Source organism: Heptranchias perlo, chromosome 6, assembly GCF_035084215.1.
Source record: "Heptranchias perlo isolate sHepPer1 chromosome 6, sHepPer1.hap1, whole genome shotgun sequence".
Lineage (NCBI taxonomy): Eukaryota > Metazoa > Chordata > Chondrichthyes > Hexanchiformes > Hexanchidae > Heptranchias > Heptranchias perlo.
In genome coordinates this window covers 50,575,448-50,647,536 of record NC_090330.1, presented here as the reverse complement: position 1 = coordinate 50,647,536, position 72,089 = coordinate 50,575,448, and positions in this window count along the sequence as shown.

Genomic DNA, 72,089 nt, shown 5'->3' with positions numbered 1-72,089 from the left:
TAAAATTTGAGATATTAGGGACTGGGAGCCAATGTAGGTCAGCATGTACAGGGGTGATGGGTGAGCAGAATCTGTGTGGGTTAGGATATGAGCAGCAGAGGTTTGGATGAGCTGAAGTTTATGGAGGGTGGAGGATGGGAGGCCAGGACAGGACAGCTTTGAAATAGCCTGTCCAAGGTGGAAGAGATAGTTAAGCCTGGAGCCTGCACAGCCCCAGTATGAGCATCCCTGAGAAATGGTGCTATTGGTGCCACAGACTCCTGCAAGGAGGGTCCATCTGCAATGTCTATTGATGTGACATTGGTTGACTGCAGAATATCAATGCCTTGAGCCAGAACCCCATACAAGCTGATAGCAGACTCCTTTGTCCCAATGGTCACTTGGATCATTCCCGACAAGTGGCTGTAGCTCCACAGCAGGCAGTCCAATAGATTTAGTAATTACTGGTGCACAGAAAACATTTTCCTTTTGAGGCTGGGTCCCGACAGTCTGCATCTCTGTCCTCTTCGACAAATTCAGGACTTGAGCTGTTTCCAAGCTGTCCTTTCCACCTGCACCGGCTCCTGTTCACTTGTGCTGAGTGACTCACCCTGTACAGACCCCTTTAATTCACTATCTAATTCACGATCTCTGTGCTGGTGCTTGGGAAGGTATGAGCAAGGGATGCTGCATCTTCAGGAGTGTGACCCCCTCTTGAGCTGCGCTGCTGCAGGCTCGAGTCGTCGGAGGACCTAGAAAAAGAACAGAGGGACAAGGAGTAAGAAGTAATGCCAAAGGTAGATGAATGGCTGCACAGTGCAGCCCCAGGGTACCAATTTGTGTGCATATGTGTGTGTGTGTGTGTGAGCTAGAGAGTTAAGTGGAAAGAGTAAAGGAAGGAAAAATGGCCAAACATTCTGTTGTGTGATGCCTCCAGCCTTGATATCTCCACTGCTGCGTGCCCTCCCTCTGCGAATGATGTTGATGGCAAAGTCCTTCATTGGAATGAGAGTTTGCAATGTAGCGAGACCTCCCCAGTTCTTCCAGTCTCCCGTCTGTTGCATTGTAATAACTACTTACTTGCCAGACAGTTAAGTCGTGAATCTGTTCAAGGCTGAATTTAATGTCAGTTAGTGGTTTTAATGTGTCATCTCAGATTTCATGACATTTAGAAATGTTGTCTTCTATTGGAGGAGCAGGCAGAGGAACCCAAAGAAGGGAGCAGGCAATTCAGAGGAGACAGAAAAGAGCTCAAAACTTCAATGAGTCTGACTTTCCGAGACTCCTGCATGAAATGCAGCAGGGGAGAGAGAGCGCTGGGTGCTCGTGGGAGGAAAGTCCAGAAAAGTGTGTTGAGAGCCATCTGGAGGGAGAAGACAGTGGCACTGAATGCCTCAGAACTACAGACCACTATGGGAATAAAGTTTAATGACCTGATAAGGGCAGGCAACATAACGGACAGGTCACTGTCCCTTCTCTTTCTTGGGCACCTGGGCGCCAATCCACTATTAGCCCTCTATGTCTCAGCCTTAGCTCAGTGGTAGCATTCTTATTTCTAAGCCAGCCATAGGCCATAGGTTCAAGACCCACTCCAGAGATTTGAGCACATAATCTACGCTGATACCTCATTGAGGTCCTGACTTTTGGATGAGACATTAGGCCAAGGCTCCATCCACTTTCTCAGGTGGACGTAAAAAGCCAACATTTATTCCTCAGCAACGATAACTAAAACAGGTTATCTGGTCATTTACCTCATTGCTGTTTTGAGAGACTTTGCTGTTCGCAAATTGGCTGCCACGTTTCCCGACAAAACAAAATTAGCTATACTTCAAAAGTACTTCATTGGCTGTGAAACATTTTGGGATGTCTTGATGTCATGAAAGGGGCTATATAAATGCAACTTATTTCTTTCTAATATGACACACGCTCTCTGAGATTTAAAAAAATTCATTCTGCACATATCCTCCTTTTCACTGCACTGTGGGTTCAGGGGTTCACTGACTGTATCTTGCGTTATGTGTTAGAAACTACCCTTACAGGAATTACTTGCATACAGAGACTTCAAAACTCTTCTTCCACTTTAACAGGGCGTGATCTATTACATCAGCTGTTTGTTGCCAACTGGGAGACATCCCTCAAAGGTTAGCCTTATCTTATGCACTCAATCTTGTTCAGGAGAAACTTGCGCACATTGGCCATGAAAGGCAGGGCACCAGAGGGGGCATACCTGATATTAGAGAGCAAACCCCCTACGAGGAGTGGGCCACAGAGCTGAAGGGGAGTCACTCCATACTAGCCATGAGGGATGGCAAGATTGGCAGGGCAATGCAGACTGAAGCTTAGTGGGTGCAGGTCTACACATTGACAATGGCATCCTTGTTAAGCAGCAGCCAGCCAGCAGCTTCTTCACCCGTTAGTATCTCTTTAATTTCTAGGGGCTACACTCACCCATTCTTAGGCTATAGAAACATAGAAACATAGAAAATAGGAGCAAGGGTAGGCCATTCGGCCCTTCGGGCCTGCTCCGCCGTTCAAAATGATCATGGCTGATCGTCTAACTCAGTACCCTGTTCCCATTTTCTCCCCATATCCCTTGATCCCTTTAGCATTAAGAAATATATCTATCTCCTTCTCGAATACATTGAATGACTTGGCCTCCACTGCCTTCTGTGGTAGAGAATTCCACAGGTTCACCACCCTCTGAGTGAAGAAATTTCTCCTCATCTCGGTTCTAAATGGCATACCCTGTATCTTGAGACTGTGACCCCTGGTTCTAGACTCCCCAGCCATTGGGCACATCCTCCCTGCATCTAGTCTGTCTAGTCCTGTTAGAATTTTATATGTTTCGATGAGATCACCTCTCATTCTTCTAAACTCTAGTGAATATAGGCCTAGTCGACCCGATCTCTCCTCATACGTCAGTCCTGCCATCCCATGAATCAGTCTGATAAACTTTCATTGCACTCCATCCATGGCAAGAACATCCTTCCTCAGATAAGGAGACCAAAACTGCAGACAATATTCCAGATGTGGTCTCACCAAGGCCCTGTATAACTGCAGTAAGACATCCATGTTCCTGCACTCAAATCCTCTTGCAATGAACGCCAACATACCATTTGCCTTCCTAACTGCTTGCTGCACCTGAATGCTCGCTTTCAGTGACTGGTGTACAAGGACACCCAGGTCTCATTGCACCTCCCCTTTTCCCAATCTATCACCATTCAGATAATAATCTGTCTTTCTGTTTTTACAACCAAAGTGGATAACCTCACATTTATCTACATTATACTGCATCTGCCATGTTCTTGCCCACTCACCCAACTTGTCTAAATCACATTGGAGCCTCTTTGCATCCTCCTCATAGCTCACATTCCACCCCAGCTTTGTGTCGTCTGCAAACTTGGAAATGATACATTCCGTTCCCTCATCCAAATCATTGATATATATTGTGAATAGCTGGGGCCCAAGCACTGATCCCTGTGGTACCCCACTAGTCACTGCCTGCCACCCGGAAAAAGACCCATTTATTCCTACTCTCTGTTTCCTGTCTGTCAACCAATTCTCAATCCATGCCAGTATATTCCCCCCAATCCCATGTGCTTTAATTTTGCACACTAACCTCTTGTGTGGAACCTTATCAAAAGCCTTCTGAAAATCCAAGTACACCACATCCACTGGTTCTCCCCTATCTATTCTACTAGTTACATCCTCAAAAAACTCCAGTAGATTTGTAAAGCATGATTTCCCTTCCATAAACCCATGCTGACTTTGTCCAATCCCGTTAATGCCTTCCAAGTGTTCTGTTATCACATCTTTTATAATAGACTCTAGCATTTTCCCCACTACTGATGTTAGGCTAACTGGTCTGTAATTCCCTGTTTTTTCTCTCCCTCCTTTTTTAAATAGTGGGGTTACATTTGCCACCCTCCAATCTGTAGGAACTGTTCCAGAGTCTATAGAATTTTGGAAGATGATCACCAATGCATCCGCTATTTTCAGGGCCACTTCCTTTAGTACTCTGGGATGTAGATTATCAGGCCCTGGGGATTTGTCAGCCTTTAGCCCCATTAATTTCGCTTGCACTATTTTTTTCACTAATACTGGTTTCCTTCAGTTCCTCCCTCTCACTAGACCCTTGGTTCCCTAACATTTCTGGGAGGTCATTTGTGACCTCCTTTGTGAAGACAGAACCAAAGTATGTGTTTAATTGTTTTGCCATATCTTTATTTCCTGTTATAATTTCCTCCATTTCTGACTGTAAGGGACCTACATTTGTCTTCACTAATCTTTTGCTCTTGATATATTTATAGAAGCTTTTACAGCCAGTTTTTATGTTCCCTGCTAGTTTACTGTCATACTCTATTTTCCCCCTCTTAATCAATCTCTTTGTCCTCCTTTGCTGAATTCTAAACTGCTCCCAATCCTTAGGCTTGCCGCTTTTCCTGGCAATTTTATATGTCTCCTCTTTGGATCTAATACTATCCCTAATTTCTTTTGTAAGCCACGGTTGAGCCACCTTTCCTGTTTTATTTTTGCGCCAGACAGGAATGAATAATTGTTGTAATTCCTGCACAAGTTCTTTAAATATTAGCCATTGCCTATCCACTGTCATCTCTTTTAGTAAAGTTCCCCAATCTATCATAGCCAACTCGCACCTCATACTTTCGTAATTTCCTTTATTTAGATTCAGGACCCTAGTTTCGGATTCAACTACTTCACTCTCCATCTTAATGAGGAATTCTATCATGTTATGGTCGCTCTTCCATACGTGACCCTGCACAACAAGATTGTTAATTAATCTTTTCTCATTGCACAATACCCAGTCTAGGATTGCCTGTTCTCTAGTTGGTTCTTCAACATATTGATCTAGAAAACCATCACGTACACACTCCAGGAATTCCTCCCCCACTGTATTATTGCTAATTTGGTTTGACCAATCTATATGTAGATTAAAGTCACCCATGATTATAGTTGTACCCTTCTTGCATGTGTCTCTAATTTCCTGTTTAATGCTCTCTCCTACATCTCCACTACTGCTTGGGGGCCCATAAACAACCCCCACCAATGTTTTCTGCCCCTTGGCGTTTCTTAGCTCCACCCATACAGATTCCACATCCTGATTTTCCGAGCCAATATCCTGCCTCACTATTGCATTGATTTCCTCCTTTACTAACAATGCTACCCCATCTCCTTTCCCTTTTTGCCTGTCCTTCCTAAATATGGAATACCCCTGGATGTTCAGTTCCCATCCTTGGTCACCCTGCAGCCATGTCTCCGTAATTGCAACTATATCATAACCGTTAATATCTATCTGCGCTGTTAATTCATCTAGCTTATCGTGAATGCTCTGCGCATTAAGACACAATGCTTTTAGACTTGTCTTTTTAAAATTGCTAGTCATCTTAGTTTTATTTTGCACTATGGCCCTATTTGTTTTTCGCCTTTGTTTTCTCTGCCTTCCACTATTGCTTCTTCCCTTTCTGTCTTTTGTTTCTATCCTTGTTTCCCCCTCCTCTGTCTCCCTGTTCAGGTTCCCATCACCCTGCCATTCTAGTTTAAACCTTCCCCAACAGCACTAGCAAACACCCCCGTGAGGACATCGGTCCCAGTCCTTGTTCAGGTCCCACCTTCCCCAGAACAGGTCCCAATGTCCCAGGAATCTAAATCCCTCCCTCCTGCACCATCCCTGCAGCCATGCATTCATCCGGTCTATTCTCCTGTTCCTATACTCACTAGCACGTGGCACTGGTAGTAATCCTGAGATCACTACCTTTGAGGTCCTGCTTTTTAATTTATCTCCTAACTCCTTAAATTCACCTTGCAGGACCTCATCCCTTTTTTTACCTATATCATTGGTACCAATATGGACCACGACCACTGGCTGTTCACCCTCCCCCTCCAGAATGCCCTGCAGCCGCTCCGTGATATCCTTGACCCTAGCACCAGGGAGGCATCATACCATTCTGGAGTCACGTTTGCGGCCGCAAAAACGTCTATCTGTTCCCCTTACAATTGAGTCCCCTATCACTATAGCCTGGTCACTCTTATTCCTCCCCTCCTGTACAGCAGAGCCACCCGTGGTGCCACGAACTTGGCTCTTGTTGCTTTCCCCTAATAAGCCATCTCCCCCAACAGTATCCAAAGTGGTATATCTGTTTCAGAGGGAGGTGGCCCCTGGGGACTCCTGCTCTACCTGCCTAGTCCTTTTACTCTGCCTGCGTAATCTTTACCTGCGGTGTGACCACCTCACTGAACGTGCTATCCACGATAAGCTCAGCATCGCAGATGCTCCACAGTGAATCCACTCGCAGCTTCAGCTCCGAAATGCAGTTAGCCAGTAGCTGCAGCTGGACACACTTCCTGCACACATGGTTGCCAGGGACACCTGTAGTGTCCATGACTTCCCACATAATGCAGGAGGAGCATATCACAGGTGCGAGCTCCGCTGCCATGACTTGCCTTAGATTTACACTGCGTTCACCTCTCAGACTCTCCTCCCGCTCTCGGGACTCTCCTTTTACACTGCGCTCACCTCTTAGAACTCTCCTTTTACACTGCGCTGACCTATTGGACTCTCTTCCCGCTCTCGGACTCTCCTTTCACACTGCGCTCACCTCTCGGGACTCTCCTTTCACACTGCGCTCACCTCTCGGACTCTCCATTCGCTCTCGGACTCTCCTCTCGCTCTCGGATTCTCCTCCCGCACTCGGGCTCTCCTTTTACACTGCACTCGCCTTTTGGACTCCCCTTTTACACTGCACTCACCTCTCGGACTCTCCTCCCGCTCTCGGACTCCCCTTTTACACTGCGCTCACCTCTCGGATTCTCCTCCCGCTCTCGGGCTCTCCTTTTACACTGCGCTCACCTCTCGGATTCTCCTCCCGCTCTCGGGCTCTCCTTTTACACTGCGCTCACCTTTTGGACTCCCCTTTTACACTGCACTCACCTCTCGGACTCTCCTCCCGCTCTCGTGACTCTCCTTTTACACTGCGCTCACCTCTCGGACTCTCCTCCCGCTCTCGGACTCTCCTTTTACACTGTGCTCACCTCTTGACATGCTATTTATACAGTAGCAGCTATTGTGATAACTTTAATGGATGTAGTATATTTGGATTTTCAAAAGGCATTCGATAATGCCAATGCAGTTAATGTGGTGTATATGGACTTTCAAAAGGCGTGTGATAAAGTGCCACATGGTAGGCTTGTCATCAAGATTGCGGCCCATGGCATAAAGGGGACAGTAGCAACATGGATACAGAATTGGCTAATGAGCAGGAAACAGAGAGTAGTGGTGAACGGTTGTTTTTCAGACTGGAGGGAGGTGTACAGTGGTGTTCCCCAGGGGTCAATGCTGGGCCCACTGCTTTTCTTGATATATATTAATGACTTGTACTTGGATGTACAGGGCACAATTTCAAAACTTGCAGATGACACAAAACTTGGAAGGGTAGTAAACAGTGAGGAGGATAGTGATAGACTTCAAGAGGATATAGACAGGTTGGTGGCATGGGCGGACATGTGGTAGATGAAATTTACCCAGAAAAATGTGAAGTGATACATTTCGGTAGGAAGAACGAGGAGAGACAATGTAAACTTAAGGACAGAACTCTAAAAGGGGTACAAGGACAGAGAGATCTGGGGGTTTATGTTCACAATTCATTGAAGGTGGCAGGGCAGGTTGAGAAAGCGGTTAAAAAAGCATACGGGATCCTGGGCTTTATAAATAGAGGCATAGAGTACAAAAGTATGGACGTCACGTCCTCTACCATCTAGAAGGACAAGGGCAGCAGGCACATGGGAACAACACCACCTGCACGTTCCCCTCCAAGTCACACACCATCCCAACTTGGAAATATATCGCTGTTCCTTCATCGTCGCTGGGTGAAAATCCTGGAACTCCCTTCCTACATAAGAACATAAGAACATAAGAAATAGGAGCAGGAGTAGGCCAATCGGCCCCTCGAGCCTGCTCCGCCATTCAATAAGATCATGGCTGATCTGATCCTAACCTCAAATCTAAAATCTGATCCTAACCTCAAATCCCCGTAACCCCTAATTCCCTTTACTTCTAGGAAACTGTCTATTTCTGCTTTAAATTTATTTAATGATGTAGCTTCCACAGCTTCCTGGGGCAGCAAATTCCACAGGCCTACTACCCTCTGAGTGAAGAAGTTTCTCCTCATCTCAGTTTTGAAAGAGCAGCCCCTTATTCTAAGATTATGCCCCCTAGTTCTAGTTTCACCCATCCTTGGGAACATCCTAACAGCACTGTGGGAGAATCTTCACCACACGGACTGCAGCAGTTCAAGAAGGTGGCTCACCACCACCTTCTCAAGGGCAATTAGGGATAGGCAATAAATGCTGGCCTCGCCAGCGACACCCACATCCCATGAATGAATAAAAAAAAAGTCATGTTGAACCTTTATAAAACACTGGTTCAGCCACAACTGGAGTATTGTGTCCAGTTCTGGGCACCGCACTTTAGGAAAGATGTGAAGGCCTTAGAGAGGGTGCAGAAGCGATTTACTAGAATGATTCCAGGGATGATGGACTTTAGTTACGTGGATAGACTGGAGATGCTGGGGTTGTTCTCCTTGGAACAGAGACGGTTGTGAGGAGATTTGATAGAGGTATTCAAAATCATGAAGGGTTTAGACAGAGTAGATAGAGAGTAACTGTTCCCATTGGTGGAAGGCTCAAGAACCAGAGGCTATAGATTTAAGGTGATTGGCAAAAGAACCAAAGGCGACATGAGGAAAAACTTTTTCACCAGTGAGTAGTTGGGATCTGGAATGCACTGCCCGAGGGGGTGGTGAAGGCAGATTCAATCATGGCCTTCAAAAGGGAACTGGATAAGTAGTTGAAAGGGAAAAAATTGCAGGGCTATGGTAAAAGGGCGGGGGAATGGGACCAGTTGGATTGCTCTTGCAGAGAGCTGGCACGGACTCGATGGGCCGAATGGCCTCCTTCCATGCTGTGACCTTCCTATGATTGTATGATAAGGTATCACATAAAAGGTTGTTACACAATGTAAGGGCTGATGGGGTTGGGGGTAATATATTAGCATGGATAGACGATTGGTTAAAGGACGGAAAACAGAGAGTAGGGATAAACGGGTCATTCTCAGGTTGGCAGGCTGTAACTAGTGGGGTGCCGCAAGGATCGGTGCTTGGGCCTCAGCTATTTACAATCTATATTAATGACTTAGATGAGGGGACCAAGTGTAATGTATCCAAGTTTGCTGCAATACAAAGCTAGTTGGGAAAGTAAACTGTGAGGAAGATCCAAAGAGTCTGCAAAGGGATATAGACAGATTAAGTGAGTGGGCAAGAAGGTGGCAGATGGAATATAATATGGGGAAATGTGAGGTTACTCACTTTGTTAGGAAGAATAGAAAAACAGAATATTTTTTAAATGGTGAGAAACTATTAAATGTTGGAGTTTAGAAAAACTTAGGTATCCTCGTACAAGAAACACAAAAAGTTAGTATGTAGGTACAGCAGGCAATTAGGAAAGCAAATGGCATGTTGGCCTTTATTGCAAGGGGGTTGGAGTACAAGAGTAAGGAAGTCTTACAAAAGTTGTACAGGGCTTTAATGAGACCTCACCTGGAGTACTGCGTACAGTTTTGGACTCCTTATCTAAGGAAGGATATACTTGCCTTGAATGTGGTACAACAAAAGTTCACTAGATTAATTCCTGGGATGAGAGGGTTGTCCTGTGAGATGTTGAGTAGAATGGGCCTATTCTCTTTGGAGCTTAGAAGAACGAGAGGTGATCTCATTGAAACATATAAGATTATGAGGAGGCTTGACAGGGTAGATGCTGAGAGATTGTTTCCCCTGGCTAGAGAGTCTAGAACTAGGGGACATAGTCGTAGGATAAGGGGTTGGCCATTCAAAACTGAGATGAGGAGGAATTTCTTCACGCAGAGGGTTGTGAATCTTTGGAATTTTCTACCCTAGAGGGCTGTGGATGCTGAGTCATTGAATATATTCAAGGCTGAGATGGATAGATTTTTGGACGCTAGGGGAATCAAGGGATATGGGGATCGGGTGGGAAACTAGAGTTGAGGTTGAAGATCAGCCATGATCTGATTGAATGGCGGAGCAGGCTCGAGGGGCTGTATGGCCTACTCCTGCTTGTATTTCTTATGTTCTTATGTTTAACATTGAAAATCCCATCACAGCACCACCCACAGGAGTAACTGATTCTGCAGGTACTTACAACAAGTTTTCAATGAAACACATACTCCATGCACCATATTTAATTTTTAATAGTTGGAAGAATATTATTGGAACACGTGTCACAGTAATTTCTAGGTGCATATCTCTTAATGTTGCTTAATATCAATAGTTATATACTTTAACTTAACTACAAAAGCTAAATTATGTCCTGCTATGTTAAATTATCACACTTAGGCTGTGTTGCTGTTGAGAGTTGGATTTTATTGTTATGCTTATGAAGATTTAGTTGATAATTTTATTGTCATAATACAGTGTTAAATAAAGTAACGGGTTCATAGTATTAAATGTATCATGTCAAGCCCTTGATGTAAGCAAAGATTAACTGGTAACTCTTCTTGGTGAGGCAATGTGCTTGTAAGAACTCTTTTTGGATATTTGAGATTTCTTGAGTCAAGAATTCCAATTTAACTAAAAGTAACTCACTTTAGACAGAATTTCTCAATCAAATTTTCCTACAAAGTCGTTGTATATGACATTTTGAATTACATTATTATTCATGTTATGACTAACAAATTGTGAAGTTAAAAAAGCATTGCTAAGTCATTTTACTACTATTAGTTTAGACATGTATAACCTGCAGGAATTACCAGTTGTGTGAATTCATTGTTTAGCTATAGTGCACATTCAATAAAAAAGAATTCCATTAAGGAGAATTAAACATTCCAGAAGCTGCTGTTTTAGCACAGAACATGATTTCACCTGTTGTTAGCTTTAATTCCCTATACCAGTAGGTGGTGTTCAAGCACTGTTTATGTGCTGCAGTACTTCTCATGATAATACAATGAAATTCTACAATATTGAGTCATTGTATCTGATTTAGGTTGACATGTAGACTGTCATCCAAAAGACATTAATTGTATGATAAATGTATATGGTAACATGACTACCTTGTTTAAAATGCCAGACATGCCTTGAAAATTAAAATTAAAATCATTAAATAGCTTTGTTATTCTTTAAGCCTTGATGGATTTTATTCTTTACAATTCCTACTTCATCTATCTTTTTTGCAATTGGTATTTTCAATTAAATTTAATGATATTGAAATAAAAAAATACTACAGTGGTTTCAGGCTAATACATATGAATGAGGTTGATAGTCAAATATTGACTTATATTTGGCACCCGCTACCTTGTGATAAAGGTGTTTAATTATCATATCAGCTGACTGTGCATAGTCAAACAAATTAAATTAAAGAATGATTTTGTACTTCACCTCTGATCAAATATATTGAATTGATAGCAAATTTTATGTTATCTGGGTGAATGAACTATTTTCCTCCCTGATTGAAAACAGGCACATTTCATTGTATTGAGGATTATGCTTGAGGTGCACAGGAAACATCAGAAGAACTAAGACTGAAGTAAAATTGAGTCAAAAGCACACAGGTTTCAACTTACATTCAAAGTCATGGCATGAAATATATATTACTATTTTTAAAAGAAAAATGTTCAAATTTAACCTACACAGCTAAAGTGAACAAATTAATCAAAATACCATATATTAAAAAGTACCACTTACTTTTCAGATGCAGATATTTTCTGAAATAAAAACATTATTTATGACTTCAGTGATGAAATAAGTATGCAAAAATGTATATTTTGTCCTAAATGAATTGTACAATTAAAATGACATTTACTACATAGAGTATCTCCCTATCTGTTTAAGCTAATGCTAAATATTCTCATACTGTTTTCCACCAAAGCACGTCTCATGAAGCCACCAATTTTCAGTAATGTACTTGAAAAATTCATGACAATCTTGTCAGAAATTTGTGGCTGAAAGGCACTGTCAAATTTGATGTAACCCTGAATTTTTTTTTCTTTATGGCTTAGAGCTTTTGTCGAAGTTTTAAAGGGCATAGGAAAATGGAAGATTTACTGCATTCTGTTTTAAAGTAGAAGCAATTAACTCTCCAGCAGTGCAGAAAACAGCTTTTGAGATGTATTTATTGATGTGTAGATTTTGTCGTACTGTGACATTTAAAGACAAATTGCTGTAGCACTAATTAAGGCTGCTGCAGGTGAGTTGGCAAGTATAATGCAATGATAAAAGACCCGAGTAAAGGGCAAGTGGACTAGATTGGCAAAGATGGAACAATCTATAGAGCCTCAGTATTCTGTTCCTGCACAATGATTTCTCAATCAAAATTACCTTTGGATCAGTGGTAAAGATTATTAATGTAAAGCATTTAAGATTTTCCAAGTGCAGCTCTAAATGTAAAAGGATGTCCTTTATTGCTACTTTTGATAGGAATGCGTTGGACAAGATTTGGATATTCAGTGTGGAGTTCCATCTCCATTTAGCTAAATTGGAACTCTTATTTTTCAATTTCTTTCTATATATTGTGATAAATCACAAGAAAAGGCACAATAACATTCAAAGTGATTATTAATTCACAATCTCAACCACCAGACACCTGTCGGCTTCAACTTGTACACTGGAAAAGGCACAGCAAGAGATGTTAAGGTGGTATCCAGCTAAAGGAATTGTGTATTTTTCCCTCTCTGCTAATTGTCTCCCTTCTATCTTCTTTCCTAAAGGCATTGACTCCTTGCAAGAGTACAGTTCCATGGGTGGCAGGTATCCCACAATACCTCACCTTTATTAATGTCGACAGGCTATTCGACTGCAGGGGAAATGTCCACACACAAGTGTTTGTAGGTTACTGGACTGTGATTGAAAGCCAGAACCATGGTTGAAATTCCCTAACACAAGGGCACTGAGGCCAATGGTACTGCTGTGGGGTTCAAAACCCCTTTAACAAAAGACATTCGAAGGAAAGGGTTAAATGTGCCCCTTTTAAACAAAGACATTTGAAAACCTGCAAACACAGTAATGTGGTAACATTATTCTCACAAATCCTGTTTATCCCTCAGTGATGCTAATGGCATTGGAGAAGTATGAGTTTCCGTATAGAAGAGATTGTACTGCGGATAGATATCTAGATTATTAAATAAATAAGCTAGATGGGTAATATTGAGCTTAAAGGGTTGTCAGGCTTTTAAAACACATAGGCATTTGGAACCACAAACTTTTCAACACAGCAGGGGGTAATGTAAGAAAAGGCAACAAGGGCATACATCAAAGGCTTCGGATCGGGAAAGCAATGATAGGTGTGAAAAGGCATGGGCCTCTCATTCCTTTCTGGTAATCAGTTCAAAGAACTGGGAATTGTAAAACATCAAATAGTGTTGCACCCAGCATATGGTCAAATGGTACAAGGAATGGATTTGAAGCCACTGAAGCGATCAAAATTAGAGACGTTAGGACCATTAAGAATGTCTGCATAGAAATGAAAGGGGCTATCTCTACATGAAAGGCCATAAACAGAGCCAGTAAAGGGGCCTTTTACATTCCATGGTTTGAGCACATGGTCTTTTCTACATCAAAGGGTCTTCAGTCACATGATCAAAGCCTAAACTGTCAATCATTGAGGTATGTTAATGATTGAAGCACAGCAACAGGAAGCGTTTGGACAAAAAGAATGAGACTCCCCAATCCTACGTCCTATTGGTAAAAACAACATAAAAAGAAGATTTCGAGAGAACAGTCTCTTCACCACACGGCAGTTAAAAGGAACCAACAAGCACACAGACGTTTAACATTGTGCAAGGTGAGAGTGACTGCCCTTGACATCAAGGCAGCATTTGACTGAGTGTAGCATTAAGGAGCCCTAGTAAAATTGAAGTCAATGGGAATCAGGGGGAAAACTCTCCAGTGGCTGAAGTCATACCTCGCACAAAGGAAGATGGTAGTAGTTGTTGGATGCCACTCATCTCAGCCCCAGGACATTGCTGCTGGAGTTCCTCAGGGCAGTGTCGTAGGCCCAACCATCTTCAGCTGCTCCATCAATGACCTTCCCTCCATCATGAGGTCAGAAATGTGGATGTTTTCTGATGATTGCATAGTGTTCAGTTCCATTTGCAACCCCTCAGATAATGAAGCAGTCCATGCCCGCATGCAGCAAGACCTGGACAACATCCAGGCTTGGGCTCATAAGTGGCAAGTAATATTCGCGCCAGACAAGTGCCAGGCAATGACCATCTCCAACAAGAGAGAGTCTAACCACCTCCCCTTGACATTCAACGGCATTACCATCACCAAATCCCCCACCATCAACAGCCTGGGGGTCACCATTGATCAGAAACTTAACTGGACCAGCCATATAAATACTGTGGCTACAAGAGCAGGTCAGAGGCTGGGTATTCTGCGATGAGTGACTCACCTCCTGACTCCCCAAAGCCTTTCCAACATCTACAAGGCAGAAGTCAGGAGTGTGATGGAATACTCTCCACTTGCCTGGATGAGTGCAGCTCCAACAACACTCAAGAAACTTGACACCATCCAGGACAAAGCAGCCCGCTTAGCAACCGAGTGGCACCCCATCCACCACCTTAAACATTCACTCCCTCCACCACTGGCGCACCGTGGCTGCAGTGTGTACCATCTACAAGACGCACTGCAGCAACTCGTCAAGGCTTCTTTGACAGCACCTCCCAAACCTGCGACCTCTACCACCTAGAAGGACAAGGGCAGCAGGTGCATGGGAACACCACCACCTGCACGTTCCCCTCCAAGTCACACACCATCCTGACTTGGAAATATGTCACTGTTCCTTCATCATTGCTGGGTCAAAATCCTGGAACTCCCTACCTAACAGCACTGTGGGAGAACCTTCATCAGAGAGTGCAGCGGTTCAAGTAGGTGGCTCACCACCACCTTCTCATGGACAATTAGGGATGGGCAATAAATGCTGGCCTTGCCAGTGCCGTCCACATCCCATGAACGAATAAAAAAAAAAGGACCCCATGGACTGAAGAGCTGATCACTTTCAGGCCTCATAATCCTTGGTTTAAAGGCTGTATATGTATTAATGATTAGCCTGGTGTGTGTGTGAATTGTTAAGACATTACATAATAACATTGTGAATTATTAAAAGTAAAATGGGATTTTATAGAGGAAAGTTATATGTATGGTTTGATTTTGCTTCATGAATGCTCCTATTAATTATATCATCATTAAATAATCACTTTTGATTAACGAAACTACCGTGAGTGAGGGTGACTTTTTTTGCTTGACTATTCGTCCAGTTCCAAGAATCACAGGAAATACTGAGCTCTACAGTGCTACTGAGATGGCCTACCTCAGCACAGATTGGCAATGAAACTGAGGATAGTTGCATTGGAGAGAGAGAGAGATTAGGGGCTATCTTCAGGTGTGTGACAGAATTATTAATAGTGTCTCCCTAGATATGCGAGCAGTATTCATGTCTTGTATATAGTATTCGGTCTTGAGTTTTTTGGAGAGTCAAGTGTTGTTGAGGGGAAAAGAAATGTTTGGAATGAAAGAGGAAACTGAGCTTCTTGACAACAGTCTTAGCACTGGAGGAGGTGAGGAAGTCCCATTTGAGGTCAGAGCGGTTTGTGAAGCCAAGAATGTTAATAGACGACTAAAAAGGAAGCCATCAATGGTTAGAGGTGATAGCTGGGGCTGGATTTGCAAACAACATAAAGAAACTTGTGTGTTCCCCTTGCAATAACAGCAGGACCAATGGCACGTGCAGGCCATTTGTTGCATATCACAGACCTTACAGTATCTTGTGAAGTTTGCTAATTTTAATATAATGCGTGCGCTTCCTGTGTGGATTGGACATTGCAAGATTCGCTTTGCTGCAGGGCTGATATATCTGGCACGGCAGCAGATGTAAAGAGTCGCTGCTGTGTCTCAAAGAGGAACTGAGCAGTGTATAAGTGGTCCAATAACTAACTTTCCAAACTGGGAAGAAGAGAGACAGGGCTGAAGTGCAAAACAGCCAGGGCAGAGAGAGGATTTCTCCCTTTACAGAGAAGGACCTGTAGGTGATGCTGTAGGAGGTGCAGCAAAAGAAAGTTCTCATCTTTGGATCTGAAGGGATCTCCTCAGAAGACTGCAGTAAAGCATATATGAGATGAGATCACTGAACAGGTCCCTGATGAGGAGGATGGCAACTCAGATCGAGAAGAAATGTTCCACCCTCAGGATGTTTGCCAAAGTAAATGTATCCATTATTCAACTGCTTCAAATTAAATGGCATGGCATGCCTGCAACAAATACTTTCAATTCAAACAGCTGCACCTGGACTTTGCATTCAAATATTTCTTAATTTGGTAAATCCAGCTTAACTCACACTATCACAAGACACTTCATATTGATGTATAACAAACTTTGCATTTTTCAAGGACAACTTGCAATGTTGCTGCTCATTTAGATGCCTGGATAATAGCAGTAGCATAAAAGTTCAGAGAATTGGTTACCTTCACTTCCACCAATAGGGCAGTCCTTCTGGTTGACTATGGCTGCAGCCCATCTTGCACCACGTGGCAATCTTGATGAGAGCATGCCTATTCTGAACATCATCAAACACTGATCTTCAGCAAGGTCCAGGTAGCAGTACCAATGTGGATAGACCTCTCCCTGGGTAAGTTGTTTACCACAGTACTGAGTATTACATGCCTTTGATGCTCCCTAGTAGCAGTTTCTGCCATCTGTTCAGTTGATACTACACCAATTTCTTGCTACTAGAAACATTGTGTAAAAAAATGGTAATATGGTGGTTTCACTTCCAGAGCTTCACCAGCTATTCAAAAACTACCACCAGGTCTGGCAACAAGTAAATATTTATTCTTTGGGATTTATTTTCTCATGAGGATGAAAATATATGTTTCTCTCCACCTGAATTCAACAACCATTAAGATATAATGAACAAGTCCTTAACAAGATGTCTTCTTCTCTGTATTTGTTGATTACTTTTCCACCCTTTACCCATTCAAGAAATGTTTTTAAAAGTGACAAGAATTATGTGTTTGAGGGCAAATTTACGACGACAATCAGAATTCTTCAATAGTTTTTAAATGGGAAATTACTGTGAAATTGGCACAAAATCTGATGCAGGATGTTACCTTTCATCATCTGATCAGTTCAGTGGGTAATATATTTTCTGGAGTATCCTGTAGGTTATTCATCCCTGTGATGTAAATTTTATTTGCACCATGGCTTGAATTTAACCTTTAATTTTATTTACAAAATTTTATTAAAAAAATTAATGTTTATATCTATTATGAATTCTTGTTAAAAAGAAGCTATATGGAACAGATAAACCATTGCAATCTCAGAGTCCTCGAGCAGGATTGCTTTTTCATATCAGCCAATTGAAACACTTTCATGTGCAAGTACTTAGTTAAGTCTTATCTTGATGATGAAAACCATCTGTTTCTCTACTGCATGCTATCACATAAGCCTAGAAATGACTAACTTCGAAATGTTTAATCCATTTGTGTGATATTACATTCCAATTACCCCCTTATTTATCCTTCAGTAACATTTTAAAAACTGACTAACAAGTATTTTTTTCTGTTCAGTGTCAGCCTTGGCTTTAAGTCAGAAGGTCATGGGTCCAAACCCCACTCCAGGGACTTGAGCATATAATCTAGCCTGATATTCCAGTGTAGTAATGAGGGAGTGCTTCAGTGTTGGAAATGCTGTCTTTTGGATGAGACATTAAACTGAGCCCTCATGTGTCCTCTCAGGTGGATAGAAAAGATCCCACTGTAACATTTAAAGAAGAGCAGGGGAGTTCCCAATAGTGGGAATACGCCCAGGCCATGCAAATGGCCTGAGATAGATAGCTGAGCAATTACTACTCCTTACAGGTGCAACACACCTCAAAAAATAGGGCCCACATACAGCCTTCAGGACTCTGAATTTAGTTTATTTATCTTTCAGCAAACACTAGGCAAATTGGAGAGGTGGGCAGACCACTGGTGCTCCTGGTTAGAGAAATGTATCATTTAAATGGCAGTTACAGAGGTCTTTCAGGGTTGCATGGACCAACACAGGAGAACAGTGATTCCATCTGCCCAATGGTCTCAATCAGCTGGGCTCAGCTTTTTTAGGATTTGAGCTAATCATGGCTCTTGGGAGTTCGTCGGGTGGGAGCTGTTTCACGAAACTGGGCAAAAGAACAACATTAGATTTGTTTAGTGGGGAATAATTTCTAATTTCTATGCATTGCAATATTTCAAAGTCTTGATTTTGGGGAGGATTTAAAATTAGCTCCTCACCAGTGAAGTTATTGTTAGGCTCAGAGCAATTGCTTCTCCAGCTATCCTTAATTTCAAACCTTATTCAATGGAGTTCAGATTGAGTCTGGAAGCTATTACATGCTGAGACAGCCCTCAATTGAGTATTGCCACCACACGTTTACAAGGAACTAAATTGATTTATTTTGACTTTCTGTTGAAGCTACACTGGAACAGAATTTAATACTGAACCACCTTTTTTATATATGTTTCTGGCAGGCATTGAAATTATACTATCAACCTGCTCCTTGGACACATTGAATCATACCTGTTGGATATGATTTATTTTTTCTTAGCAAACTATCTGGAAATCAAATATATAACATAGAAAGTCCCATTAAAAACACTGGAGATACTCTGTAATGATTCCCCATGACTCATTTAAACCTTGGCAACTAAAAAGAACCCTTTTGTGACAGAGACACCATAACAACAATTTTTAAAAAAACTATCAAAACTATAGACATGCACAATTAGGAAACAACACAGAGGATCAAAACAAACCCTTACAGAATATACAAAACAAGGGAAATGGGGACAAACATACCATTTCACCTAATCATACAGGCCTAGAAATTTCATGCAATTAGTTGCACTGCTTTTACACCATTGGAAAATGAGTTGTACTCGCTGAACATACTACAGCAGAATTTCCTGGGTGAGCTTATTTGCTTATCCATTGGAATATTGATTGCTGTAAAATCTGTGTAAAATGGGAATAATGTGCTAAGTGTTTGGAAATTAGAGTGCAGCCTTTAAACAGCAAGTTCTGGTTGCAGGCTGCAGCAGCAAGCTGGAGGAGCATAAGGTAATCAAGGAACAGTGCTTGACTCAGCCAGTTGACTGTCAGCTACCTTGACTGGATGTCTCATCACTGTTCTTGTGCCACTTCACAAGGATATCTAACATACGGCAATCTGGCAGAGACAGGCAAATAAGGGACAAGGCCATGACACACAGGCAGAGAATAAAATACTACAGTTTCCCAGAGCCTAACCTGCAAACCCTACTTGAGCAGAGGAGAGACAGACTGCTGGGTACCTGTGGCAGGAAACCTACAAAAAGGTCATTTGTGTCATGTGAAGGGAAGTGGCACTGGCACTCAATGCCAACTTTCTTATCCTTTCATGGCCTCGCTCCTCCCCATATCTGTAACCTCCTCCAGGTTCTACAAACCTCCTAGCAATAGTAGGTACAACACAGGATGAAACCATTCGGCCCATCATGCCTGAGCCGACTCTTTGAAAGAACTGTCCAATTAATCCCATTCCCATGCTCTTTACCCATAGCCCTGTAAATTTTCCCCTTCAAGTATTTATCCAATTCCCATTTGAAGTTACTATTGAATCTACTTTCACCACCCTTTCAGGCAGTGCATTCCAGATCATAACAAATCGCTGCATAAAAAAATGTTTCCTCATGTCGCCTCTGGCTCTTTTGCTGATCACCTTAAATCGGTGTTCTTTGGTTATCGACTCAACTGCCACTGGAAACAATTTCTCCTTATTGTCAAAACCGTTCTTGATTTTGAACACCTCTATCAAATCTCCTCTTAACCTTTTTTGTTCTAAGGAGAACAACCTCAGCTTCTCCAGTCTCTCCGCATAACTGAAGTCCCTCATCCTTGGTGTTATTCTAGAAAATCTCCTCTGTACCCTCTCTAAGGCCTTGACATCCTTCCTAATGTGTGGTGTCCAGAATTGAACACAGTACTCCAGCTGAGGCCTAAACAGTGTTTTATAAAGGTTTAGCATAATTTCCTTGCTTTTGTACTCTATGCCTCTATTAACAAATGTAAGGAATCTTACAACACCAGGTTATAGTTCAACAGTTTTATTTGAAAATCACAAGCTTTCGGAGGCTTTCTCCTTCGTCAGGTGAGTGTGGGATTCCATGGAAGGTACCGCATATATAGTCAGAGAACAATGCCTGGTGATTACAGATAATCTTTCCAACTGCCCGTTGTCAAGGCAATCAAAGGAGTCGAATAGAGTTCAGACAGAAAGACATTACATACAGGACTACTGAATATACAAACGGTCAGAACCCAAAGACAGAGAGAGAGAGAGAAACATCCGAAAGGAAGAGAAAGAGAGAGAATGACCAGTTGTATTAAAAACAGATAACTCTTTTTTCGCTGGTGGGGTTACGTGTAGCGTGACATGAACCCAAGATCCCGGTTGAGGCCGTCCTCATGGGTGCGGAACTTGGCTATCAATTTCTGCTCGACGATTTTGCGTTGTCGTGTGTCTCGAAGGCCACTTTGGAGAACGCTTACCCAAAGATCGGTGGCTGAATGTCCTTGACTGCTGAAGTGTTCCCCGACTGGGAGGGAATTGTCTGGCGATTGTTGCGCGGTATCCGTTCATCCGTTGTCGCAGTGCCTGCATGGTCTCGCCAATGTACCATGCTCCGGGGCATCCTTTCCTGCAACGTATGAGGTAGACACTGTTGGCCGAGTCACAGGAGTATGAACCATGTACCTGGTGGGTGGTGTCCTCTCGTGTGATGGTGGTATCTGTGTCGATGATCTGGCATGTCTTGCAGAGGTTGCCGTGGCAGGGTTGTGTGGTGTCGTGGACGCTGTTCTCCTGAAAGCTGGGTAATTTGCTGCGAACGATGGTCTGTTTGAGGTTGGGTGGCTGTTTGAAGGCGAGTAGTGGAGGCGTGGGGATGGCCTTAGCGAGGTGTTCATCGTCATCGATGACATGTTGAAGGCTGCGGAGAACAAAGCGTAGTTTCTCCGCTCCGGGGAAGTACTGGACGATGAAGGGTACTCTGTTGGTTGCGTCCCCTGTTTGTCTTCTGAGGAGGTCTATGCGATTTTTCGCTGTGGCCTGTCGGAACTGTCGATCGACAAGTCGAGCGTCATATCCCGTTCTTACGAGGGCGTCTTTCAGCGTCTGTAGGTGTCCATCGCGTTCCTCCTTGTCTGAGCAGATCCTGTGTATTCGCAGGGCCTGTCCATAGGGGTGGCCTCTTTGACGTGGTTAGGGTGGAAGCTGGAAAAGTGGAGCATCGTGAGGTTGTCCGTGGGCTTGCGGTAGAGTGAGGTGCTGAGGTGCCCGTCTTTGAAGGAAATTCGTGTGTCCAAGAAAGAAACCAATTCTGAGGCGTATTCCATGGTGAGTTTGATGGTGGGATGGAACTTGTTGATGTTATCGTGTAGTCTCTTCAGTGATTCTTCGCCATGAGTCCATAGGAAGAAAATGTCGTCGATGTATCTGGTGTATAGCGTTGGTTGGAGGTCCTGTGCAGTGAAGAAGTCGTGCTTGAACTTGTGCTTGAAAATGTTGGCGTATTGTGGTGCGAATTTGGTCCCCATGGCTGTTCCGTGTGTTTGGGTAAAGAACTGGTTATCGAAGGTGAAGACATTGTGATCCAGGATGAAGCGGATGAGTTGTAGGATGGCGTCTGGAGATTGGCTGTTGACGGTTACCCGCAGATCCGACCAAAGAACACACCCACCAGCTCAACAAACTGATCAAGACGTTTGATCCAGACCTTCAAAGCATCCTACGCACTCTCATCCCACGTACTCCCCGCGTGGGAGACTTCTACTGCCTCCCAAAGATACACAAAGCCAACACACCCGGACGTCCTATTGTATCAGGCAACGGAACCCTGTGTGAGAACCTCTCTGGATACATCGAGGGCATCCTGAAACCCATCGTACAGGGAACCCCCAGCTTCTGTCGCGACACTACAGACTTCCTACAAAAACTCAGCACCCACGGACCAGTTGAACCAGGAACACTTCTCACCACGATGGACGTCTCGGCACTCTACACCAGTATCCCCCACGATGACGGCATCGCTGCAACAGCGTCAGTACTCAACACAAACAACAGCCAATCTCCAGACGCCATCCGACAACTCATCCGCTTCATCAAACAGCCACCCAACCTCAAACAGACCATCGTTCACAGCAAATTACCCAGCTTTCAGGAGAACAGCGTCCATGACACCACACAACCCTGCCACGGCAACCTCTGCAAGACATGCCAGATCATCGACACAGATACCACCATCACACGAGAGGACACCACCCACCAGGTACATGGTTCATACTCCTGTGACTCGGCCAACGTTGTCTACCTCATACGTTGCAGGAAATGATGCCCTGGAGCATGGTACATTGGCGAGACCATGCAGACACTGCGACAAAGGATGAACGGACACCGCACAACAATCGCCAGACAGGAGGGTTCCCTCCCAGTCGGGGAACACTTTAGCAGTCAAGGGCATTCAGCCACCGATCTTCGGGTAAGCGTTCTCCAAGGCGGCCTTCGAGACACACGACAACGCAAAATCGTTGAGCAGAAATTGATAGCCAAGTTCCGCACCCATGAGGATGGCCTCAACCGGGATCTTGGGTTCATATCACGCTACACGTAACCCCACCAGCGAAAAAAGAGCAATCTGTTTTAATACAACTGGTCATTCTCTCTCTTTCTCTTCCTTTCGGATGTTTCTCTCTCTCTGTCTTTGGGTTCTGACCGTTTGTATATTCAGTAGTCCTGTATGTAATGTCTCTCTGTCTGAACACTATTCGACTCCTTTGATTGCCTTGACAACGGGCAGTTGGAAAGATTATCTGTAATCACCAGGCATTGTTCTCTGACTATATATGCGGAACCTTCCATGTAATCCCACATTCACCTGACGAAGGAGAAAGCCTCCGAAAGCTTGTGATTTTCAAATAAAACTGTTGAACTATAACCTGGTGTTGTAAGATTCCTTACATTTGTCCACCCCAGTCCATCACCGGCATCTCCACATCATCCTCTATTAACAAAGCCTAGGTTCCTACATGCTTTTTTAACAGCCTTCTCAACTTGTTCTGCCATCTTCGAAGATTTGTTTACATACACCCCAGGTCTCTCTGTTCCTGCACCATCTTTAAAATTGTACCATTTATTTTATATTGCCTCTCCTCATTCTTCTTACCAAAATGCATCACTTCACACTTCTCTGCATTAAATTTCATCTGCCCATTTCCAAGTTTTGTGTCATCTACTAACTTTGAAATTATACCCTCTATACCTAAGTCCAGGTCAATAATATATATCAAAAAGAGCAGTGCTCCTAATACTGACCCCTGGGGAACACCACTGTATACTTCCCTCCAGTCTGAAAAACAACTGTTCACCACTACTCCCTGCTTTCCATCTCCTAGCAAATTTTGTATCCACGCTGCCACTCCTGAACTCCGCATTCCTCTGACTCTAATTTTCTTGTGCACCTCCCATTACCTTTGCCCCACCATTGGTGGCTGTGCCTTCAGCCATCTTGGTCTCACACTCTGGAATTCACTCCCTAAAACCCTCATCATCTCCATTCCCCTCTCCTTTAAGACCCATTTCTTTGAACGAGCTTTTGGTTATCTCTTCTAATATCTCCTTTGGCTACGCATCCATTTTTTTTGATTACGCTTCTGTGATGTGCCTTGGGACATTTTAAAGGCACTATATATATGCAAGTTGTTGTTGATGTTATTATAAAGTCATACAGGATGGGGTGGACTTATTTGATGCTGATTTATTCAATTAGCTTGATGGTTATTGGCACTGTCATGCAGGGACAAAGAGGGCTGATATGTTGCCATGTTATAGGATGAATACTGGACTGAAGAACTGATCCTTTATATGAAAATGGAGGAGAGCAACAACAACAACAACTTGCATTTATATACCGCCTTTAACGTAGTAAAACATCCCAAGGTGCTTCACAGGAGCGTAATCAGTCAAAAATTGACATCGAGCCAAAGAAAGAGAAATTAGGCCTGGTGACTAAATGCTTGGTCAAAGAGGTTGGTTTTAAGCAGCGCCTTAAAGGAAGAGAGAGAGGTGGAGAAGCGAAGAGGTTTGTGGAGGGAATTACAGAGGTTAGGGCCTAGATGGCTGAAGACGTGGCTGCCAATGCTGGGGCGAAGGAAGTGGGAGATACACAAGAGGCAGAGTTGGAGCAGGTTACAGAGGTATGAAGGGGTGAGGCCATGGAGGGATTTGAACCTGAGGACAAGAATTTTAAAATTGAGGCAGTTACTGAGGAGTCCTCTGAGTGCAGGTCTTGTGATGCTCTCCTCCATCTAATGCTTGAATGTCTCTCTTACTTCTTGGTGACCAGAACTGGACCAGAACACTGCAAAGTTTGATCATTACCTCCTCTGACATATTCTAATGTTTCAGCTATGTAGTTCAACATCTTATTGGCTTTGTGGATTGTTGCTCTGCATTGGTTGAATATATTTAGCATCAAATCTACTGAGACCCCTGGGTGTCTTTCAGCTTCATTCTTAACTACTTCAACATCACTGACGGTCTACATGTGCCATCCATTTTCCTTTCTATTTGTAGAACTTTGCAACTTGTCTGCATTAGAGCCGACTGTGTCTTGAAGAGTTGAAAGAAACACAATTTTTGTTGCCCTAACAAAGGGCATGAATCATAGAATCATAGAATGGTTGTACCACAAAAGGTGGCCATTCGGCCCATCGAGCCTGTGCCCGAGATCCAAATGTAGTAATTCAACTATTGCACTGCAAGAGCGATGAAAACCATGGGTGCTGAAAGGGTGTGATCTGAGTATGCAAAATTGGGGTTATGGTTTTGGTAATTGCCCATGCTGTGAAGAAATCGGTTAAGGTAAGCAAAGACAGGCAATCGAGTGGCATAGCTTAGGCCCAATATATGTTGGAATTATGGCAGAAATAAATGTTAGAAGCCTAGAAATGACTTATCGGTGAAATTAGAGGATGAACAATTAGCATAGTCATATGATATTCATTTATCTGCTATATTAGTGGAGGCATTAATTAATTTAAAAGAAATGGTTAACTCCTGTGTTAAAGCAGCAGCTGAGAAATATCATATGAAGGTGTTAAGCATTCATCCACTAATATTGCTAACAGCAACTTCCAGGCTAAGGAGCTTTTAAGTACAGTTGAGGTGGAACTGAAATAAACTCCATACAAACAACTTTCATCCAATGAAACAGATGGATTTTAATGGGATAAATATCAAAGTGTATCATTGTAATGAGCGAGATTGTGAATATGCCGGAAATGACGTGATTGTGATCAGCATGTTTCAGCAGTGGCTGCAGAGTATCACTATTTATTATGAAAGTATTGCACACTGCAACCGGAAACAGCACATATGTGCATACAATGAAAGAACGTCTTTTATGCAAGATGGGATTACATAGAATTACATATAAACAAACATTTTTAGGGCATTTGACCATTAACTGAAGGAAGTTCTGCTAACTTTATGTACATCACTGGCAATGCTTCACTTGGAATATTATGCATCATTTTTGCCATTCTTCCTTCAAAAGGACATCGGATACATTGACAATTGTCCAGAAAAGAATGACAAGGATGGATGCAAGACTTTAGGCTCTAAGTTATGGGAGACTTGAAGAGCTAACCTTGTTTTCTTTGGAGAAAAGCAAATGGGGGAGGACAATATTCAGTTTTTAAAAATGCTGAGGAATGAATAATGTAGATATTAGTTGCTTACTTAACTTGGACTGTGGCCCAAATCTTCAAGACAAGACTACAAAATAAGAAAGGCCCAGCCATGACTACATTTTTTTCCTCCATGGAGTATTGATTAGTTGGAATAATTTCCAGCAAAGTGAGTTAACTCCTTTTAAAAAGAGCACTTGGAATGTGTTCCACTCCACCTAAATAGGGTAACTTTCAAAACCCTGGTGGCATAACAAAATCCCACCGTGTCTTGACGCATCAGGCCAGTTTAGCAGTACATGTGGGCACAACTGCTGCTCTCTGGAATCAGTTTCCAGGATTTACATCCCTAGCCATTCAGTAAAATTCACTCACTGCTACAACACACCATGTATTCTATGCCAAGCTTACTGTATAGTACGGATGTAAAGAAAGAACTTACACTGATATAGCATCTGCCATGACCTCAGGACATCCCAAAGCATTTCACGGCCAATGATTATGTGCTCAAGTCTCTGGGGCGGGGCTTGAACCTACAACTTTCTGACTCAGAGGCAAAAGTGCTACCACTAAGACAAGGCTGACATCTGCAATGAACATTAATGTGTTTTAAACTAAGAACAGTTGTAATAATTAAAAAGAACTGGATTCATTTTTTGTCGGGAATGGGATTGAAGGTTATTGCGATGAATATAGACAGAGATAATTATGTATGGCACGGAACACAATTCTTCATGTGCTACCGTAACAATGGAAATATCATCTGTGGAAAGCAGTCAGGCTCGAATAATATGAAGTATGTTCAGGTAGATAGTCTGGAATTTTGCCTGATTACCGTTGGGATCAGGGTGAAATTTTGTAGAACTATCCCTCAGGGGATTAAATAAATTGGATAAAGCCCATGATGAGACAAATTATGCATGGTCTGTGAAGTAAATAGACTTGATAAACTGAATGGCATTGTCTTATTCCATGCTTTTGTTAGAATCAAAGCACCGATGGTTTGCACTGATGATTTTCATGGGAAAAGGCACAGAACTGTGGAATTGAAAACCCAATGCACTGGAATTCTTTTTAATAAAGAAAGCATTGACTTATTCAATGGCTGAGAGTGGGGAGCCCTGAATTTTGCCTTTCATGCTGCACTACTAGAAACATAGAAACATAGAAAATAGGAGCAAGAGTAGGCCATTCGGCCCATCGGGCCTGCTCCGCCATTCAAAATGATCACGGCTGATCGTCTAACTAAGTACCCTGTTCCCGCTTTTTCCCCATATCCATTGATCCCTTTAGCATTAAGAAATATATCTATCTGCTTCTTGAATACATCTAATGACTTGACCTCCACTGCCTTCTGTGGTAGAGAATTCCACAGGTTCACCACCCTCTGAGTGAAGAAATTTCTTCTCATGTCGGTTCTAAATGGCATACCCTGTATCCTGAGACTGTGACCCGTGATTCTGGACTCCCCAGCTATTGGGAACATCCTCTCTGCATCTAGTCTGTCTAGTCCTGTTAGAATTTTATATGTTTCGATGAGATCACCTCTCATTCTTCTAAACTCTAGTGAATATAGGCCTAGTCGACCCGATCTCTCCTCATACGTCAGTCCTGCCATCCCAGGAATCAGTCTGGTAAACCTTCGTTGCACTCCCTCCATGGCAAGGACATCCTTCCTCAGGTAAGGAGACCAAAACTGCACACAGTACTCCAGATGTGGTCTCACCAAGGCCCTGTATAACTGTAGTAAGACATCCCTGCTCCTGTACTCGAATCCTCTTGCAATGAGGCCAACATACCATTCGCCTTCCTAACTGCTTGCTGCACCTGAATGCTCGCTTTCAGCGACTGATGTACAAGGACACCCAGGTCTCGTTGCACCTCCCCTTTTCCCAATCTATCACCATTCAGATAATAATCTGCCTTTCTGTTTTTACAACCAAAGTGGATAACCTCACATTTATCCACGTTATACTGCATCTGCCATGTTCTTGCCCACTCACCCAACTTGTCTAAATCACATTGGAGCCTCTTTGCAGCCTCCTCACAGCTCATATTCCACCCCAGCTTTGTGTCATCTGCAAACATGGAAATGTTACATTTAGTTCCCTCATCCAAATCATTGATATATATTGTGAATAGCTGGGGCCCATGCACTGATCCCTGTGGTACCCCACTGGTCACTGCCTGCCAACCGGAAAAAGACCCGTTTATTCCTACTCTCTGTTTCCTGTCTGTCAACCAATTCTCAATCCATGCCAGTATATTCCCCCCAATCCCATGTGCTTTAATTTTGCACACTAACCTCTTGTGTGGGACCTTATCAAAAGCCTTCTGAAAATCCAGGTACACCACATAGGGGATTGGTTCTCCCCTATCTATTCTACTAGTTACATCCTCAAAAAACTCCAGTAGATTTGTAAAGCATGATTTCCCCTTCATAAACCCATGCTGACTTTGTCCAATCCCATTAATGCCTTCCAAGTGTTCTGTTATCACATCTTTTATAATAGACTCGAGCATTTTCCCCACTACTGATGTTAGGTTAACTGGTCTGTAATTCCCTGTTTTTTCTCTCCCTCCTTTTTTAAATAGTGGGGTTACATTTGCCATCCTCCAATCTGTAGGAACTGTTCCAGAGTCTATAGAATTTTGGAAGATGATCACCAATGCATCCGCTATTTCCAGGTAACTATTAGAGTAACTTATTTTGTCAGGGTCGGGGTCAAATAGGTATGCAGGGTGGGCTACCAACGCCATAACTGCTGATCCAAGTAAGTCAAAAATTAGTGCATAGGTCTCCAGGAGCCGGGTTGCACCTCCTCAGTTGGTGGAGGGGTAGCAAAAAGTCAGAGTGGGCAGAATGCTGCCAACACTTCATGAAGCTTCTTCTGATGTTCCTCCACCTGCCTCCCACCATCACAGGAAGTATAATGTCCTGTTCTTGCAGGCGTTCCTTCTGATTGGCGGAGTAGGGGCAAAACCAGAAGGGAATTCCATGGAGATCTAAGTCCCACCTGTTCACTGTCAATAACATGTGAGGGGACAGGAAAATGGTGGTCAGCGCGATCTGCACACAAGGGGTGGAAAGAAAATGAGTGCGACTGTTCTAGGGACGGCAATTTGACATGAAGGTCTCCCCGCCCCATTTCCCTCACAGGTCTCAGCTGTGGCTCAGTGGTTGCACTTTCACCTCTGAGTCAGAAGGTCAAGGGTTCAAGCCTCCCTCCAGAGACCTAAACTCAAAATCTAGGTTGACACTCCAGTGCAGTACTGAGGGAATGTTGCATTGTCGGAGGTGCTGTCTTTCGGATAAGACGTCAAACCAAGGCCCTGTCTATCCTCTCAGGTGGATGTAAAAAAATCCCATGGCACTATTTCAAAGAAGAGCAGGGGAGTTCTCCCAGTACCCTGGTCAATATTTATCCCTCAACCAACATCATTAAAACAGATTATCTGGTCATTATCTCATTGCTGTTTTTTGGGACCTTGCTGTGGGCAAATTGGCTGCCTTGTTTCTTTTAGAGACAGACGAGGAGGAACGCGATGGACACCTACAGACGCTGAAAGATGTCCTCGTAAGAACGGGATATGACGCTCGACTCGTCGATTGACAGTTCCGACGGGCCACAGCGAAGAATCGCATAGACCTCCTCAGAAGACAAACACGGGACGCAACCAACAGAGTACCCTTCGTCGTCCTGTATTTCCCCGGAGCGGAGAAACTACGCCATGTTCTCCGCAGCCTTCAACATGTCATCGATGATGACGAACACCTCGCTAAGGCCATCCCCACACCTCCACTACTCGCCTTCAAACAGCCACCCAACCTCAAACAGACCATCGTTCGCAGCAAATTACCCAGCTTTCAGGTGAACAGCGTCCACGACACCACACAACCCTGCTACGGCAACCTCTGCAAGACATGTCAGATCATCGACACAGATACCACCATCACACGAGAGGACACCACCCACCAGGTACATGGTTCATACTCCTGTGACTCGTCCAACATTGTCTACCTCATACGTTGCAGGAAATGATGCCCCGGAGCATGGTACATTGGCGAGACCATGCAGACACTGCGACAACGGATGAACGGACACCGCGCAACAATCGCCAGACAGGAGGGTTCCCTCCCAGTCGGGGAACACTTTAGCAGTCAAGAACATTCAGCCACCGATCTTCGGGTATGCATTCTCCAAGGCGGCCTTCGAGACACACGACAACGCAAAATCGTCGAGCAGAAATTGATAGCCAAGTTCCGCACCCATGAGGATGGCCTCAACCGGGATCTTGGGTTCATGTCACACTACACGTAACCCCACCAGCGGGAAAAAAAAGTTATCTGTTTTTAATACAACTGGACATTCTCTCTCTCTGCCTTTCGGGTCTCTTTCTCTCCTTGTCTGTGTAATTTGACCCTTGTGTATTCAGTATCTGGGACATACTGTTTTCCGTGGCTAACCTGTCTGAACACCAACGACACCTTTGATTCCCAGCCTAATATAAGATATGCGATTTGAGAATCTCTCATTCACTCACTCACCTGACGAAGGAGATAATCTCCGAAAGCTTGTGATTTTCAAATAAAACTGTTGGACTATAACCTGGTGTTGTAAGATTCCTTACATTTGTCCACCCCAGTCCATCACTGGCATCTCCACATCATATAAATATAAGTCTTTGCTTTTCTTTATACATTCTGGGACTGCCCAAAAATGGGTAAAAAAGCCCAATTAAATCTTATCCATTGTGTATAAGGCCTTCCAGTTTTCCTCTGATGTCTATATAAGTAGCATTTTGCCTTTAGCAATAAAATATTGTTACAAAGAATACAGTGAAGGAGTCACTTGCACTTTTGATTTTTGTTCATGTTGGAGATAGAAGGTCAAAAAGCAAATCCATATTAAATTTACCATGAAGAACATCCAAAAATCTTTTCTCCCATTTCTAGTTTGCACTGAACATACAATCCTATGGGTAAGCTTACGACTTTCATGCCTATGATAAGCACTTTAATATGTAAACTGAGTAATAATACTTTCACAATCTTCATTAAATTTACTAAGCAGCATAGTTCTCTTGATGACTGTTTTAGGAAATACTGTTAGTAAAAAACTGCACTATTTAAGAAGACAAACATCAGATATAATTCTTTCATACTGTGGGTGCAAAGGATGATTACTCTTAGCTTTTTCTTACTGTGAGAAATAATTTTAGTTCTGTATTTTATTTCCCATTGATGAAATGTAATCAAGAAGAAGCCTTCTGCTCTCAAAAGCCAACGGTAAAGATCCAAGCCGATCAGAGACAGGTGCCAGCCACAGATAGCGACTGTCTCATTCGTCCCATAAGGGCTGGCTGGTGTAATGATTGTTTTGCTGTTAAAAGCTTCACCAGTGGCTCTGGATCCCGATGAAGTCTTACTCTGAAGTCTGCCTGTCGAAGGTCGTCAATCCTGCTGTCAGTTACCTATAATGTTCCTTCATCCGATTTCACACTGTTTTCTCCCTAGATCAGATAACACGGCTGCACTTCAAGTAGCTGTTTTGATTTTTTTTGTTCTAATTTACACCTCTGGAGATGACTGCTTCTCAAGTGCTAATTGTCTTCAATTAAACTGCCTGCTCTGCTGCATTGATCAAACATTTAATTGATTGAAGTAGAATACCTGCAAGATTGAAACAGCTCTTGTGTGGTTACTGACTCCCATTTCTTTATTGAAGTCTTGTTAAAAATCTCCCCCAAAAAAATCACATAATTAACACAAAAAAATATTTTTTACCACAATTGAAAATGACACCTTATTTGTCCTGCATTTCCAGCAATATCTGTAGTTCTAAGGTACATTATAATAATGTTTTTTATACCAGCGATTATTCGGTTGTGTATTTTGTCTGGAAGGAAATTATGTGATGTCACGTGACTTCAGACCAATGGAAATCAGAAATGCCAAAAATTAAAACAAAAAAAATGAGTTATTTATTTTCACCACTTATTGAGGAAGAGACTTATGTGTCTCCATCAAGGGGAAATGAACATACTTAGAAATTCACACACTTCTGTGCATCTGGATTCTTTTAGGCTGCAAGTGCAGACATCAGCAATGTTTGCTATGTTATAATATTATAACTATCAGGAAAGACTGAACAGGCTGGGACTCTTTTCTCTGGAAAAGAGAAGGCTGAGGGGTGACCTAATCGAGGTCTTTAAAATTATGAAGGAGTTTGACAGGATAGACATAGAGAAGATGTTTCTAGTTGTGGGGGAGTCCAAAACTAGGGGCCATAAATATAAGATAGTCCCAATAAATCCAATAAAGAATTCAGGAGGAATTTCTTTACCCAGAGAATGGTTAGAATGTGGAACTCGCTACCACAAGGAGTAGTTGAGGCAAATAGCATTGGTGCATTTAAGGGGAAGCTAGATAAACACATGGGGGAGAAAGGAATAGAAGGATTTAGAGATAGGGTTAGCTGAAGTAGGGTGGGAGGAGGCTCATATGGAGCATGAACACTAGCATAGACCAGTTGTGCCGAATGGCCTGTTTCTATTCTGTAAATTCTATATAATTCTATGTATCCTGATCAGCAGCACAAAAATGTATAAGGAGTGTAACTAATGCATTATTCAAAAGCGCTTCAAATTACATAAAGATGCCAATGGACTTATAGTCACTGTGTGAAAGGGCTGTTCCCGTCTATAGGATGGCAGACTTTCCCAGAGTACTGGATGCCATTGACAGAACCCACATTGCTATAAGAGCTACTTTCCTTGATATGGCATCATATAGGAATAGAAAGGTGTTCCACTCTTTCAATGTTCAACTTGTCTGTGTCCACCAGCACTGCATTATACATGTAAATGCCTGTTACCCTGGGTAACATATGATGCCTACATTCTAAGGCAGTCCAGCGTGCCAGCCATATTTTAGGATCATGACATAATCTGTGTGATTAGGTCAGTACAAAACATTGAAATAAAATTAGTAAACTAGAAGCACTAATTAAAATTGAGGAACGTGATGTAGACTTGATGGAAACTAGGCTTCAGCTGGGGGAGGACTGGGAACTAAATACTACTGGCTATAAAATTTTCAGGAGAGATGGAGAAGAAAGGGGAGGATGAGTGGCCAGGACTTGTAAAAGATGAGTTATGCTTAAGTAATTTAATTGATTTTTTTTGAGAAAATCAGACTATATCACATAAATGGACTCTGGTGGATAGTTTATATATGGACTTTCAGATGTCATTTAGTAGGGTGCCACATAAGAGACTTGTCATGACGATGAAGGCACTTGGGTCTGAAATTCTGACAATGTTGTTGCACCGCTGGAACTGAGGTGGGACAGGACCTCCACCTGCCTTGAGGTCATGGCGCAGATGCCGCCGTAAATTGTGGGGGTGGCCAATTTAAATATGAAGAGGTAAGTAGGCTGTTTAAATACAGCTTGCAATGCCTCAGTTAGAGGGGAGAAAATAGAAAACTCCTGCAGAGGCAGGAGTTAAGTCCCAAATGGGCCCTGAATGGATGGCAGAGGTGGGAGGCAGGAAATACCTAGAGGAGAGGCAGAGATTTGCTGCAGCATCAGGATATAAAACTTACTGCTGCTTGAAGGGGCAATGGCAGCAGTAGAGGAAGCAAAAAACCTGGGCAACAAGGATGACAGCCAGATCAAAGAAACAGACAGCAAACTTCAGGGAGCCAGGTCTGTGTGCCCTCCTAACATAAATGTGATGTGGAGATACCGGCATCTCCACATCATGACTACCATCGACACCACAAACTGCCGGCTCACAGTGGAAAGGATATCCAAGAAGATCGCGCATTTAGACACAGACATCAAGTTTTTACAGAGCTGCAAGAAAGCAGACAAGATCCCGAAAGGACTCCAGATCACGAACCCACTCAGGTCCACATACAACTCGGATTACGCTGAGAGACTCTGCCGCCGTACCTCTCGCACACTCCGCAACCATCTCATACACCAACTCTACAGCAGACGCCACAACCTCGAAACCAAGATAGAGTCCATACTCTCAACCTGTACTCAGGACACAGCAGACCAGCTACGTTATACCGCCAAACAGACGAGGCAACGGAACTACGCTGCCTACATGAAAACCAAGAGCAGGAAGCTTGAGAAACTCGGCATCACCACCAGCATCGACCAAGCTTCCCCTGGTACCACGGTTGCAACCACAGGGAAGTCTATCGTCAATTTGTCCGACCACACCCTTCAACCAGACGAAATCGAAGTTCTCAGCCGAGGGCTCAATTTCTGCCCCACTACCAAAATGGACCCCACTAGTCTCACGGCGGACACAGAGGAATTCATCAGGAGAATGAGGCTCCGGGAATTCTACCACAAACCCCAAGATTTCAGCAGCGAACCCAATGAGACAATCGACGATCCGGAACAGCAGACAGAGGGATCCGCGGTACAGCAACCGAAGAGGAAAGAGTCAAACTGGACTCCTCCGGAGGGTCGCTGCCCTCAGCTGGACATGTATGCTCAAGCTGTCAGGAAATGCGTCAATGCCAGATTCATCAGCCGCACTCAGAAGACAGTCCAGAATGTCACCCGAGCACAACGCAACGCCATCAACGCTCTCAAGACCAACCGCAACATCGTCATCAAACCAGCGGACAAAGGAGGAGCCATAGTCATACAGAACAGAACGGACTATTGCAAAGAAGCATACCGACAACTGGACAACCAGGAACACTACAGACGGTTACCCGCAGATCCGACCAAAGAACACACCCACCAGCTCAACAAACTGATCAAGACCTTCGATCCAGACCTTCAAAGCATTCTACGCACTCTCATCCCACGTACTCCCCGCGTGGGAGACTTCTACTGCCTCCCAAAGATACACAAAGCCAACACACCCGGACGTCCTATCGTATCAGGCAACGGAACCCTGTGTGAGAACCTCTCTGGATACATCGAGGGCATCCTGAAACCCATCGTACAGGGAACCCCCAGCTTCTGTCGCGACACTACAGACTTCCTACAAAAACTCAGTACCCACGGACCAGTTGAACCAGGAACACTTCTCACCACGATGGACGTCTCGGCACTATACACCAGTATCCCCCACGATGACGGCATCGCTGCGACAGCATCAATACTCAACACCAACAACAGCCAATCTCCGGACGCCATCCTACAACTCATCCGCTTCATCCTGGATCACAATGTCTTCACCTTCAATAACCAGTTCTTTACCCAAACACACGGAACAGCCATGGGGACCAAATTCGCACCCCAATACGCCAACATTTTCATGCACAAGTTCGAGCAGGACTTCTTCACTGCACAAGACCTCCAACCAACACTATACACCAGATACATCGACGACATTTTCTTTCTATGGACCCACGGCAAGGAATCACTAAAGAGACTACACGATAACATCAACAAGTTCCATCCCACCATCAAGCTCACCATGGACTACTCCTCAGAATCAGTTTCTTTCTTGGACACACGAATCTCCATCAAAGACGGGCACCTCAGCACCTCACTCCACCGCAAGCCCACGGACAACCTCATGATGCTCCACTTTTCCAGCTTCCACCCTAACCACGTCAAAGAGGCCATCCCCTATGGACAGGCCCTGCGAATACACAGGGTCTGCTCAGACGAGGAGGAACGCGATGGACACCTACAGACGCTGAAAGACGCCCTAGTAAGAACGGGATATGACGCTCGACTCATCGATCGACAGTTCCGACGGGCCACAGCAAAAAATCGCATAGACCTCCTCAGGAGACTAACACGGGACGCAACCAACAGAGTACCCTTTGTCGTCCAGTACTTCCCCGGAGCGGAGAAACTACGCCATGTTCTCCGCAGCCTTCAACATGTCATCAATGAGGACAAACACCTCGCTATGGCCATCCCCACACCTCCACTACTCGCCTTTAAACAGCCATCCAACCTCAAACAGACCATCGTTCGCAGCAAATTACCTAGCTTTCAAGAGAACAGCGTCCACGACACCACACAACCCTGCCACGGTAACCTCTGCAAGACATGCCAGATCATTGACACAGATACCACCATCACACGAGAGGACACCACCCACCAGGTACATGGTTCATACTCCTGTGACTCGGCCAACGTTGTCTACCTCATACGTTGCAGGAAAGGATGCCCCAGAGCATGGTACATTGGCGAGACCATGCAGACGCTGCGACAACGGATGAACGGACACCGCGCAACAATCGCCAAACAGGAGGGTTCCCTCCCAGTCGGGGAACACTTCAGCAGTTATGGACATTGATCCACCGACCTTCGGGTAAGCGTACTTCAAGGCGGCCTTCGAGACACACGACAACGCAAAATCGTCGAGCGGAAATTGATAGCCAAGTTCCGCACCCATGAGGACGGCCTCAACCGGGATCTTGGGTTCATGTCACGCTACACGTTACCCCACTAGCGAACAAATGTTATCTGTTTTTAATATAACGGGTCAGTTGCTGTCTTTTCTATGTTTCTACCTCTCTATCTCTGTTTTTTTTTGTTTGTTGTTTTTTTTTGGTGATTTGTATATTCTGAGACCTGGCAGGTAACATCTGTCTGTCTGCACACTGATTGCCTTGGCAACGGGCAGTTGACAAAACTGTCTGTAATCACCAAGCATTGTTCTGTGAATTATAAATGCGATTTCATTTCGAGGATTTCATTTTCACATCGTTCACCTGAGGAAGGAGGTAGCCTCCGAAAGCTTGTGAATTTAAAATAAAATTGCTGGACTATAACTTGGTGTTGTAAAATTGTTTACAAACATAAATGTGGAGCAGGAAGGTTCTGGCTGTCTGAGGTTGGAAGGCTGGAGACTCACCAAGACTGTGGAGCACACTTTGTGGAGGGAGGTGACTGTGCCACCAACTTGATCCGCAGGATTCCTTTGCATTGCAGGAAAACATTCAACAACCCCATGACAGCAGCCAAGGTAAACTACCCGTTCCCCCTCACACTTGCTTGCTGTTTCTTTATATATGTGACACTCCTTCATTCATTATCCTGATACTGCCAGAGTAGTCACAGGTGAAAATGGGATCTGACAGTCGGGTGAGGAGGCTACACAGAAGTGAGGCCCCTGCCTCCTGAGCCTGCTGCCTCAGATTTCTGGGGTCCTGCTTTAAAAAGAAGAAGGTTTGATCAACATCACACTCACATGAAGGCATCAAGAGGCACCTTGGAAGATCTGACACAATGGCAAGGCCCACAGTGGAGTCCAATGTCATTGTCAGTGCCAATATCCGAGAAGGATTTGACACACTGCTGTGCTACGACTATCTGCAATGGGAGATAAAGCTCCTTCTATGCCTCTTTCTCAGGACCAAGTTATAGTCCAACAATTTTATTTTTAATCCCACAAGCTTTCGGGGGCTTCCCCCTTCCTCAGGCGGTGACTTCCTCAGAGTTTCATTGTTCAGTGTTAATGTGTCTTCTGAAACTGATCAAGAGTCAGAGTTTCAGTTAACTGGCACCTTCTATGCATCAAGGTTAACTGTTTCATGTCCTTCAGTGACATATAAAAATCAGTGTTTTTTATGAGATTCATTTACTTCACTTCCTTCTTATGCTTGGATAAGACAAGTGCCAACTTGAAAGGTTAAGTCACCGCCTGAGGAAGGGGGAAGCCTCCGAAAGCTTGTGGGATTAAAAATAAAATTGTTGGACTATAACTTGGTGTTGTAAAATTGTTTACAATTGTCAACCCCAGTCCATCACCGGCATCTCCACATCTTTCTCAGGAAGCATTTTGAGAGAATTGTAGAAACCCAGTGACTAGATGGAGCAATCAGTGTGATGAGTTTACAGGTGCATTTTCCATTAGAAATGTAGACATAGCAATTTATTATGGAAAGTTGTCTGGCAAAAATGTAATAATAGGAAGTGGCACAGATAAGAAATGTGTGCAGACATGTGTGTATGTGTATATCCATATATATAATTACTTACACATATATGTAATATATATATATACACACACATGTCTGCACACACTTCCTGTCTGTATATATATGAAAGCTGTACTATCTTGGCAGCCAGATGAAACCAATGGTGCGCCAAATGCACATCCCAGGAGCATTTCTGAAAGTGGGAGATACAGTTTGTGTTAAGACAACATCACTGTGGTCTTTTCAAACAATAATCTAGAAAATCCAGAAATAAGCTTGCGCTCCTATCAGACTGGACATATAAGGCTGGTCTCCCAGTTAGCAGCAATTAACCTTTCAAGTTGGCACTTGTCTTATCCAAGCATAAGAAGGAAGTGAAGTAAATGAATCTCATAAAAAACACTGATTTTTATATGTCACTGAAGGACATGAAACAGTTAACCTTGATGCATAGAAGGTGCCAGTTAACTGAAACTCTGACTCTTGATCAGTTTCAGAAGACACATTAACACTGAACAATGAAACTCTGACTCTTGATTAGTTTCTGACAAGAAAGGAAGATACATTAACACTGAACAATGCCATGAGCTAAACGTCCATCACAGTGAGGGAAATTACATTGTCCTTTATGCGCTACAGATAGCAGGGGAGGAGATAAGGAGTTGTCTTCGACCTTGCAAGTCTGCAGAGCTCAGGAGATTGCAAGACCGAGATGAAGAGGTGTGAAATGCCAGGCGGCTCAGTAGGCTGATAACCGAAACTACGGTTGGGGCCCAGGTGTGGGATAGCGTGACTGGAATATTATAATGTGGAGATGCCGGTGATGGACTGGGGTTGACAATTGTAAACAATTTTACAACACCAAGTTATAGTCCAGCAATTTTATTTTAAATTCACAAGCTTTCGGAGGCTACCTCCTTCCGCATCGTTCACCTGAGGAAGGAGGTAGCCTCCGAAAGCTTGTGAATTTAAAATAAAATTGCTGGACTATAACTTGGTGTTGTAAAATTGTTTACAATTGGAATATTATAAGAAGGGACGACATCGACAAGTGGACACTGCAGCCAGGTGAAGAAGGACGGAGACCGGCCATCTCCAGATCCAGGCCTACAATCAACATTGGGAACGACCAGCCGCATGGGTGATTGTAAGTTTCAGTCAAATCATAAAGGGGTTTGTACTGTGGTTTTGTTGGTCTAATAAACTAACTAATTCGGGTTGAGCCAAAGCCTATTTGTCGTGTATATTTTGTTCGTGTAATTCCGGGGTCCAAGAATCATTGTAAGGCGAAAGGGAACTGAACACCAGAGCGATATTATGAAAGTTTATGAGCCAAAAGCAATAGGAAATTTATGATAAAGAACTGAAAGTTGAAACTCTTTTGTAGTGAAGTTAGCTAACCTGTTTGTGTTCGAGACCATCAAGGAGACATTTGAGCTTGGAAATTATCACTACAGGGTCAATAAAAACCATCTGTGACTTCAACCAATGCCACAGATGATTTGAAATGCTATTTACTATCTGTTACAGATAATACTTTTTTCTGGGTTAATAGTAACACTTACTACTGAAACACAGCAATTCCATTTCAAAATGATTCTTTTAAGAGGTCTGGACTCAAAAATGTGAAAAATCCCTTCTCATCAATTTCCTGCCATGAATACAGTTTTCTTTTGCATCATAGATAAAACATGTATGTGTCTATACTGACGGAAGATAGAACATGAAGTCCTGTAGCAGTTGTTGAAAAGAAGACAACATAGACAGTCTATCATTTCATGTAGAAATGATGTGGAGATGCCGGTGATGGACTGGGGTTGACAATTGTAAACAATTTTACAACACCAAGTTATAGTCCAGCAATTTTATTTTAAATTCACAAGCTTTCGGAGGCTTCCTCCTTCGTCAGGTGAACGATGTGAAAATGAAATCCTCGAAATGAAATCGCATTTATAATTCACAGAACAATGCTTGTTGATTACAGACAGTTTTTTCAACTGCCCGTTGCCAAGGCAATCAGTTTGTAGACAGACAGGTGTTACCTGCCAGGTCTCAGAATATACAAATCACCAAAAAAAACAACAAACAAAAAAAAACAGAGATAGAGAGGTAGAAACATAGAAAAGACAGCAACTGACCCGTTATATTAAAAACAGATAACATTTGTTCGCTGGTGGGGTAACGTGTAGCGTGACATGAACCCAAGATCCCGGTTGAGGCCATCCTCATGGGTGCGGAACTTGGCTATCAATTTCTGCTCGACGATTTTGCGTTGTCGTGTGTCTCGAAGGCCGCCTTGGAGTACGCTTACCCGAAGGTCGGTGGATGAATGTTCATGACTGCTGAAGTGTTCCCCGACTGGGAGGGAACCCTCCTGTTTGGCGATTGTTGCGCGGTGTCCGTTCATCCGTTGTCGCAGCGTCTGCATGGTCTCGCCAATGTACCATGCTCTGGGGCATCCTTTCCTGCAACGTATGAGGTAGACAACGTTGGCCGAGTCACAGGAGTATGAACCATGCACCTGGTGGGTGGTGTCCTCTCGTGTGATGGTGGTATCTGTGTCAATGATCTGGCACGTCTTGCAGAGGTTACCGTGGCAGGGTTGTGTGGTGTCGTGGACGCTGTTCTCTTGAAAGCTAGGTAATTTGCTGCGAACGATGGTCTGTTTGAGGTTGGGTGGCTGTTTAAAGGCGAGTAGTGGAGGTGTGGGGATGGCCATAGCGAGGTGCTTGTCCTCATTGATGACATGTTGAAGGCTGCGGAGAACATGGCATAGTTTCTCCGCTCCGGGGAAGTACTGGACGACAAAGGGTACTCTGTTGGTTGCGTCCCGTGTTAGTCTCCTGAGGAGGTCTATGCGATTTTTTGCTGTGGCCCGTCGGAACTGTCGATCGATGAGTCGAGCGTCATATCCCGTTCTTACTAGGGCGTCTTTCAGCGTCTGTAGGTGTCCATCGCGTTCCTCCTCGTCTGAGCAGACCCTGTGTATTCGCAGGGCCTGTCCATAGGGGATGGCCTCTTTGACGTGGTTAGGGTGGAAGCCGGAAAAGTGGAGCATCGTGAGGTTGTCCGTGGGCTTGCGGTAGAGTGAGGTGCTGAGGTGCCCGTCTTTGATGGAGATTCGTGTGTCCAAGAAAGAAACTGATTCTGAGGAGTAGTCCATGGTGAGCTTGATGGTGGGATGGAACTTGTTGATGTTATCGTGTAGTCTCTTTAGTGATTCCTTGCCGTGGGTCCATAGAAAGAAAATGTCGTCGATGTATCTGGTGTATAGTGTTGGTTGGAGGTCTTGTGCAGTGAAGAAGTCCTGCTCGAACTTGTGCATGAAAATGTTGGCGTATTGGGGTGCGAATTTGGTCCCCATGGCTGTTCCGTGTGTTTGGGTAAAGAACTGGTTATCGAAGGTGAAGACATTGTGATCCAGGATGAAGCGGATGAGTTGTAGGATGGCGTCCGGAGATTGGCTGTTGTTGGTGTTGAGTATTGATGCTGTCGCAACGATGCCGTCATCGTGGGGGATACTGGTGTATAGTGCCGAGACGTCCATCGTGGTGAGAAGTGTTCCTGGTTCAACTGGTCCGTGGGTACTGAGTTTTTGTAGGAAGTCTGTAGTGTCGCGACAGAAGCTGGGGGTTCCCTGTACGATGGGTTTCAGGATGCCCTCGATGTATCCAGAGAGGTTCTCACACAGGGTTCCGTTGCCTGATACGATAGGACGTCCGGGTGTGTTGGCTTTGTGTATCTTTGGGAGGCAGTAGAAGTCTCCCACGCGGGGAGTACGTGGGATGAGAGTGCGTAGGATGCTTTGAAGGTCTGGATCGAAGGTCTTGATCAGTTTGTTGAGCTGGTGGGTGTGTTCTTTGGTCGGATCTGCGGGTAACCGTCTGTAGTGTTCCTGGTTGTCCAGTTGTCGGTATGCTTCTTTGCAATAGTCCGTTCTGTTCTGTATGACTATGGCTCCTCCTTTGTCCGCTGGTTTGATGACGATGTTGCGGTTGGTCTTGAGAGCGTTGATGGCGTTGCGTTGTGCTCGGGTGACATTCTGGACTGTCTTCTGAGTGCGGCTGATGAATCTGGCATTGACGCATTTCCTGACAGCTTGAGCATACATGTCCAGCTGAGGGCAGCGACCCTCCGGAGGAGTCCAGTTTGACTCTTTCCTCTTCGGTTGCTGTACCGCGGATCCCTCTGTCTGCTGTTCCGGATCGTCGATTGTCTCATTGGGTTCGCTGCTGAAATCTTGGGGTTTGTGGTAGAATTCCCGGAGCCTCATTCTCCTGATGAATTCCTCTGTGTCTGCCGCGTGAATGTAGAAACATTCACTCTGATGTGTTTCAGCATTAGTTTCAACAGATGGGTGGGAAACAAAAAGGACACTGCTGTACTAAAGTACTCTGAAACTACTATTAGCTTATCATCTCAAGTCTTAACCAAAAGTAGCTGCGCCTGGGTATCGTGCATGCGTATATCAATCCATGGTCAAACACATCCAGATTAAATGAGACTGGTCTGATAGCACGTCAATCAGCATTGAGAAGCAGAATGAGAAAATGAGTTTGATTTCATAAAGAGTAGTTAAAATGGTCCTTGACAATAAGCATATTTACTTTTTCCATTGGACAGACAATGGGCTAGAAATTGGTATGCTTAGCGCCTTTTTTTCCAGGCATAAAACGTGCACAAAGCATATGTATTTAGCAGTCGTACTGCCTGCACCCAATCTGCTCTTGGATAGGTGCTTCGGTGCTGTCAGAGACCTCCTGCACTCTGCTGTCTCGCAGAGTAGTGGGAGTGTTGAGGCGCAGCCCCGTGCGAGTGGCAGTGGTGTCATGGGAGAGACACATGCTGTCCTCTCTCAGAATGACAGCATGCCTGCTCCCCCACCAAACCCTCAACTAATGCCCAACCTGGACCCAGTCAACCATGCAGTGAAGATCATCACTGCCCTCACTTTTTATGCCATAGAAATCTTCCAGATATCCATAGAGGACATCATATTTGGCTTTTGGTTAACTGACAGTTATTTTCCACACAATGAAAGAATGACAGACTGCAAGATATAGTAAAAGAAAATTAATTTTAATAAGTTGTTCAAATGCCGGTGGTATATCTATATCTATCTATCTATATATATATCTTGCATTTACTACTATGTTTGCCCCTTTTGTGCCATGAATTTCTATGAGTTTGTTATGGATGTGCTCTACTGTGAAATACCATCTTAGCTTGTGGATGGCTGCACAGCAACTGCCATCTGCAAGAGATACAGACGACCTGCTTCTCTCTCTCTCCCCCTCTCCCTCCCCCTCTCTCTCTGTGCATGGCATAGAACTGCTGCTGACATGAATGTCAACTGGCTATTCCTGTGCTATTCCACACATAACACAGGTGGTGGACATCTCCTTACAAAGCCTATTGATCTATCTGAGCATTGAACAGTTGGCATCTATGAGGTTTCAAAATTGCACTGTTATGGTTGCTGTAACTGTTCTCCAAGAGAATTGGAAACTGGCTGTGATTGCATCTTGGAGTTTGGACACAAAGAATCCATGGCAAAAATGGGAGGATTCATGACTGGTGCTCTTACTGTGTGTATGACCTGTGTAACTGACTCCAATGCTAATAGCACTGATGTTGCTATGTGGTCAATAGCAGACTGCAGTACAAACAACCATTCCTCCATGACACCTTTCATAGGAGATGGCAGCACATATATGGGTGTTGGACTCCCCCAAATTAACCAAGCCATTGTCCAAGGAGGCAAGCGGCAATCAAAATCGTGCTGCTGCTATCCCATTTTCCATTTAAAAGCAGGCCGCCCAAGGTCTGTGTCTCCATACAAGTTGGGGTACTCAGCATGTTAGGCCTCTGCCTGTACCAGCTGTCCCCTCATCAACAACCACCATTGCTCCCCTTTCCTTATCAGTGCTCGGTGCCTAACCCTGTATTTCCCCTTCGACATCACTGGCTATTTGTCTGGTAAGGTGTACGTTATGTTGATGCCTGCTTCAAGTGAGGCTGGTGAGGTTGCCTTTCAGATAAGTGGTGTTGTTTGGATGTGGCTGGTTGACTATTGAATTCTCCTTGCCCTCTGAAGAGAATAGATGGTACATTATGAGTATATGAGCATATTATCTTTTTGAGCACTGTATTGTTGTACATGGACTGTCATGCACTTGTGCATAACCAATATAGACCAGACATGCTGATTTAAAATGTTATGCTAATTAGAGAATATATGATTAACATGACACCACTGTTTCCATCCTCTGTTCCAATCTCCACAGTCCCAGTGCCTTTTAAATTCTTGCGCATGGACAATTTGACCATATCTTTCTCACATAATGGGCTCGATTTTCCAATGAAGGCGTGTTGGCAGCGGGGGTTGGGGGGGTGAAGGTGCGCGTGGTAAACCCGCATGAACAAAACTTACCGTTTCCGATGCGATCGCACGTTGATTGATGATAATTAATGTCCTTTTCGGGTTTCATGCCCGGCGGCCAGCCTGATTGACAGGCTAGCTGCCGTCAGGAGCTGCAACGCCGGGGGGTGGGGGGAGAAAGAGAGAAAGAGAGAGAGTGAGACGTCATCCAGCGCTGGACTGGAACACCAGGGTGGGGGGGAGAGAGAGGAAGATCAGGGGGGGGGAGAGGAAGATCGGGGGGGAGGGGAAGATCGGGGGGGAGGGGAAGATCGGGGGGAGAGGGGAAGATCGGGGGGAGAGGGGAAGATCGGGGGGGGTAGAGGGGAAGATCGGGAGAAGATCGGGGAGAGAGGGGGAAGATCGGGAGGACATGGGGGATGAAGAGAGGGACATCGGGGGGACATCAGGAGGGTGAAGAGGGGGACATCGGGGGGACATCAGGAGGGTGAAGAGGGGGACATCAGGGAGGTGAAGAGGGGGGCATCAGGGGGTTGAAGAGGGGGGCATCAGGGTGTTGAAGAGGGGGGCATCAGGGGGTTGAAGAGGGGGACATCAGGGGGACTTCAGGGGGGTGAAGAGGGGGACATCGGGGGGAGTGAAGAGGGGGATACGGGGGGGTGAAGAGGGAGTCAGCGGGAGGACATCGAGGGGGTGAAGAGGGGGGACATCGGAGTGGGAGACTTTGGACATCAGAGCAGGTTGCAGGGTAGGTTCATTTAGTGTTTTCATTTCCTTCCATGGTTTTTTATTTAATTTATTTAGTTTCTTGTTCCCTGATCCGGCCCTTTATGCCTGGTTTCACCAGGCGTGAATCAGAAGCGGTGGGCAAGCTGCCCAGGTAAGTTAAAAATCATTCTAATCACTTACTCTGTCACAGATAAAGTGCCTTAAGTACTTCAGTGAGGTACATTTGGCTCTTTAACTGTCATCCAGCCAGCTTTAATTGCTGGTGGGACTTCTGTTTTCGGGTCACCTGCGCGCACACAGGTGGGTCCCTGGGAAACTCAGAAGTCAGTGGCTTCCAAACCTGAACGGGATTTCTGCGATTTTCAGAGCCCCCCCGCTCCCAACGCACCCGCAATTGCTTCCTAAAATCACCCCCAATATGTGGAATGAAGCAGGTCCACCACCTATGGCCTAGAAATTCGTTGGTACCCTGCCCGTTTTTCAGGTGCATAAGCATCCGATATGGCCTGTGGCATGTGTGTGCTCATTGCTAGCTCCTGCACACTTGTGCCTGTGATTTATCACCTGAAGTCTCTAGCCTACCCCTAGCATCCACATTATTTTCCTCCTTCTTGTTTGACTGACAGAAGACTTGCTTCAGAATTGTGAGAAAGAATTCCCAAAGATGAATGTGCTGAGACTGAACAAGTGCACTATAAAGGGTAACCAGAGTATGACTGCCAATCCTGGGTGTTTGTCAGTTATGTATATGGTTCGATCTTTAATCGGAAAGGCTTGCAGATGGTTTGTTCAAAGTATAAAGGTTTTATTAAGAGTTACAATACAAGGTGAGTATAAAGGTGGTAAAAATATGATATAAAGTTATAACACACTGAGTAAGATGTTAAACAATACAATATAATAAAGACATTATGCGGCAAGACAACCTGGCTAAAGAACAAGGCTTCTGGTTGATCAGACCCGAATGACCCTGTGATATCGAGCTGTCCAGGTTTTCAGAGAATATCCTAACTAGTATGCTTTAAGTCTCGATATATATATATGTTACAATAACCCATTAGTTCATACAGGATCTTGAGACCCCTCTTCCTCCCTTTTGGGCCCGCATATCAATCAATCTGTTGACTCCTGCACATTCCACAACAATACCCAAACAGGCAACTAACGGTTTTTCATGCCATGACGCACTGTACGCATTAGATAATTTTGGAGACATGGGGGGTAATTTTAACCCCCAAGAGCAGGTGGGTTGGGGGCGGGTGGGAGGTTAAAATAAAAGCTTTTTGGAGCGGGACCGCATCCTGGCTCCAACATGCCCACTTGGTTTGACCCAGGCGCGTTTGGATGTGCGCATAAGAGACACCCGAGTGCCAGTGGACCGATATTTAAAGGGCCAATTAATGTTCTTAAAGCACTTAACGGTATCAAATTTTTGTGGATTCAGCAAGACAAATGATTTTAACTTCTTCTGAATGTGTCTCCTATGGCCTCTGAAACACGCCATGAAAACGGAGGCGAGTTGCAGCCAACCCTCATTTGGACCTTTAAACCAGTGATTGACACATCTGAATAAAAGGTGAGTTTTTGCAGCAGGGCAATCAGTTCTTAGACTGAGATTTCTTTGCTGAGACTAAGAATTCTTGTGTTCAGACAAATTTACTTACATTTTGGAGCCCTTCAAACTGACAACATCAGGATGGGGGTCGCAATGGATCTATTCAACAGTCCATCTGAGGAGGAGGCACATCACCATTCAGGGCAGGCATAGCGTGCAGTTCTGGGATCTGCAGGTGCACAAAACAGAGGTGCACCACAAGGTCCTGGAGAAGAGCAGAGAGGGGACCAACGGAGGGGCCGAGGTCGCAGGAGGCACTACCCCCGTGAGAGGGTGTACAGGCAGAGGCTGAACTTCCTGGACCTCTCTGAGCAGCAGTGCCTACACAGGCTCAATTGTAAACAATTTTACAACACCAAGTTATAGTCCAGCAATTTTATTTTAAATTCACAAGCTTTCGGAGGCTTCCTCCTTCCTCAGGTGAACGATGTGGAAAATCGTTCACCTGAGGAAGGAGGAAGCCTCCGAAAGCTTGTGAATTTAAAATAAAATTGCTGGACTATAACTTGGTGTTGTAAAATTGTTTACAATTGTCAACCCCAGTCCATCACCGGCATCTCCACATACACAGGCTCAGATAGATTTGGCAGGTGGTTGCAGACATCTGGTGGCTCCTTCATGCAGATTTGCTCCTGGCTGGGCCTGGTGGCCACGCATTGACCATCGCAGTTAAAGTCATCACTGCCCTCAATTTCTTCACCTCTGGATCCTTCCAGGCAGCACCGGTGACATCTTCAGCTTCTGTCAGTCGTCCGCACATAAGTATACAACAGGTGACGGATGGCTTGTTTGCCAGGGCATCCGACTACATCAACTTCCCCATCGACAACATCAGCCAGACTGAGAGGGCAGTGAGTTTCCACTCTCTGGATGGCTTCCCACGGGCTCAGGGCGCAATTGATTGCACACATGTAGTAATATGAGGACCTCCACATGAGCCAGGAATGTTCATAAACCGAAAGGGATATCTCTCCATCAATGTGCAGCTGGTTTGCGGCCATTGAAGGGGGTTTCTGCAGGTGTGTGCCAGATTCCCTGGCAGCTGCCAAGATTCCTTCATTTTGCACGAGCGCAACATCCCGGCCCTCTTCCACACACAAGGCAGACTTAAGGCCTGGCTCCTTGGAGACAAGGGATATCCCCTGCAGATGTAGTTCATGACAACTGTGAGAAACCCCACCAATGAGGCACAGTAGCGGTACAACGAAAGTCACATCACTGCCAGGGCTGTCATTGAACAAACCATAGGAATGCTGAAGTGCCTGGATCGACCTGGGGGGAGCCCTTCAGTACTCACCGACGAGGGTGTGCAGAATAATAGTTGTGCGTTGCATCTTACACAACATCGCTCAGCAAAGAGAGTCACAGATGGAGGAGCTGGAAAACGCCCATGAAGCATCTGCCGGCAACATTGAAGAAGAGAATGAGAAGGAGGTGGAGGAGGATGAGGACAAGGAGGAGGATGAAGATGGGGAACCCATCGCCAGAGCAGCGGTGCACACGGCTGCCCATGATGGCAGGGAGTGACTCATATCTAACAGGTTCTTATAATGAGATCTACAAATTGAAGATTGTGAACTACTCAGGCCATCTGGAACAACCACCACCATTATCAGCCTCCCCCCCACCCCCCCACCCCACCTCAGTTTGTACAAAACAGTCCTTCAACCTCGCATTCACCCATTGCACACGTGCCCTATGGGTGGTATCATACCTTGGCATTTATGATGAAGCACATGAAAGGGCGATTTCACAAAAAGGACTCAAGAATGGGCATGACTTGGCAGTGGTGATGACAATTATAACATTTAATTTGGAATTAATAAAAAATAAATATAAATTAAAAACATGACATTCCGTTAGACACCCTTGTGCATTCCCTTGGTGATTACAAAACCTTCTACTTCCTCTTCCTAGCGCTTCTACATGTTGCATCCCCTGTGGCTTTAGCAGAGGTAGTGACAGATTGCTCAGATTCATGCCCTAACTGACAAGATGCTTTCAGCCTCTGCCGTTTGGGTTTTGGAACCCGTGAGGGCCCTGCTAAAGACTGCTCCACCTGCACCGATGCAGGGGCAGATTAGGACATCGGGAGAGGAGGCAGAATAGCGGGTACTGGTTGAAGGGGGGGCAACAGGTGAGACGTGGGAGCGCTCTGAATGGCGTTCCCACTTCCATGTCCCCTTTCGCCATCATCCTTCTCCAGGTTCACATCACTCCCACCACTCTGCTGGACAGCAGGCTAGTGAGGAGATGAGGCGCTTTCTAAGGCCACGGCTGAAGTTTCTATCTGCCTGTGTAAGGTGGCAGACATGTTGGCATCCAGAGTCCGCATGGCCATTGTCATGGCGTGCATGGACTCATTAGAGAGCTGTGCTTGAAACTTGATGGAGGCTGCCGCCCTCTCCATCGAAGACATTCAGCACTTACCTGCGCCAACAATCCACTAACGATGGAGTTGGACACCTCATCCTATCTGCAATGGTGGAGAGTGTGCCTGACATCTTTTCCATTAATTCGCAAAGGTGGAGCTGTACCTCAATCATTCTCACTCTCAACGATGGCCGCCAGGGGTCAGCATCTGTGTCCAGCTGAGCAGAGCTTGGAGAGGAGTGTGCCCCCTGACGCGGACTCTCCACAGCTGCCCCTGTCACCAGTGTCTGCTCTTGCTCACTTGTGAGTGGTGAATAACCAGGTGACAACCTAACTATCTGGCTAACAGGACACACCGAGGTGCCAATATCTGTGCTTGTGCATGGATGGATGTCCGTGACGGTGTGCCTTCAGAGGAATGGAGCTCCTCTGAGGAATCGTCTTCTTCCATGGCGCCTGCCTCCTCATCAATCCGTGAAGGCCCTGGAAGACAACATAAAGCAATATTAAATAATCATCGGAGAATTACAATCTTTCCACTGACCATACTGAGGTGTGCAACAGGTCAATCGTTGATAGCATCAATTCATCATGTGTGTGAAAGATGTTAAAGTTCTGTCACCAGCCGTCTGCGGGTTGCCAGTCTCACCATCTCCGACGGCCAGGCATGTAACTGTGGGACTGATGTCCATCACCTCCTCCTCTGCATTTGTCAAGGGTACTATTTGTGGTGGGCCCCTCCAGTTCTATTCCTCTCCCTTGCAATTTGCACTCTCTCCTCTTACAAGGCAAGAAAGAACAGACGTGTGAGTGAGTGAAGGTGACGTGTTCACCCGATCGATGCATTGCTCTGGGTGAGGCAGACAATGAAGCAGATGCATCAGAGGGTGACTATCAGACAGATGCATCACATTGCATCAGGATTGGGGCGAGTGGGAGTGGTGGGTTCACAAAAGGGGAGGTGAGGAAGTGCACAGAAAGTGAAGGTAAGTTGATGATGAGACTTAAGTGGGTGTGAGAAGTGATGTGACGGAGTAGGCTTGGCAAGACAGAGTGAGATGGGGAGGTGATGTACACCACAGGATGTAGGTGAATCAGTAACTGTACTCACTTTTCCTGACCTGGTTAGGTCATTAAATCATTTCCTGCATTGCACCCAAGACGTGTGGACCATGCTCCTGCTGCTGAACTCCTTTGTCACCTGCAGCCATGCCTTCTTGGTGGCAGTAGCAGGGCGTTTCCTCCGATCAGCCGGGTATAGGACTCCCCTCCTGCTTCTGACACCAGCCATTAGCAACTGGAGGGCGGAGTCGCTGAAACGGGGCGCTACCTTCGCCCTGTGATGGTGCATTCTGGAATTATCCTTCTTTCTCCTTCAAAATCCATTGTTGCAATGGCCCTTTAAATACTCCAGTTCACAGGCATCATTCGGGTGTGTAGTATGCCCACTGCGCAGCTTGGAGATGTGAAACCCGGAAATAAAATTAAGGGCCGTCAATTCAGTTGCGGTCGCTCAAACCGACGTGCAAACATTTTTTCCGTGCTTCCTTCGCGACTACTCACCCACCCGCTGACTTCCTGCCGCCATGTTAAAATCATGCCCATGGTGTCTCATAAGCAATCTTTAGCGGAAGGTTGACAATTACGCAGAAACAGTTTTGTTGATGCTTTTAACAATCTTTAACCGAAAGCCTGAAAATCATGTATTTCTCAGATCGTCCACCTGTTGAGCCTATGGATTATTCCACTTAGGCTCACCTGTCTACCCTAACCTTTGCTCACCTTGGCGCAATACATCCATTTTCAAGTAGCTTCTTATACACTGAGGATATTACACAAAGCGTTACAAGTATAGGTTTAAGACTCAGTGACGGTGGTGGAATCGGATGTCCAAATTGTATAACCATCTTCTCGGCTTCCTCCCTTAAACCAATTTCCACCTGAATTTCCATAGCGTTATCAACATTTACTCGGATCAGACTGAGCTTGCAATGAAAACAATGACAGTAAGCAAAGTCCGATGTCATTACACAATAATGACACCTTCCCATGTACCTATGTCTTGCTCGTCCTGATTTCCATCTTTGAACACTAACAGTACAATTATTAAGATGCTCATCTAGGATGAAACCACAAGCCGGGACACTGTTCTGGGTGACATCACACCAACACATTCTCGTGCCTTTGCCTTTGATCCGAGTACAGCAGGATAAATGGCTGCTAGTCTGTCTTGAATGGCGGAGCAGGCCCGAAGGGCCGAATGGCCTACTCTTGCTCCTATTTTCTATGTTTCTCTGTTTCTCTCTCTCTTCTGTTCTGTGCTTCTCAAATTTGTTATTCACATTACTTGACTCCTTATCAGACATGCCCAAGGTCTACACATGCAAGCAGCTGTCAGGATTACATCGCTCTGCCTGAGTGATTTTAACTTGGCTAGTTTGTGATTCTTACTTACTATCCTACAATCCCAGCTATCTTATCTTTATAAGCTTGTGCTGTTTATGCATTAAGATGCCCAACCTAAATGTGAGTGGTTTATATGTTAAAAATACCTAATCTAAACATAAGTTTATGCCGAAGGAACTAATTCCTGACTCCTTATCCTTTAATTGAAGCAGCCAGTTCCAAGTTCAGAATTTTCTGTGACAGTCTCTTAATTAATCGTTTGAACCAACACAGTGTACCAGTTAGAATTATGAGGACAATTATCTGGACTATGAGAAAACTCATTAATATTATTCTAGACCATCGGTGCTGACCTACGATGTAAACCATCTCCCACCATGCATGATTCCCAAGGGTAGATGTTCCCTTTCTTTCCCCAGCATTACGTTGTTTCAATTTGCACATCAGTCTTTCAATATTAGGGTTTTTAAACTATAGAGGTAATCCAAGAAAATGGTTTCCTTTACTACTTCAGACTTAATCTCCAACAGCCCCTGGTTACCCTGCATGACCTTATCTAAGATCTTCATCTTGTTACCATCACATACCTTTCTCGAACGATTTGTTCTTTTAGTCTAAGTTTCATTTGATCAATATTACACATCATCGAAGCTACAGTGTACCATATTATCATGGTCTTAAAAGGTCCTTCAGCTCTCCTTTTACTATTATCCATCTCGTGGATAATTCTTGCTAAGTATTATTTCTCCCTTGCCCTCAGTTGTCCCAATTTCATTGTTAGCTCAAAGGAAACCACCCTGAATTTTGGAAATCCAAATTTTATGTCTGACTTTATAATTGGTCGGTTTCTCCATGGAGCATGTGTCAATGCCTTGATTAAAAGGTTTTCTCGCTCTCCTGAGTCACATTAACCATTTCATGTTGTGCTATTGTCATGTAACTGAACATGTCTAAGACTTGTTCTTCAGTGCACCTTCATCATGCAATTCTGCATGCTAGTTGCCTCACATTTGCACACACACAGGTATCCCAAGATCATGCCATACTTGACATCAGATACAAGTCATTCCTGGGCTTTCAGGTTATCTTATCAAAAGATCGGACGGTGTCTGAAGGTCTTTGCTTATCTCCCCCTGTATGGTCCCGATGACTGGGTAGTAGCCAGGCTATCAAATGCATTTTATAGGCAAAGACATAAAACTTCTCCAAGAGAAAGCTATAACTTAACAACTCTCATCTACACTTTCCTGATTTTACTTGTGGGTGCACTCACACGCCTTTCAATCACCCAGGGCAATGACCTGAGACCCCATTTGGTGGTGCACTTTCTCTGCTTCCATTTTACACATCCCATTAATTACCATTTCATCTCATTCTGAGCCCTGGAGGAACTTTACTGTCCAATACAATATTATCATTAACCCTTAAACATTCCCAACCTGGTCCAAGTTATACTTAACATATTTTTGTTTATTTTACTTAACCTCATCTTGGACCTTTTATTTCCCAAAATATCCCGCTATATTATGCTTGAGTATAATTATGTTTTTTCAAAACTATCCTAATTCTAGAGAGCAGTATTGTTGGACTGACAAGACTTGTCAATGTTCAATTTTATTTCCCCAAAATACATTCCTCCTTGATACACAGCATTGGGCAGGAACCACTTAGACTCGACTCTTTTTGTTCCAAGTAAAATTTGATCATCCCCTTAAACTGCAGGTAAATTTTTCCTTCTCGAGTGTTTGAACAGCAACTCATTTCAATTTATGTTATCAGTTCCAATTCCAGAAACAAATGATGCCCAGGCTTGGTGGTTTTACAGTAGAGACAGAAGTGCTTGGAGGTAACTCCCATATCTCCACCCCACCCCGAGCACTCTGTCTTAGAAGATAAAACATGACACTGAATGTGTTAAAGCTGAGCCTTTGAGAGGCAAAGTCTTAGTCCAAATCATCACCACACTGTGACATTTGATATCTGCTGATGTCTGTAGATTAGGTCTTAAATTCTTAACACCACTGGATTGCTTCCTGCACCAACACTCTTCCAGAAAAGGTTGCTCCATAACTTTGTGAAGCCATCTTTATGTCAAAGAACTACTCTCGGTAATCTGGCACCACCAACGGTCATGCAGTCCCAAAAAACATGGTCCCCTGTTTTAAAAGAAAAGGCTAACAGAAAATCCATTGTGGCTCTGCTAGAAAGCCCAAGGGTCTTAATTTGTCAATTCATTCATTTCCTTCAGTCACCTTTTATCCTAGGTCCATTGAGAGCTCCACCCATGTTTGTGGATGGATCTAGTCACCGCACTCCAGGAGGATTCAACAGCAAAGGGAAACAGTAATAATGCTCAATATGTTTACCTTCAAAAGGATGTTGCTTGGTGAAAACAGATATCAGTGTCCTTGGAAGGGGTTAACTTTTTTGCAGAAAAAAAACAAAGACAGATCTAGATATCGTCAGTCTCGTGCAGTGTGCGTCAATGCAGCTTTCAGGTAAATTTTAAAAACTGTATCGAATTAAATTCAGGATAATTTTAAACACATTTGTGTCAAGGAAGAAAGCATTTCAGATTGTTCATCTCATTTTAAAAAGAATAGGTTGTGCCTAGCCTTTTTATCGACAAATGTTTCAGATAAAACTCCAACTGTTGTTACAGCATTTAGCATTTATTTAAGAGGTGTCCAAAATTTCTTAACTCTTAGGTATTTAGTTAAGATTTCTCCCGATTGTTGCCATAGAGATAGCATGAGATCCTTTAATCATTCTTTTTTCTCCTAGTCATCTGTTTTTGACCATAGTCAATCACAAGGTCAAAGGATGTTATCAGTTTGCTAACAACTATCACATTCTAGTACAACCAAGATCGTTAAGAAATGGAATCACCTCAAATGCTCCAAAATTTTAACACATTAAGCATTTAAGAAAACAAAATGCTAATTTTATATCTGATAATCACCTGTACGGAATTAGAGGCTCCCACATAATTTACAATGACCGGAATTTCACAGTGGCCACAATAAAAGCCCGGTTTTCACAGTTTAATAGGTTAGCTAACCTCAATAACTCCAATTTTAATTCAGCAATGTCTTAAACTAAACACAATACAGAACAGATAAAATTATCAAAATATCACGTGCTTACTAAAACCCAATAAATTACATCGGCCCAGATATTACTCATCTCGGGACGCTGTCTCTGAATGGCGTCCTCTCCGACCTCTGGCGAATCGATTGTGCAAGTTCGCGAATGTGCACATGCGCAGTAAAACCCCCAAATCGTGAACTTGCTCTCATTGGTTCGCCGGCAGTTTGACAGTTCTGAATTAAAGTGACATGGTACACTAAAATCATAGAAATCATTAAACATTTGTAAACTTGCCCACCTGCCCAACTGGAACGAAGATACTTACACCACCAAAAAGTATGCTGGAAAATACCAGTTCTACACTATTTTTTAAAAGCGCAGTGACTGTTAATGACTGCGAAACAACAAAAAATTAAATTTTAAAAATGTGGAATGTCAAATTACTCTTATTTTAATATTCCTTGATCATTAAAAAAATTATTAAAAATTTAAAAGCTTTTTTTTTACTTTTAACTTCTGTAAGTTTCATTAAATAAAATCATTTGCTTGGCTTTTTATAATAAGATATGTTAAAGTTTTATTTAAACTAACATACAGAAGTTTACTTTAAATGAATGATTTGTCCTTGCCTGCTTGTGGGCGTGATTTCTCTTCTTCACAGATTCTGTGGGCGTGGCTTCCATTCCCACAGTCTCTATCGATACGAAGGAAACTGCTCTGAAATCACAGCGCTGAACTGAAAATAAAAATTGAAAAGGGAGCAAGTGAACATCGGAGACCGTGAGGTTAGTATTTTCGTAGTCTTTGTCCGCAGGATGTGCAGACAACCTTGCCATGCCAGCTGGACCAAGTTCCGGCCCATTATCTTTCATTAGTTTTTTTTTCCAGGCACCTTTCCAAAAGATTGTAAAAATATTGAATATAACTGAAGAAAAATTAACCTTCACAGTTAAACAAAATCTTTGTAACAGTACACAAGAGGGAAAAACAAACATTGAAAGGAGGCGTAGCCAGCCACAGGCTTTTAAAGAGACAATATGCTGAACTAGAAAAGGGACAGGTTCTTCCCATTTCTCCTTCTTTATTCCAACATACTAACTTATACCTTTTCACTTAAACCAATTTTCAATTTCTGATGTTTGCTACTTAACCCCATTCTGTACATATTCAAAACCTGAAGCTTGCATCCGTGTCCTGGTTAGGTCCCTTTTAACACTCTCCTCTCTCCTTTTTCATAAGGTCAGCCATTGTTCTAGTGGCTACCATCAGTACATCTTGTTTACCATCGGTCTCCTTTTTATTCCTCTTTTCTTTCTCATCTTTCAGAAATTCAACTTCTTCTCTCAACCTCCCTAACTCTTGTTGTTGAAATCCCAAAACTCCCACTTTCCAAACATCCTCCTTAATTTTCTTCTCCTTTACCAGTTCTTTTATCTTAGGCTGCACCTCACGCAAAGTCTGACAATTTTTACCTCCCTTCTGCCCAGAACTATCAATCTCATCTGCCACGGCTAAACATACTTCCTTCCTTTCCTTAAAAAAATGTTTTTTTTCAAAATCCTGAGTCCTTGTGAGGATATAATCTCTCGCCACGTTAAACAACACACCCTTCAAAATAGTGAGTAAATAACTCACACTGGTACCGCCCCAGGACTTTTACACAGGTCTCATACAACCAAAAACAAATGCCGTTTGAAGGAACAATAGTAAATACTTATACTTTGTACAAAACAACACCTGGAGCCCCACATTGGGTGCCAAATGTAAGTTCTGTTTATAGTTCGGTCTTTAATCAAAAAGGCTTGCAGGTGGTTTGTCCAAAGTATAATGGTTTTATTAAGAGATGTAATACAAGAAAAGTATAAAGATGGTAAAAATATGATATAAAGTTATATCGCACTGAGTAAGACATTAAACAATACAATATAATAAAGACATTATGCGGCAAAACAATCTGGCTAAAGAACAAGGCTTCTAGTTGATCGGAACCAAATGACCCTGCGATATCGAGCTGTCTGGCTGCTCCTAGAATATCCTAACTAGTATGCTTTAAGTCTTGATATATATATTTTACAACCATCCATTTGTCCATACAGAACCTTAAGCACCACCCCCCTCACCTTCCTCCCTTTTTGGGCCCACACATCAATCAATCTGTTGACTCCTGCACATTCCACAACAATACAGATACAGGCAACTAACGGTTTTTCATGTCATGGCACACTATAAACATTAGATAATAATGGAGACATGGGGCATAATTTTAGCTCAGGCCTGGAACCCAGTGCATCCAGAGATATTCATGTGGGAAACCCGGAAGCCAAATGAGTGCGTCGCAATCTGCAATCACAACTCAATTGAAGTATTTGTGCTTCCGGGTCTTCCACGCATCAGGCAGCCAGATTAACAGGCTGGCTACCTGTCGGAAGTGAAAGAAGCTGCAAGTCGGAGAGGGGGGAGGGAGGGAGAGAGAGATTGTGGGCTGTGGAAGAAATCGGAAGGGTGGGGAGACGTGGATGACATCAGGTGGGCCTTGGAGAAGATCGGGGGGGGGGGGGATCCAGCATTGGTGGGGGGGGGCCAGTATTGGGCGGGTGACCAGCATCGGTGGGGTGTGCAGAATCGGGTTGCGGGGGGGTGTGCAGAATCGGGTTGGGGGGGGGGGGTTGTGCAGAATCGGGTTGGGGGGGTGTGCAGAACCGGGTTGGGGGGGGTGTGCAGAATCGGGTTGGGGGGGTGTGCAGAATCGGGTTGGGCGGGGGGTGTGCAGAATCGGGTTGGGGGGGGGTGTGCAGAATCGGGTTGGGGGGGGGTGTGCAGAATCGGGGGGGGGGGGGTGTGCAGAATCGGGTTGGGGGGGTGTGCAGAATCGGGTTGGGGGGGTTGTGCAGAATCGGGTTGGGGGGGTGTGTGCAGAATCGGGTTGGGGGGGGTGTGCAGAATCGGGTTGGGGGGGGGGGTGCAGAATCGGGGGGGGTGTGCAGAATCGGGTTGGGGGGGGGGTGCAGAATCGGGGGGGGTGTGCAGAATCGGGTTGGGGGGGTGTGCAGAATCGGGGGGGGTGTGCAGAATCGGGTTGGGGGGGTGTGCAGAATCGGGTTGGGGGGGTGTGCAGAATCGGGTTGGGGGGGTGTGCAGAATCGGGTTGGGGGGGTGTGCAGAATCGGGTTGGGGGTGTGTGCAGAATCGGGTTGGGGGTGTGTGCAGAATCGGGTTGGGGGTGTGTGCAGAATCGGGTTGGGGGTGTGTGCAGAATCGGGTTGGGGGGGGTGTGCAGAATCGGGTTGGGGGGGGTGTGCAGAATCGGGTTGGGGGGGTGTGTGCAGAATCGGGTTGGGGGGGGTGTGCAGAATCGGGTTGGGGGGGGGGGTGCAGAATCGGGGGGGGTGTGCAGAATCGGGTTGGGGGGGGGGTGCAGAATCGGGGGGGGTGTGCAGAATCGGGTTGGGGGGGGGGTGCAGAATCGGGGGGGGTGTGCAGAATCGGGTTGGGGGGGTGTGCAGAATCGGGTTGGGGGGGTGTGCAGAATCGGGTTGGGGGGGTGTGCAGAATCGGGTTGGGGGGGTGTGCAGAATCGGGTTGGGGGGGTGTGCAGAATCGGGTTGGGGGGGTGTGCAGAATCGGGTTGGGGGTGTGTGCAGAATCGGGTTGGGGGTGTGTGCAGAATCGGGTTGGGGGTGTGTGCAGAATCGGGTTGGGGGGGGTGTGCAGAATCGGGTTGGGGGGGGTGTGCAGAATCGGGTTGGGGGGGGTGTGCAGAATCGGGTTGGGGGGGGTTGTTGGCTGATCACAGGGGTCCAATCACACCAGGTGAGCCTGTTGGGCCTGGCTGAAGCACTCCTGCTCCTCCAGGCCTACAAGCAGTGCAATAAAGACACTCACCTCATGAATCCGGCCCTTCCCATCTGCTTTCACCTGACGTGAATTGGAAGTGATGGGAAACTCGAACAGATGAGGTTAAATTTGTTTTACATTTGTAATACACAAAAAATGAAGTTCCTCAACCATCACAATGAGGTACATTGCCTCTTTAAGTATCGGCCTGCCGACTAAGTGGGGTCGGGTCTTCCCGGTTTCTGATGCACGCGCACATCCAAACGCAACTGGGTTAAACCCGGAAGTGAGCACGTTGGAGCCGGGATGAGGTCCTGCTCCAAAATCCAAACATTTTTACTGCCCAACTGCCCCCGACCCACCCATTCTTGGGGCTTAAAATGACCCCCATGGTGTCTCATAAGCAATCTTTAGCTGAAGGTTGACAATTATGCAGGCACAGTTTTGTTGATGCTTTTAACAATCTTTAACCGAAAGCACTGCGTTGTAGTGCAAAAGATACATTGGTCTTTCAAATCCGGATGCTAGATTTGAATCCAGCATAGCTTGATGGGATCAAAGGCTTCCTTCTCTGTTGACTTTAAAGTGGAATAAAATTGGACTGTCTTAATCCAGTTGCAAGTGGGCATGGGTCTACAGCACCAAACTGTCCCTAATTTGCACTCTCAATCCAAGAGGCCAAAAGGGCAGTGGTGTAGGAAGTAGGAAACTTCACACTGGTGCATTCGAGAATGTTCTTCTGAGTTGTGGTGAAGCAGAAGAAGTGCTTGATGTGGACGAAGTGTTTTACTCTCCAGCACTGACATTCTTCACCTTGGTGAGCAAAAAATAATTTAAAAAATGAAACTGAAATCCAATATCAAATTTTCTAGCTGAAAGCTCAAATGTTTTAGCTGAACAGGAATGAATTACTAAAGAGAATTCTTTACCATGCTATAACGGCTAGCAATTAAGTCTTGAATTGCAATAGATCATTACCAATGATGATTTTATCAATTCATTCTATTCTATGCTGTTAGATTTATAGATACCAGTCAAATTCAAATACTAGTATAGTCTAACCTTGGTAAAAGTCAACTCGGTTTAGTTGATCTTACAATAGCACAACTATATTGCTCAAATCAAGTTCTTATGTAATTGGAAATAAGTGGAAAAGTGTTGACTGATTTAATAGTATGTAAGTGGTTCATGTGAAAAATGAGAAAAATAAAATTTCAAGGTCAAGCTGCAGTATCCCTGAAGTGAACCTATATACTGCCAGTGTATATATGGATTTTGCACCTGTCCATCTTAGTTAATAAGGCAAATTGTTTAAACTGCAGGCATGGCAAATTAGAGAGATTAATTTTCTTATGACCAAAGGTCATGTATTTTCTCTGTGAAATGTTAATTTAGTAGCAGTTTGCTTAATGGTTGCAAGCTCAATGCTATCATTTTAAATATTAACATATATATAAAAATGTTTCATTATTTGAATTAACATTGAGCATTTAATCAGTAACACGTTGAAGAAGATTGGTCATGACTTTATGCCATATTTAATCAAATTCTAGGAACTGAAAAGAAAAATTAAAGCTATAAGGCTTGTTTAAATAATTAAGTGAATGAACTATGCAACTATAATTATAAGCTTATTGAGTGTCTTAATACAGTACCCAAGGGTAAAGGATAAGCACAGACTTATCGTATATATTAAACATTGTTCTGAAGGAGATCATACATGACTAATTAAAAAAGGTAGCTATTATCTACCTAAGGTTTGTGCCTTTATTGCCTCTTCATCCTTTAACAATACCATCAATCATAATTTTACTAGTCCTTTCATCCCGCTGACAATGCCCTTGAATCAGTGAAATGGTGTATCTGAAAATAAAAATTCATAGTTCTACTGTACTTCATTAGTGCGAAAGTACAGCATATCATTAAAGCAGTTGCATTATGTGAGCTTGATATACCCAAACCACTGGGGCAATTTTAATATGATGCAGATGAAACTTTCCCATCAAGTCTACAATAATTGTTATAATGGTTATCTGGTAAAGACTGCAGTGACAGATTTTTCATTATCATTTCTGTTTTAATAAGGTGACAATATTAAAAACTCCAAGTTTAGGTAAGGTGAATGCCACTTTAAAACACAAGGGGCTGGATTTTCCTTTGAATTACTTCCCATTTTGGGATGGAGTTGGGTTTGCAACCGGTGTAAAATGGGCTCTTAAACGATGCATGTCTCAAAAAACTACACCTGAATTATCCTCACAAAAGTGCAAGTCCCCTTTAAGGCCCACCTGGAGCCTGATTTGCCTCATGCAAATGGCATCAGGAGGGTGTAGCTAACCATCCAGCCCATTTCCCCCAACTACCATCCCAAACCTACCCCAAATAATTACTATCACTGTATGTGATATAAGGAGCTGCAGGAAGGTATCCTTGAGGAGGATACTCATGAATGAATGAGTAAGATGAGTGAGTAAGTGAGTGAGTAAGATGAGTGAGATGAATGAGGTGAGTTCGTGAGTGAATGTGTAAAATTAGTGAGTGAGGTGAGTGACTGAATGAGTGAGTAAAGTGAATGAGTGAGTGAATGAATGGGTCAGATGAGTGAGGTGAATGAGATGAGCTAGCGAGTGAATGAGCGAGTGACTGAGGTGAGTGAGTGATTGGAGAAACAATAACAGCAAAAGAATTGTATTGTCCCAGAGCTTAAGAGAGGCCTATAACTTTACCCTGCCTCACTCACTCAATGCACGCCAGCCCCAGGATTTACACTCTGACCTCCTCAAAAGTGTTTAATGGCTTGAAGTTGGAGTGTCCTTCTCCTGTGTTTGCTTCTTCCTGTAATGTGCTGCCTTATCAGGAAACAGTGAGGGAGATCTTCCACTGGAGTTCTGCTGGTTACCTGGTGTAACTCGGAAGGGAAGGGAAGAGAAGGGTAGGATCAGAGGTCGGGCAGGGAGCTATTACCGCAAGCTCCTCATGACCCACTGCCACCTATAGGATTTTACACTGGAAATGACGCTGAATATGTCTAGCTGTAATATGTTTGAGTGTATTCAAATGACACATTAATGACTGGAAAATGACCTATGACCCATTTCCAGTCAATAATGTCATAGTAACACTGGACATTAGGAATGCCAGTGAATTACTGGTGTACAGCAATGCTATGGCAGACAGAAGGAAATTTAAATTTTAAATTTGGGCTAACCAATTTCACTCCTGGGAAGCTTTAAAATTTGGAAAAAAATTTCAGCAGTTCCAGAGGCCATGCTGCACTACTGCAGATGACTGAGGCCTGCATCAGTGACACCCTTTGTCCCTGGGGGTCAGTGGCAGGTTAAACAGGCAAACACAAAGGCTGCCCGTCTGACTTTACGCTGGATTTCTGCCGAAGTGGGAAATCCCAGTTGTATTGTTGAGATGTTTGAAGTTTGAAGGGCACTTACAGTGAGATCCAAGCACCCACCTTCATCGCAGCATGTGTGTGTAAGTGAACATGCATCATGTAGATAGGTTTTGGTATTTAGAAAGCTTGCTTTGGGGGCTTACCCTGAAGCCTGAGCAATGGAACCAGAAAATTTACCAGCATATCTGATAATAATAGGTCAGTTTTACCTGTTTCTGAGGGTAGCTGGAGGAGGGCTTTATTCAAATGGTGGTGAATGTATTGCCAGTTTAACCTGCAGCAGGATATAGAATCAGGATTACAAGACATTGATCACATAAGGTGGAATTGTAACTCCCGGGTGGTCAGACAGCAGAATGTGTGAGCCTAGGCCCAAGTGCTGTGAGAGGCCTGGCCCAATTTAACAGCTGGGCCTCATTAACATAGATGCCCAAAACAGCATCCAGAGGCAGTTTGCTGGATTCCAGCTGGTGCTCAGGTAAGTCGGCGGCAGGCTCTGGAGGGTTTTGCAAATGCAGAAGGATAGGGGAACCTGGGCAGCATTGGGACGGGAGTAGGCCAATCAGCCCCTCGAGCCTGTTCTGCTATCATGGCTGATCTGTACCTCAACCCTATTTCCCCACCTTTGACCCACATCCCTTGATATCCTTACCTAACAAAAATCTATTGATCTCAGTCTTGAAAACCTCAATTGATCCAACATCCACAACACTTTGGGGGAGCGAGTTTCAGATTTCTACTATCCTTTGTATGAAGAAGTGCTTCCTGATTTCACTCCTAAATGGCCTGGCTCTAATTTTAAAATTATGCCCTCTTGTTCTTGATTCCTCCGCCAGTGGAAATAGTTTCTCTGTATCTCTTCTAGCAAACCCCTTTATCATTTTAAACAACTTGATTAGATCACCCCTCAACTTTCTGAACTCAAGGGAATACAAATCAAACTTTCTTTTGGCATCCGGAGGAATATTCCTGCTTCTCCTGGCTCTACAAAAACACTGTTTACACTAACCTTTAAAAGTCTCTGCTTCTTGCCTGCCAGGTTTTACTGAGTAGTCCCCACTCAATAGGCTGTTAAAGTAACTTTAGGGACCTATGTATATCATAGGATCCTAATTTACATGTATTCACGAGGCTCCTGACTGAGTCATCACTATTAAATTGGTAATAATAAAGCCCAGTTTTTGCTGGGCGGAGGGAGTTAAAATTCTCCCTATATTGTCTGATGGATAAACCTGATTTCAGGATCGCCTGAGTTAATGACCATGTAAAAATAGCACATGCAAGAATGTGGTACAAGCTTATGATCTGTTACTATCCCAGAGTCTTTCAAAGTGGCAGGACAGTCTTGTTTTGTGGAATAGTCTTGTTTAATCATTTCCAAGGTACTCACATTATCCACAGCAAAGAATATGTTTGTATCAGATTGTACAGGCTTCATGTTATTTGTCACAAAGCTTCACATGCAACCTATACTTATGTGATAGGATTGCTTTTATCTGTGGGAAAGCTAAACATGTTGTCATTTACAAACCATTAAAGATTGTAAAATGTATACAGTTCAACAAAATGTTACAATAAATTATTTGCACATAACTCAAGCAACAGTTCCATCGATCTACTTTTGAGGCTAATACTAAGTGAAATGCAATTAAAAATACAATGGCCCCGATAACAGTGACCCATGCCCTCCAGCTCTTGATCCTGCTGGAGTTTGCGGGGTCTGTGAGGGAAGGACACCTAATTTGCACGGGGCCAGCAGGCACGGCACCACTACAGGCGCATCTTGGGCACCCGCCCTCTCTTTGCAGCTGGAAATTGCAGCATTTGCCTGTCTTTGTTAGGTAAGGATATCAAGGGATGTGGGTCAAAGGCGGGGAAATAGGGTTGAGGTACAGATCAGCCATGATAGCAGGGGCTGATTGGCCTACTCCTGTCCCTATGCTGCCCAGGTTCCCCTCTCCTTCTGCATTTGCAAAAACCTCCAGATCCCGCCGCCGACTTACCTGAGCACCAGCTGGAATCCAGCAAACTGCCTCTGGATGCCTGTTTTGAGCATCTATGTTAATGAGAAGTTGGGGGTGGGGGGTGGTTTTGTGGTGGTGGGCGTTGTGCAGGCAGAGGTTCTCCTTCTTTGAAAGCTGTTCAGAAAATCCCAGAAACAGCACATCTGGCCCCTGTTGTTTTCTGGTGGGATTTGCTCAACTTCTTCTGGAGTCATGGTGGGAATCTGATGGAATCCCTGAGGAAATTCGGGGTCAATAACCCTTCCTTCAGCCCATGTAGGATTCAGATTTTTAAAATATTATCAGTGAAATAATTTTGTTGGTTTATATGGTCTTAAGAACAAACCATAAATTCTACAGGGGTGATTTTACCTTGAGGCGTGCAATCTGCGGGCAGTGAGCAAAGTCTGCCCGCCACCTGTCCGTTGTTACTGCTGTGAGTCCTGAGCCACTTTGAGGCCCAGGTCTCATTTACATGCAGCCAGTGAGCTGTGGGCACCAAGCGCATGTCCCTGCTGCAGCTCGCCAGTTGTGGGAGGGAAGGAAATCAGTCAGCCCGTATGCTGAGCTGGCTGATAGTCACAGCCTTGGGTGGGGGTCCTTGCTTAGGCCAGCAGCAGACTGGCCATTTTTGTGGGCCCAGAGGAGCACTCTTGCTTTCTCTGGCCTCCATTAAAAATTTCCTGGGTTGTTTTCTGAGCGGCCTCCAGCGGTCCCTTTCAGGCGAAGATCGAGTGGCTCGGAGGCACCTGCCGGCACTCAGGTAAGTCGTGTGGGGGTTCATGCCATCTTTTATCTAGTACCACTTGAGGACCTTTTGAGCACCCATTCTGGCAGTAAGGTTAGTGAGAGCTTCATAGATAACAACAGTCTGTTTTCATGCAGGTCAGTAGGCAGTGCATTGCTGGAATGGACAGGGATGCCTGTGCTATCTCTCAGGATGACAGATCCTCCCATTAACCTGTTCCAATTACAGTAAATGTAGATTGCGGGCCAGGCTAAGTGCCCTTAGCAGTTGAGGATGTGGTGGAGCCAGTAGCTGGGCCATCACAGAACATAGCTCATGGAGGACGAAGGCCACCTCAATCTCTTTCATGGACACACAACATCCAGTCATCTCACTTACAACCTGTCACTGGGGGAGATCCAAGAAGGATCATCTAGGTTAGGTTCTGGATCGCATATGTCATACAGAGTGACCAAAAGGAATGCCAAAAGAGCTAGGGTAAAAAGGGAGGGGGGTGTTGACCCTCACCCTGCCCTCTGTCTACCCGAAACTCACTCCAGGTTAAAGTTGCTCCCATTGTATTATTTTGGGTAGTTGAGCTGGAGCTGAAGGCAATGCAGGTGAAGGTACATTTTGTCATGACGTGATGGACAGAGGACTGTTGATGTAGGATGGAGGATTTAGGAAAAGATCTCATCAAAGACAGCCTGGCATATGGCCCTAGCATCTTGCAAAGATGCTTCAGCAGCAGAATCCTCCAGGTTACCTTCTGTGACTGTTTGTCCTCCTTCTCTAAGTAATTCATACTTATGTCTCATTGGATGGCAAATATGTGACGAATGCAGCAGCCTGAGCAGTCCAAAAATGGCATTTGGGGTCCTATTGACTTCAAAAGACCCCGATTTCAATTTTAAATGGACCTATGCTGTGACTCCGATGGCCGTTATGGCCGCCCATTGCTGTGGCAATGTATCGGTAGGTCATTGCCCACTATTTTTGAGGTGCTACCGCCCTGTCTCTGCCGGATGGAAGGGCTGAAAATTCATCCCAATATTTCTTATATTTTGTGGGTCTCTAAGACACAGTAGTAACAACACAGGATATGTGAACACTAAGTGATGAATTTTATAGATTTAACCTGAAAGTATAGGGGTTAATTTTCTAACTTGGCCCTCCTGACTATGAATTTAAACGATCAGAAAACCATGTGCAGTGCATAGCTGGGTTTCTGAAATGTGCTCCTGACGGGGGAAACTCCCCGTTACCCTTATATCTCACAATGATTGTTTAGGAGATAAATGCTTTCATCCTTCTACAATGACATTAAAAGTTGCTGTAGGATTAACAAATCAGGTTAGCCAGATAAAACTGTGGATTTTGTGTCCTTTGATGAGCTGATATAAAATTCTCAGTTGTGCAGCTTGATAAGTTCTTGGCAGTTGACAGGAAACCATGTTTGCTTCTATCTGATGAAACTACCCTCTGCGAAGATGAACTTACAGGGCTTTTCAGTTCAAGGACACACTGCCCTGCCTCCATCGATTGATGTATGAAGTATAAAAATAGTGAAATTTGATGAGTTAGAACAACAAAATTGATTGTCTAGAAAAGGCATTTGAAAGGACACATAAAATGATATGTCAATCACTCTGTCTTAGCAGCTTTAGCCAATGTTCTGTCATTTAAAATGGCAACATGAATACAGAATGCCACAGGAGCCATGTTCACACCAATCGCTATTGAAGTAGACATGTAGGGAAAAGGCTTATAGGTGACTCCAAGCTAACCAGTTTTACTCATGCAACAATGAACTTTATAGTCCATTGCCTCCTTTACAATTATATCGTATAGCAGATTCATTCATTGAAAATTACAAACCAGGTATTAAATATGATAAGGCTCCATGGTTTATTCCATCCTAAAAAAAGATTGTGTCACTGTGATGCAATCTTTTTGTATACTGCTGTTCTGATTTTGACATCTTGTTGAATTAAATCAGATTAGCTTGTTTATGTTTATTTGCAACAAACCAATATTTTATCTTGCCTTATTTTTTCTTGAAATTAGTTGCTAGCACTGCAGGAGAAAATCACAAGAAGAAGCAGAGTTCTGTATGTTTAACAAATCTTAGTACAGTGATTCAAAGATTGCATCAATAATGCACAAAGATCTCAGTTATTATTTTCTACTTAAGCAGCTATTTTAGTAACAATCAAGGAAGCCATTCAGGTAGTAAGACCTCTAAAGAGGTATACAATGAAAAGCTTATTTATTTATTGCCCAACCCAGAACACTCCAAAAGATACTACCTATCTTAGTATTTTCACTCATCACCTGCTGCTTGTGAATGGGCGCAATGGGAAAAATATTCCATTTCCCCGCACAAACATGTTGCATCGTGGGGGTAAATTTTAACCCCCAAGAATGGGTGGGTTGGGGGCGGGGGGGCAGTGAAAATGCTAAGTTTTCGGAGTGGGACCGCATCCCAGCTCCATCACACCCTCTTCTGGGTTTAACCCAGGCAGATTTGTCTGTGCGTGGAGAGCAGACGCCAGGAAGTCCAGCCCATACTTAAAGCCGGCGGGCTGATACTTAAAAGGGCAATGTACCTCATTGAGATACTTAAGGTACTTCAAATATTTTGTGTACTGGACAATTGAAACATACTTAACCTTACCTGTTCAGGTTTCCCATCGCCTCTCAGTCACGTCAGGTGAAAGCAGGCAGGGAGGGCTGGATCCATGAGGTGAGTGCCTTTATTGCACTGCTCGTGGGCCCAGAGGAGCAGGAGTGCTTCACCCAGGCTCAATAAGCTCACCTGGCTGCAGAACCCCCGCGATCGGCCGCCCTTCCCCGACCCCCGATGGGGGACCCCCACCCCGATTCACGATGCTTGTGAACCCCCTGATCCACAATGCTTGCTGACCCCCTGATCCACGATGGTGGCTGACCTCTTCCAATCCACGATGGTTGCTGACTGACCGATCCACGATGCTTGCTGACCCCCCCCCCGATCCACGATGCTTGCTGACCCCCCCGATCGACGATGCTTGCTGACCCCCCCCGATCCACGATGCTTGCTGACCCCCCCGATCGACGATGCTTGCTGACCCCCCCCGATCCACGATGCTTGCTGACCCTCCCGCGCCATGATGCTTGCTGACCCCCCCCCCCGGTCCACGATGCCTGCTGACCCCCCCCCCCCCCGGTCCACGATGCTTGCTGACCACCCCCCCCGGTCCACGATGCTTGCTCACCCCCCCAATCCACGATGCTTGCTGACCCCCCCCCACTGATCCACGATGGTTGCTGACCCCCCCCGATCCACGATGCTTGCTGACCCCCCCGATCCACAATGCTTGCTGACCCCCCCGATCCACGATGCTGGCTGACTCCCCCCGATCCACGATGCTGGCTGACTCCCCCCGATCCACGATGCTTGCTGACCCCCCCGATCCATGATGCTTGCTGACCCCCCCGATCCACAATCCTGGCTGACCCCCCCGATCCACAATGCTTGCTGACCCCCCCGATCCACAATCCTGGCTGACCCCCCCGATCCACAATGCTTGCTGACCCCCCCGATCCACAATCCTGGCTGACCCCCCCGATCCACAATGCTTGCTGACCCCCCCGATCCACAATCCTGGCTGACCCTCCCGATCCACAATGCTTGCTGACCCCCCCGATCCACAATCCTGGCTGACTCCCCCGATCCACAATCCTGGCTGACTCCCCCAATCCACGATGCTTGCTGACCCACCCGATCCACAAAGCTTGCTGACCCCCCTCCGATCCACGATGCTTGCTGACTCCCCCCATCCACGATGCTTGCTGACTCCCCCGATCCACAATGGTGGCTGACCCCCCCGATCCACAATGGTGGCTGACCCCACCCCCACCCCCCGATCCACGATGCTCGCTGACTCCCCAATCCACAATGCTGGCTGACCCCGCCCCCCCCGATCCACGATGGTGGCTGACCCCTCCAATCCTCGATTCTGGCTCACTCCCAGATGTTGTCCCCACCTCCCCTCCACTCCAATTCTTTCCAAGCCCGATGATCTCTCTCTCTCTCTCTCTCCCGTGCCCCTCTCTGATTTGCAGCTCCTTTCACTGCCGGGTGCGAAACCCGGAAGTGCCATTGATTGGCCTCATTAAGGTCGCGATCTGAGTTCGTAACCCGCTCACTCACCTTTCGGGTTTCGCACCTGGAAATCACCCCCCTCTGCTCCCTACCTGGCTGGAAGTTAAAATTTACCCCTTGATGTACATATGTTACACATATTAAAACAATCTTCACAACACATCCAAAATTAAATAATGTGTTCAAATGTCTGAAAAATATTTAATTTCCTAACATAGTATAACTTGATTTTGTAAGCAGAAACATGATTATTTTATTGATCACTTAAGAAACGATGTGGGTCGAAATGCTCTTCTAATAAAAAATAGGCAAATGCTTGTTCTCTGTAATTAATGACCCTCTAATGAAATTGTGGGCATGCACAGTTTTGAAATGTGGGCCTATAAAATGAATCGCTTCTGAATTGAGGAGCACACTACCTGTGCAAATTGATTGGCTGGCCTCATTAGGAACACTCCTGTCCTCCTGGCTCCATAATAAGGTAAATTAAAAACTTAAAACCTACCTTTCAGGTGGCAGTCTCCAGCGGTCCCTTTAATGACCGCTGGTTTGGTTGATGAGCGGCTGGAGAAACTGACCGCAGTGTGTACAGCGCATGCTGTGGTCATTCGCAGACCAATTTCACAAAGGGGCCTGAAACAGGCTTTAGGCCCCAAATTTGCATAAGCAATGGCCCAACAGCAGTTTAAGGCGTGTGCCTTTGATGCCTATGGACAAGCCTTAACCAATAAGGCGGGCGGCATCATACGTTTTACATTTTAAAATGGACACATGGTGATCCAATTTCTAGGCCATGATTACATTTTAGAATGCAATTTCATTAGCAGGTTAATAATTGTGGAGAAAATCAGAATTTAATTTGCTTCTCTTTAAAAGAAAAGTTTTCCCCACTCAATCAAAAACTTTTGTACATATCAAGACTTCGTGACAGCATAATTTAGAAACATTAGATGACACAAATCTGTTGCTTGGGTGGTGTTGGGAGCAGCTGGATATGAAGTTCTGCTTCACTTGAACTGAAGAGTAACATATATTAGGTTCACCCCTTAATGGCCGTGAGATGTGGGTTCTCAAAAGAAGGCACAAAGGCCGGATGAACAGCTGCCAAAACCGTTACTAAACTAACCTTGATACTAGATCCTTGGATCTCGTTATGAACTGGAACATCCATATTTAATTGAGGCACCATCTTCTGTCTCAACTTATCCATCAATGTAGCTTCTCTAAGTCAGGCACATCCAAGGAAAATGAAGTGCCCATAGAACCAACTTTCTCTATTCCAGTTCAATGCAGGAGAGATCAGTGATAATGATCACACTGAGTTTGACCTCCCAGGTATTACTGTAGACGCAGTTGGAGAGCAGCAAATTGTAATGATCTGCAGTCACATAATGATAATGCTGATGAAAATGTGACATAGGTCAACATGCAAAATTTTACAGAAGGATTGCCAGATGTGGTGATGTTTACAGATCAGGCTCTTCCAATTTAGAAAGAAGGAATAAAACTAAAGTGAAAGCAAAAAAATCATAACAATGAACAAAATAAATTCCTACAGAAATCACTGTTGGGGATATCAATGGACAAATGCTTAACATGCTAGTATGATATTACCTTGTTCATTATTTTTAGAAGAGGTTTTAATTCATTTAAAATAATCAGGCTCATGCCTCTGTTAAATAATGGACAAGAGGAGAGTTATATGTACACATTAAATATTTGTCCACTATTATCAATTACAATAACTTCTCGGCCAGTATCCATCACTTTAATTAAAAGTTGTGTCTTGTATGTACCGTGCATCTGCTTTTCAATTTATAACCACCGACAGTCAAAGGATGATAATGATGATCAAAATATGATGTAGGTGAACCCTAACATTTTACAGAAGGATGGCCACATGTGTTGGTGTTTACAGCTCAGGCTGTTCCAGTTAAGGAGGAAATAAAAATAAAATGCAAACAAAAAAAGGCAACATCCCTGAAATGTCACAGATCCACGAACTAAGAATTAGTCAATGCCTGAAACAAGAACTTATCTGCTAAGTTATTAATCAAATATCTGACTGATTAAATGTGAACAAACTAAAAGTAGCAAGAAGTACCAATGAGAAATCAATAATATGCAGAAAACTGAACAATCAAATCCCTCAATTTTTTCAAAGCTATCAATTCATGAATTAACAAATAATACAGAACTGATTAATCAAATTGCTCAAATAGTCTCTTTGCATTGTTTTCAGTTGCCATTTTGTTTCTTCATTTAGGTCAGTGTATATGGATATAAATAAAATTTGTAACATAACAAATACTTACAAAATGACACAATTCTAAAGAAAAACCACTAACCTTACCAGAATTAAATTTTTAATGTTAGAAATACTTGCACAAAATTCCCTCTTTGGCTTGTCTTTCAGTCTGGAGTTTGAGTTACAAATTTCACTTTGGGCTTGGTGTGACTGATCTCCAGCTACTGTGGATAAATTCTGCATGTGTGTGTATATTGTGGGCCTCACAGTTTATTACTTTCTTCATGGAACCTGTGAAACAAAGAGAGCAAGCAGTTCAATTCTATAGATCAGCAGGAATCCCACAGGGGCAAGGAGCAATTGATGGAACAAATGTGGCATTCAAAGCCCCTTCTGACAACCCCCTCAATTTCATTAATAGGAAAGAATTTCACTCAATAAACATTCAGCTAGTGTGTGATGCCAGTCACCTTATCAGTCACATTAATACCCGCTACTCAGGAAGATGTCATGACAGTTTTATCATGGGACAATAAACCATATCAGCTTGATGACTCAGAATCACATATCAGTTGTTTGATTGGTGATCAGGAATATCCCCTGCAGTCATGGCTTATGATTCCAATGAGGCATCCGCAGACAGAGGGGGAGAACAAATATAATGAGGCCATTAGACTACAAACGTTTTAATAGAGCAGACCATAGGCATTTTGAAGTCTCATTTTAGATGTCTGGATAAATCTGATGGGGCCTTGGAGAATAGTCCAGTAAGAGTCTCCAGCATTATTGTTACTTGTTGCATTCTGCATAACATCCACCCTGCAGGAAGATGAAGGTGATGATGATGATGATGATGAAGAAGAGGAGGAGGGTACACAGGAAGGAAAGGAGATAGAGCCAGAGAACCATCAGCCTGCAGCTAAAAAAATAGAGGCAGAAACCAATATCAGAGTATTTTCAGTAAATAAAAGTTGTGAAGCCAAATAACATTCCTCCCTTGCCTTCACCTCCCCCCACCCTAACTGTTTCATAAAGATTTGCGTTCACTCAAAGACTTCTGTACCTTGTCTCTATAATACAGAAGTCACACCTCTCAGATGACATCTGCCAAATCCATTAAGTTGTAAACATCCTTAGAAATGAAATCTGAAGTCTCTGTCATCAAACAATTTTCACTTACCACAACGAAATTCTCCAAAGCTTCCAATAATTGCAGACACCCTAACTGCAACTATTTCTTACCACCATGTTTACCCTTCATGCCAGTTACTTTACTTGCTCTACTTCCTAATCTATTACTTCCATGAGACGCTCCATGAGTGATGTGAGATTAAGAAATTGGCAGCTGGGAAGATTCCTCTGGAGCCTTCAAGGGCTGAAAAGGTTCAT